The 72089-nt window shown below is 43.8% G+C and overlaps 1 protein-coding gene across 1 annotated transcript; it reads left to right on the top strand.

The window, feature by feature from the left end:
- The first annotated feature begins 11643 nt into the window (after positions 1-11643).
- LOC149977430 (uncharacterized) lies at positions 11644-33972 on the top strand. Its single transcript, XM_090199013.1, has 3 exons — positions 11644-12355; positions 12436-12609; positions 33899-33972. The coding sequence occupies exons 1-3, from the start codon at positions 11644-11646 to the stop codon at positions 33970-33972; spliced, it is 960 nt and encodes a 319-aa protein (XP_090055139.1).
- Positions 33973-72089: the final 38117 nt, after the last annotated feature.

The raw sequence follows: 72089 nt of genomic DNA on the forward strand, positions 1-72089 counted from the left end.
CTGCAGCAAAGTACCCCCACAACATGATGCTGCCACCCCCGTGCTTCACGGTTGGGATGGTGTTCTTCAGCTTGCAAGCCCCCCCTTTTTGGTTATTATGGCCAAACAGTTCTATTTTTGTTTCATCAGACCAGAGGACATTTCTCCGAAAAGTACGATCTTTGTCCCAATGTGCAGTTGCAATCAATAGTCTGTCTTTTTTTATGGCGGTTTTGGAGCAGTGGCTTCTTCCTTGCTAAGTGGCCTTTCAGGTTATGTCGATATAGGACTTGTTTTACTGTGGATATAGATACCTTTGTACCTGTTTCCTCCAGCATCTTCACAAGGTCCTTTGCTGTTGTTCTGGGATTGATTTGCACTTTTCACACCAAAGTACGTACGGAACGTGTCTCCTTTCTTAGCAGTATGATGGCTGCATGGTCCCTTGGTGTTTATACTTGCGTACTATTGTTTGTACAGATAAACGTGGTACCTTCATGCATTTGGAAATTGATCCCAAGGATGAACCAGACTTGTGGAGGTCTACAATTGTTTTTCTGAGGTCTTGGCCGATTTCTTTTGATTTTCCCATGATGTCAAGCAAAGAGCCATTGAGTTTGATGCTAGGCCTTGAAATACATCCACAGGTACACCTCCAATTGACTCAAATGATGTCAATTAGCCTATCAGAAGCATCTAACGCCATTACATACATTTCTGGAATTTTCCAAACTGTTTAAAGGCACAGTCAACTTAGTGTATGTAAACTTCTGACCCACTGGAATTGTGATACAGTGAATTATAAGTGATCTGTTGGTAAACAATTATTGGAAAAAATTACTTGAGTCATGCACAAAGAAGATGTACTAACCGACTTGCAAAAATTATAGTTTGTTTAACAAGAAATTTGTGGAGTGGTTGAAAAACAAGTTTTAATGACTCTAACCTAAGTGTATGTAAACTTCCGACTTCAACTGTATATAGACCCGTGATTAGTTTCCAAGCAGAGAATCATCTACTTGAAGACAAGGTAGGCCTTAGTCCACATGATTACACATGTGTAAAATCACATAATTTCACATGTGAAATGTCTACGTTTTGCACATGTGAAATCATGTTCAACCATGTGGTTTTGGAACACATGACATGTGATGATATTTCACATGAAGTTTCCCAGATGATGCCCTGCAAAGACAAATGAGTTGTGAGGATGTTCCTGGAATGTCTTGCAGTCGCAGTGCTTTCAACTTACATATTTTATACACTTTGACATACATGATTACATTATGTTTATTTTTACAGTAATTATTATTCAACATGTCCTCACCTGGGATATGAACTCACAACCTACTGGTTCACGGCATGCCGATATTCCTGCTACCATATCTGTGCCAATAACACATTTCACCTGGCTTTGGACTTCAAAGTAAATCTCACCTTTGTTAAAATGACACTAAAAGTATTATATTCATCATGGGGATTTAGGAGTGACATAAAAATAGAATAGTATGCCACACCAACATTATAAACTTTCACATGTGAAAATCTAACTCTCACATGTGGAAATGTATTTTCACATGTGAAAAACCTTCACAGGTGAAAATGAATTAGCAGTTGTCACATGTAGTTTCATGTTATTACATGTTTCTTTTACATGTTGTCACATGTTATCCCATTAACATCCAATAGGATCACATGTGAAATTGATATATACAAGACAATGTACATTTAAGCCTACGCCTACGTTATAGCATGCTTAGGCCTATATAGGTGGTGTCTAGTATGGTTGAATATTTTCGTGTATTTACAAATATTCCACCCCGAGAATAAATTACTTTTCTCCCGGGTTACCAGGTATTTCCCGCCAGAACAGGAAGTGCCATTCAAAAACAATATAAAGCATATAAATAGGCCTATGTCTGGATTTGATTAGACATTTGATAAAAAAAATTCAAGCCTGATGCAACCTGAACCTGAAGAGTAATACATTAAATCTATTGTATGAGCCCTACATTAAAGACTTTTAATGAGCCCAAGCCCCAAAATCCCAAATGATTGTGCCATTCTCCAATACATTTATGATATAAACTATACTGCACATTTACACACGACAGAAAAACATACAAGCCCATAGATGTTGCTAGCTATATGCTCTCTTGGGTAAATAAATTAAACTAGCTACAGTAGGCTAATATTTTTGAGCGTGAACTGTATCAATGTACCATATACCATTGTATGGACTGGAATTACGCACATCGTTCAAACCATGATAACGCAGGGAGAGAACAAACCGATTCTGGTGCAGCAAATGTTGACTACAAAGTTACAAGTATAGGCTAGCAAATTGGATTTAAATGTTGAAATAAAATAGGGCCTATTTGTATAATTAATAGGCTGTCGCATATAAAGTTTCATAATATTTCCCCTAATGTTATTTGTTATGGTGCGTGAATGAGGACCCAAAAGCGAATTAACAAACAGAGTACTTTAATGACGAACATACGTGGCTCAGATGGACAGGTAGATTCCGACAGGACAGGACAAGGTTGCAGCACACACGATGATAGTCTGGTTCAGGCATGAGACACACAAACAAACAAACAAGAATCCGACAAGGACAGGAGCAGAAACAGAGAGAGATATAGGGACCTAATCAGAGGGAAAAAGGGAACAGGTGGGGAACGGGGTGAATGGGTAATTAGGAGGAGACAAGGCACAGCTGGGGAAAAGAGGGGGAGAAAAGGTAACATAACAACGACCAGCAGAGGGAGACAGGGTGAAGGGAAAGGACAGAGACAAGACAACATGACAGTACATGACAGTACCCCCCCACTCACCGAGCGCCTCCTGGCGCACTCGAGGAGGAAGCCTGGCGGCAACGGAGGAAATCATCGATCAGCGCACGGTCCAGCACGTCCCGAGAGGGAACCCAACTCCTCTCCTCAGGACCGTACCCCTCCCAATCTACTAGGTACTGATGACCACGGCCCCGAGGACGCATGTCCAAAATCCTACGGACCCTGTAGATGGGTGCGCCCTCGACAAGGATGGGGGGGGGGGGGGGAAGACGAGCGGGGGCGCGAAGAACGGGCTTGACACAGGAGACATGGAAGACCGGGTGGACGCGACGAAGATATCGCGGCAGAAGAAGTCGCACTGCGACAGGGTTAATGATTTGAGAAATACGGAACGGACCAATGAACCGCGGGGTCAACTTGCGAGAAGCGGTCTTAAGGGGAAGGTTCTGAGTGGAGAGCCAAACTCTCTGACCGCGACAGTATCTAGGACTCTTAGTTCTACGCTTATTAGCAGCTCTCACAGTCTGCGCCCTATAACGGCAAAGTGCAGACCTGACCCTCTTCCAGGTGCGCTCGCAACGTTGGACAAAAGCCTGAGCGGAGGGGACGCTGGACTCGGCGAACTGAGATGAGAACAGCGGAGGCTGGTACCCGAGGCTACTCTGAAAAGGAGATAGCCCTGTCGCAGACGAAGGAAGCGAGTTGTGGGCGTATTCTGCCCAGGGGAGCTGTTCTGACCAAGACGCAGGGTTGCGAAAAGAAAGACTGCGTAAGATGCGACCAATAGTCTGATTGGCCCGTTCTGCTTGACCGTTAGACTGGGGGTGAAAGCCGGAAGAGAGACTGACGGAAGCCCCAATCAAACGGCAAAACTCCCTCCAAAATTGAGACGTGAATTGCGGACCTCTGTCCGAAACGACGTCTGACGGAAGGCCATGAATTCTGAAAACATTCTCGATGATGATTTGTGCCGTCTCTTTAGCAGAAGGAAGCTTAGCAAGGGGAATAAAATGAGCCGCCTTAGAGAACCTGTCGACAACCGTAAGAATAACAGTCTTCCCCGCTGACGAAGGCAGTCCGGTGACAAAATCTAAGGCGATGTGAGACCACGGTCGAGAGGGAATGGGAAGCGGCCTGAGACGGCCGGCAGGAGGGGAGTTACCGGACTTAGTCTGCGCGCAGACCGAACAAGCAGCCACGAAACGACGCGTGTCATGCTCCCGGGTGGGCCACCAAAAACGCTGGCGAATGGAAGCAAGCGTACCCCGAACGCCAGGGTGGCCGGCTAACTTGGCAGAGTGAGCCCACTGAAGAACGGCCAGACGAGTAGGAACGGGAACGAAAAGAAGGTTCCTAGGACAAGCGCGCGGCGACGGAGTGTGAGTGAGCGCTTGCTTTACCTGCCTCTCAATTCCCCAGACAGTCAACCCGACAACACGCCCCTCAGGGAGAATCCCCTCGGGGTCAGTGGAGGCTACTGAAGAACTGAAGAGACGAGATAAAGCATCAGGCTTGGTGTTCTTAGAGCCCGGACGATAAGAAATCACGAACTCGAAACGAGCGAAAAACAGCGCCCAACGCGCCTGACGCGCATTAAGTCGTTTGGCAGAACGGATGTACTCAAGGTTCCTATGGTCAGTCCAAACGACAAAAGGAACGGTCGCCCCCTCCAACCACTGTCGCCATTCGCCTAGGGCTAACCGGATGGCGAGCAGTTCGCGGTTTCCCACATCATAGTTACGTTCCGACGGGGACAGGCGATGAGAAAAATACGCGCATGGGTGGACCTTGTCGTCAGAGAGGGAGCGCTGAGAAAGAATGGCTCCCACGCCCACCTCTGACGCGTCAACCTCGACAACGAACTGTCTAGAGACGTCAGGTGTAACAAGGATAGGAGCGGATGTAAAACGATTTTTGAGGAGATCAAAAGCTCCCTGGGCGGAAACGGACCACTTAAAGCACGTCTTGACAGAAGTAAGGGCTGTGAGAGGAGCTGCCACCTGACCGAAATTACGGATGAAACGACGATAGAAGTTCGCGAAGCCGAGAAAGCGCTGCAGCTCGACGCGTGACTTAGGAGCGGGCCAATCAATGACAGCTTGGACCTTAGCGGGATCCATCTTAATGCCTTCAGCGGAAATAACAGAACCGAGAAATGTGACGGAGGAGGCATGAAAAGTGCACTTCTCAGCCTTCACAAAAAGACAATTCTCTAAAAGGCGCTGGAGGACACGTCGAACGTGCTGAAGATGAATCTGGAGTGACGGTGAAAAAATCAGGATATCGTCAAGGTAAACGAAAACAAAGATGTTCAGCATGTCTCTCAGGACATCATTGACTAATGCCTGAAAGACAGCTGGAGCGTTAGCGAGGCCGAAAGGAAGAACCCGGTATTCAAAGTGCCCTAACGGAGTGTTAAACGCCGTCTTCCACTCGTCCCCCTCCCTGATGCGCACGAGATGGTAAGCGTTACGAAGGTCCAACTTAGTGAAAAACCTGGCTCCCTGCAGGATCTCGAAGGCTGAAGACATAAGAGGAAGCGGATAACGATTCTTAACTGTTATGTCATTCAGCCCTCGATAATCTATGCAGGGGCGCAGAGACCCGTCCTTCTTCTTGACAAAAAAAAACCCCGCTCCGGCGGGAGAGGAGGAGGGGACTATGGTACCGGCGTCAAGAGCTACAGACAAATAATCCTCGAGAGCCTTACGTTCGGGAGCCGACAGAGAGTATAGTCTACCCCGGGGGGGAGTGGTTCCCGGAAGGAGATCAATACTACAATCATACGACCGGTGTGGAGGAAGAGAGGTGGCCCTGGACCGACTGAACACCGTGCGCAGATCGTGATATTCCTCCGGCACCCCTGTCAAATCACCAGGCTCCTCCTGTGAAGAAGAGACAGAGGAAACAGGAGGGATAGCAGACATTAAACATTTCACATGACAAGAGACGTTCCAGGAGAGGATAGAATTACTAGACCAATTAATGGAAGGATTATGACAAACTAGCCAGGGATGGCCCAAAACAACAGGTGTAAAAGGTGAACGAAAAATCAAAAAAGAAATGGTTTCGCTATGATTACCAGAAACAGTGAGGGTTAAAGGTAGCGTCTCACGCTGAATCCTGGGGAGAGGACTACCATCCAGGGCGAACAAGGCCGTGGACTCCCTTAACTGTCTGAGAGGAATGTCATGTTCCCGAGCCCAGGTCTCGTCCATAAAACAGCCCTCCGCCCCAGAGTCTATTAAGGCACTGCAGGAAGCTGACGAACCGGTCCAGCGTAGATGGACCGACAAGGTAGTGCAGGATCTTGAAGGAGAGACAGGAGTAGTAGCGCTCACCAGTAGCCCTCCGCTTACTGATGAGCTCTGGCTTTTACTGGACATGAAGTGACAAAATGACCAGCAGAACCGCAATAGAGACAGAGGCGGTTGGTGATTCTCCGTTCCCTCTCCTTAGTCGAGATGCGGATACCTCCCAGCTGCATAGGCTCAGCTCCCGAGCCGGCAGAGGAAGATGGTAGTGATGCGGAGAGGGGGGCAACGGAGAACGCGAGCTCCTTTCCACGAGCTCGGTGACGAAGATCAACCCGTCGCTCAATGCGAATAGCGAGTTCAATCAAGGAATCCACGCTGGAAGGAACCTCCCGGGAGAGAATCTCATCCTTTACCTCTGCGCGGAGACCCTCCAGAAGACGAGCGAGCAAAGCCGGCTCGTTCCAGCCACTGGAGGCAGCAAGAGTGCGAAACTCAATAGAGTAGTCTGTTATGGATCGATTGCCTTGACATAGGGAAGACAGGGCCCTGGAAGCCTCCTCCCCAAAAACAGATCGATCAAAAACCCGTATCATCTCCTCCTTAAAGTCCTGATACTGGTTAGTACACTCAGCCCTTGCCTCCCAGATTGCCGTGCCCCACTCACGAGCCCGTCCAGTAAGGAGAGATATGACGTAGGCGACACGAGCAGTGCTCCTGGCGTAAGTGTTGGGCTGGAGAGAAAACACAATATCACACTGGGTGAGGAACGAGCGGCATTCAGTGGGCTCCCCAGAGTAACACGGCGGGTTATTGATTCTGGGCTCCGGAGATTCGAAAGCCCTGGAAGTGGCCGGTGGATCGAGGCGGAGATGGTGAACCTGTTCTGTGAGGTTGGAGACTTGGGTGGCCAGGGTCTCAACGGCATGTCGAGCAGCAGACAATTCCTGCTCGTGTCTGCCTAGCATCGCTCCCTGGATCTCGACGGCTGAGTGGAGAGGATCCGAAGTCGCTGGGTCCATTCTTGGTCGGATTCTTCTGTTATGGTGCGTGAATGAGGACCCAAAAGCGAATTAACAAACAGAGTACTTTAATGACGAACATACGTGGCTCAGATGGACAGGTAGATTCCGACAGGACAGGACAAGGTTGCAGCACACACGATGATAGTCTGGTTCAGGCATGAGACACACAAACAAACAAACAAGAATCCGACAAGGACAGGAGCAGAAACAGAGAGAGATATAGGGACCTAATCAGAGGGAAAAAGGGAACAGGTGGGGAACGGGGTGAATGGGTAATTAGGAGGAGACAAGGCACAGCTGGGGAAAAGAGGGGGAGAAAAGGTAACATAACAACGACCAGCAGAGGGAGACAGGGTGAAGGGAAAGGACAGAGACAAGACAACATGACAGTACATGACATTATTAGCCTACCTCCTCTTTCTCTATCATTGCTTCATTCCTTCCTCGCTTTCAACAGTTAAATGAAATGCGATTCGTTGTCCTTATCGTCGTTATTCTAATGACATCCTTGAAAAGTATAGGACTATAATTAGGTGCAGAAGGCTTTCATTACTCTTCACAAAAATTGAATGTGTCTAACTGCTATAGCCTACTGCCATAGTCCATTTGCTCTTCTTTCAAACCGGTTGAGGTTGGGGCCGACGAAGGAGGATTTTTTTTTTTTTGAATGAGCATGGCCTTATTTCTATTACAGCATATTGGATGACTGTCATTCATATTCCATTCACCCAGCTCAATGTAACATCGATAGGTGTAGGCTACTACATGATACTCAAATTTTCTATGTACCCATCATACAATGTAGGTACACAGTTTGAGAGAATTGAGTAATCAAGGTGACAGACAGTGACACATTTAATACCGCCTTGCATACTCTTGCCTGCGTCTAGCTGATCTAGGGTGGTATCATTAGTCCAACAGTTGCAAATGAGATTTTCCATTGGACAAATTCAGGTAAGTTTATCCCTATTTCGTTCCATTTAAGAAACGTTTTTAAACAGAATCAGCAGAATGAACAGACCGCTGATCACACACAAAGACAGTTCACTTTCTATATAAAAACAGCATGATCACTTTGCTCTTTGTATATACAGTACCAGTCAAAAGTTTGGACACAGGTACTGGTTCCAGGGTTTTTCTTTATTTTACTATTTTCTACATTGTAGAATAATAGTGAAGACATCAACACTATGAAATAACACATATGGAATCATGTAGTAACCAAAGAAGTGTTAAACAAATCAAAATACATTTATATTTGAGATTCTTCAACATAGCCATGCTTTGCCTTGATGACAATGTTGCACACTTGGCATTCTCCCAACCAGCTTCAATTAACATGTGTGCCCTTCTTAAAAGTACATTTCTGGAATTTCTTTCCTTCTTAATGCGTTTGAGCCAATCAGTTGTGTTGTGACAAGGTAGGGGTGGTATACAGAGGATATCTCTATTTAGTAAAAGACCAAGTCCATATTATGGCAAGAACAGCTCAAATAAGCAAAGAGAAATGACAGTCCATTTCTTTAAGACATGAAGGTCAGTCAATGCGGAAAATCTCTAGAACTTTGAACGTTTCTTCAATTGCTGCAAAGAAATCACTACTAAAGGACACCAATAATAAGAAGACACTTGCTTGGATCAAGAGTACACGAGCAATGGATATTTGACTGTTGAAAATCTGTCCTCTGGTCTGATGAGTCCAAATTTCAGTCCAAATGTCTTTGTGAGACGCAGAGTAGGTGAACGGATGATCTCTGCATGTGTGGTTCCCACTGTGAAGCATGGAGGAGGAGGTGTGATGGTGTGGGGGTAGTTTGCTGGTGACACTGTCTGTGATTTATTTAGAATTCAAAGCACACTTAACCAGCATGGCTACCACAGCATTCTGCAGTAATAAGCCATCCCATCTGGTTTGCGCTTAGTGGGACTATCATTTGTTTTTCAACAGGACAATGATACAAAATACACCTCCAGGCTGTGTAAGGGCTATTTGACCATTGAGCGTGATGGAGTGCTGCACCAGATGACCTGGCCTCCACAATCACCCAACCTCAACCCAATTGAGATGATTTGGGAAGAGTTGGACCACAGAGTGAAGGAAAAGCAGTCAACAAGTGCTCATCATATGTGGGAACTCATTCAAGACTGTTGAAAAAGCATTCCAGGTGTAGCTAGTTGAGAGAATGCCAAGAGTGTGCAAATCTGTCATCAAGGCAAAGGGTGGCTACTTTGAAGAATCTCAAATATAAAATATATTTTGATTTGTTTAACACTTTTTTTGTTTAGTACATAATTCCATGTGTTATTTCATAGTTTTGATGTCTTCACTATTATTCTATAATGTAGAAAATAGTAAAAATTAACAAAAACCCTTGATTGAGTAGGTGTGTCCAAACTTTTGACTCGTACTGTATAATTCCTTCTTTCAACTATCTACGCGCTCTCCTCCTCTGACCTTTTCTTTTAGCTACTAGAACTAACTTGTTATTAAACACGCTGCAATCATGCAGTACAGTGTACAGTAGTTGTTTGAGCCTGGTGTTTGAGTAGGCTAAACTAGCTAGGTGCATTCATCTAGGTAACTGAAAGCGAAAGAACAAAAAATACACCCAAAGAAGGTCCTCCCTTTCCACCTCTGAGGAGCCTCCACTGTTTCAAACTACCTGTGAGTTCTATTGGCTACTGTATTTTTAACATTCACAAAAGAATAGCTTGCATCCCTCTTCGAATAGTCTATTTGTATAAGAAATGCAAAAAAAACGATGTCCAGCAAGTTATTCTAGTCTAGCTTTTCCTGCATGAGATACGATTTTTAAGGAGAGGCCAGCGGAGCACAAGTGCGTGCGTATTGTGCAAGAGGCAGAGGCTATAAGTTAGAAACGTATTATGCATAACCCATCATTAATTAGGCAAATATATGGCTAATACTCTATTGAATTTATTACTTGAAAGAGGTAGTCTGTGACATCTATTTATAGGGCTATGTATCAATCTAGAACAGGATGATCTATTTTGGGTGAAATATGAAGGGAGTTGATGGAGAGAAAGACTGCAAGAGTGCTCGAGTTTGCACTGATTAAAATAAATTATATTCGAGTGATAGGCTGTTTTAAAACTCTGCAGATGCAATTAAAAAATAATAATCTTTACAATTAAAAAGTAAGGTGACTGCCGAAAGCCAGATGGAGATGAGTAAATTACCATCGCATTCGGTCTTTATATTACTGTAGCATAGGCTGCAGCAAATGCAACAAACCTGTTACAAGAAAAAAGTTCAATTTCACGCCACGCTGTTCATATGAATAATTTATTATCAATTTCTTATCAATTTTTATTATCAATTTCTAGCAGTTATGATTTTAGGAGCAATGATTTTTAGTAAATCTCAGTAACCGGGTTCCCACCATTCAACCCTAGTGTTTAGTTGTTGACACCATGCAGCACCTACTGCACTAAGCCAACTGAACTCTGTGGGTTCATTTGAGTTCAGCCTTAACTGACTTTATCAGAGAGATGAAAAAAACAAAAAAGCCTAATGACATCTGGGACTATCCCCAAGAATGGGCATGATGCCTCCATCAGTTGCATCTCTGTCCAATTACAGTAATTGACAATTAGTTTCTCTGTTCCTTGAGCTTGAAATTCAGCAGAGAGAAAGGACTTGTGCATTTATACCTACATAAGCAAATAGACAATGGCTTGTGCATTATAGTGAAATTATCTATCACCTATACTTGTTAGCCTAATCATCTCTGCCAGTTTCTTATGAGTAGCATATTGCAAGTTTGAGTGTATGCTAATGTGTGTGTGTGTGTGTGTGTGTCTGTGTGTGTGTGTGTGTGTGCGCAGAGCCATGGGAAATACAGTGCATCCGGAGAGTGTTCAGACCTTTGACTTTTTTTACATTTTGTTACGTTACAGCCTTATTCTTAAATTGATTAATTGTTTCCCCCCTCATCAATCCACACACAATGCCCCATAATGACAAAGCAAAACAACTTTTTTATAATTTTTTGCAAATATCACATTTCCATAAGTATTCAGATCCTTTACTCAGTACTTTGTTGAAGCACCTTTGACAGCGATTACATCCTCGAGTCTTCTTGGGTATGATGCTACAAGCTTGGCATACCTGTATTTGGGGAGTTTCTCCCATTCTCTGTAAATCCTCTCTAGCTCTGTCAGGTTGGATGGGGATTGTTGCTGCACAGCTATTTTCAGGTCTCTCCAGAGTTGTTCAATCGGGTTCAAGGCTGGGCTCCAGCTGGGCCACTCAAGGGCATTCCGAGACTTGTCCCGAAGCCACACGGGCGGCCAGCTCTACGAAGAATCTTGGTGGTTCCAGACTTTGTCCATTTAAGAATGATGGAGGCCAATATGTTCTTGGGGACCTTCAGTGCTGCAGACAGTTTTTGGTGTCTCGGAGCTCTATGGACAATTCCTTCGACCTCATGGCTTGTTTTTTGCACTGACATGCACTGTCAACTGTGGGACGTTATATAGACAGGTGTGTGCCTTTCCAATCAATGGAATTTACCATAGGTGGACCCCAGTCAAGTTGTAAAAACATCTCAAGGATGATCAAGGATGGAACCAGAGCCGGTCAGGGCAAAATTGGAGGGGGGCGACGGAAGCGAAGCGGAGACAGTGAAGGAGTTAATGGGGAGATTGGAGGAGAGAGTAATGAGGGAGTTGCTGTGTTGGTGCATGAGGCATGACATCCGCCCGACGGAGCATGTCCTGAATTTGATGTCACCTGAGTCAGCTCTCCATACTCGTCCTGAGGTGCGTGCAAGCCATCTGGTGAAGACTGTGCCAGCCCCACGCATCAGGCCTCCTGTGCGCCTCCCTAGCCCTGCACGTCCTGTGCCAGCTCGGCACTACAGCTCTCCAAGACGTGCTTACCATGGAGGACGTTGTGCTGGTCATTCACCGTCCCCAGTACGTGTGCTTAGCCCGGTGCGCTACATCCCAGCTCCCCGCATCTGCCGGGCTAGGGTGAGGATCCAGCCAGGGCGGATGGTGCCAGCCCTGCTCTCCAGACAGCCAGTGCGTCTCCTCGGGCCAGGATATACTGTGCCAGCGCTGCACACTGTGTCTCCTGTGTGTCTGCACAGCCCATTGCGTCCTGTGCCTGCGCCCCGCACGTGCCGGGCTAGAGTCACCATCCAGCCAGGACGGGTTGTGCAGGCCATTAGTTCGTGCCTCCACGGCCCTGTGTATCCGTTGCCTCCCCCATGCACCAGGCCTCCTGTGGCAGCCCCATGCACCAGGCTGTCTCTCCGTCTCCTCCCTCCAGGTTCTCCCACCTGTCCAGCGCTTCCAGAGTCTCCCTCCAGCCCGGAGCTGCCAGAGTCTCCCCCAGCCCGGAGCTGCCAGAGTCTCCCTCCAGCCCGGAGCTGCCAGAGTCTCCCTCCAGCCCGGAGCTGCCAGAGTCTCTCTCCAGCCCGGAGCTGCCAGAGTCTCCCTCCAGCCCGGAGCTGCCAGAGTCTCCCTCCAGCCCGGAGCTGCCAGAGTCTACCTCCAGCCTGGAGCTGCCGGAGTCTCCCTCCTGTCTGGAGCTGCCGGAGTCTTCCTCCTGTCTGGAGCTGCCGGAGTCTCCCTCCTGTCTGGAGCTGCCGGAGCCTCCCGTCTGTCTTGAGCTGCCGGAGCCGCCCGCAAGTCAGGAGCTGCCGGAGTCGCCCTTCACTCCGGCGCTGCCGGAGTCGCCCTTCACTCTGGCGCCGCCGGAGTCTCCAGCCTGTCCGGCGCTGCCGGAGTCTCCCGTCGATTCGGGGCCCGTTGGGGTGGGCATTCTATGTGTTGTTCTAGTTTTGGTTTTCTATGTGTTTGGCCTGGTATGGTTCTCAATCAGAGGCAGTTGTCAATCGATGTCTCTGATTGAGAACCATACTTAGGTAGCCTGTTTTTCCCACTTGATTTGTGGGTAGTTGTTTTCTGTTTAGTGTGTCTGCACCAGACAGAACTGTTTCGGTTTCATTTTTTCGTTCTCTTGTTGTTTTTTTGTCATTAAGTGTTCCGTTCTATTAAATATCATGAACACTTACCACGCTGCGTATTGGTCTGATCTCTCATACTCTTCGTTAGAGGAAGATGGAGAGGACAGCCGTTACACAACATGACTCCCCGTTCAAATAAAGGTTAAATAAAAAATCAACTGTAACATATTACATTTAGAAAGTAACTTATCAAACCCTGGTGATTGGGAGAGCCGCAGAAGGGGAATATTTATCCTCCTCCACTTTGTATGACAACTGGGCTATAAAACAAATTCAATATAGCAGATCGCTGCTTCAGGGGTCTCTCTCTCTCGCTCTCTCTCTCTCACGTCTCTCCCTCTGTGTGTGTGTGTGCGTGTGTCTGTATGTGTAATAAATCATAGCCAAGTAGTCATATTTCCAGACTGATATCCTGGTTAATAGGCCAAGCTATTGGAGCCCAGATAATGTACTACAGTAGTGCATGTGAGAGTGTATAATATTTAATAGCAAACCACGAGACAGCACATCTGAGTCTCTCTCAGTAAAGATTTAACCCTGCCTTAAGGGTTGTTTTTATTATGCATGTGTGAACTGCCTGTAATATATTAGATTTAAATAAATATTTGATCATTTAATTTGACAATAAACCACACATTCCATAACACTAAGGCCTTGAAATACACATTAGATAAATCAAATCATTTTCTGGTGGTTCAGCAAAATATGGCATATACCAATCAATCGTTAAAATGTCATTTATAATGCCCTTCTTTTTACATCAGCAGTTGTTACAAAGTGCTTATACAGATATCAAGCCTACAGACAGACAAAATAACAATAAAAATAAATACAAAATACCATTAATTAGTATACAGATCATAGACACACAACAATCATCAAACTGCACCATCACAATGTCAAGTATGTGAAAATTTAACCTACATAGAGTAGGATCATTCTCATGTAGCCGAGTCGAGCCAGGCCCGGCAGTCCTGAAATTAACATTTGGGCTTTGATTTGGTCAAGGTAGTTCAAGAAGGGGTCCCACATCTTAAAGGGTAGACTCTGCAATATGACATAGATGCAGAACTCAAACAACACAGTGAGTCAATTTACGCAACAACTACATTAAGAGCGTTGAAGTGCGAGGCTCAAGTACTCCGCTGTTTTGGTGCCCTGGCTACAGAGTGAAGCGAATCTGTGTACATGTGGAGATACTGCATGTGACTGTATGAGAGCAAAGTCTTGCATCTCGCTCATCTCAATATCTGCGACGCTGCTCGTGGCAACGTCATTTCGCTGAGTTTACCTTTAAAGAAATGATACGACTTATTTTTCATTGCTGTAGAGAAAGCTTCACTGGGAAGTAAATCAATGACCCTTTGTTCCCATTAAATTCTTGATTCTCGGCGAAGAATACATTTTCGCCCACAATATAGTAAAATGTGTAAAAGATGTGTAACGAAATCTAAGAGGCAGCTCATCTCTAGTTCCCAGTATAGAAGACGTTGCACCTAGCTGGAGAGAGCATTCAAAAACTGTATCGGTCTCCTGTACAACTTCCAACCCAAATGTTTTTATGTAAGGACAAGCCCAGAAGTAATGAATAAGAGAACCTTCTGCACACTGACACATTACAAAGACAAGAAGGGTTCATTCTATGTCTAGACACAGGAGTGACATACAGTTGATGTAAGGTCTTAAATTGCATTTCCCAGGCTGAGTTACAAGCTAGGAAATAGGATGGTTGTACACACATTTCTTTCCAGTCTGCAAGCTTTATTGGGGAGCCTATATCAGCCTCCAATAACACCATCGTTTTGTCTGTGTTATCTTTCTTCAAATTGCACAGTGAGTTATAAAAGAGTTGTGTGATAGATTTGACCTGGGTATTCTTCAAGAGGAGATTGAGAAGCCCTCTGGATGCAATTTCAGCTTTGCAGATCTAAAACTACAAACCGGAAAGAATCTCTCTTAGAGATGACACATTTACCAACAATCTGGCCAAATGTAAGGATTTTATCATCATGCGCAATATTTTAAACATCATTGATACCCTTACTTTTCCATGTAGAGAAGCCGCCCTTCATCCCAGGTGGGAAATCAGGGTTCACATGCAAAGGGGAGTTACAATTATTATGACCTTCTGACTGAGCATGTTCTTCAGCATATACTGTAATTGTCTTTCGTCAGTTTGGTTATCGTTGTCTGGGATATGCATGAAAGATTACTGAGTGGTTTTGTCCCAACAGGAGCTGATTCACCATTAAGTCAAGAGGAACTTGGGTTTTCAATACACCGCTCGAGGATAAATCTCAGTTGAGATGCCAGTTTATAACATTTAAGGCTCAATACAGCCATTTAAAAAATAAAAATCTCAATATCAACTTATTTCTGGGTAACAATTAAGTACCTCAAGGGTCTCCTCGGGGGACCAGTGTGCTTTTGTTGAGGGGGAGGTGAGTATCTGAGCTCCATCAGCCAGGACTAGACATTGGGCAATCAAAATCGACTCTTCCTGGAAAATGTTGGCGCTCCTCTCAACAACACAACGAGATTATAACTACCCAATGACTCAATTAAGTAGGTCTGCTGTCTGTAAATAAATGGAAGGTCTGTTGGTTGATTCTGCTGCTACGATTGGATAATGTGCAGCTGTTTTCCCCATTCCCCGTTTATTGCAGCCTCCTTGAGATTTGTTTGATTGACATGAGCCAACGAACGAGACACACCGTCGCTAATGTTATGTTGAATGTTTCCAACTCAAACATCCTCACATTCGTGAGCTAACGCTAGCATCACAAACACAAATCCAGGTTGCGTCACATCCGGCCGTGATTGAGTGTCCCATAGGACGGCGCACAATTAGCCCAGCATCGTCCAGGTTTGGCCCAGGGTAGGCCGTCATTGTAAATAAGAATTTATTCTTAACTGACTTAAATAAAGGTTAAATAACATTTTACAAAAATTAGGCAAAGTCATAGCAAAGAAATCTTAGCTAAAACGTTTTGTGTTTGGAATTGCAGTATGTGTTTAGTTTGAGAATTTGGACACAAGCTAACTTTTGACAGACTGGTTTTGCATGGACAAACAAGAAGCGGTTGCTCAGCAACCAGATACCAACGTGTTCTGTGGAGAAAAAAATGGATGTTTGGGAATTAATCTTGTTCCAAAAATGGATGGTTTGGGAATTAATCTTGCTTTTTAATGCTGGTAACCCCTGACTATGACCATGTCACAACCATGATACAAATGTGATAACACATGGTGTTTCATGTATTATTGCTTAAATTACACACCCACATCAAATCACACTCCCAAGACGCATATCACGTTTCAGAAAACAAATCTCTTAATGAGGATAAGTTCAGTCCCCCTTTAAAGGGGGAGTTAGGTGGTTCTATAATATCTAATTGTTAAATGTTTGTAATGTCTACCACTGTCTTGCAATGTAAACTGTAGACTTCTGTCTGTTTTACAGTAGCCCTAAGGGGCAAATCAACAAGTGACCGTGTCTTGCAGTGGGCCGGGCGCATGCACACTGAAACGGTCGCCAGGTGCACAGTGTTTCCTCCGACACATTGGTGCTGCAAGCTTCCAGGTTAAGCATGCCTTGTGTCAAGAAGCAGTGCGGCTTGGTTGGGTTGTGTTTCAAAGGATGCACGGCTCTCGTTCTTCGCCTCTCCCGAGTCCGTACGGGAGTTGCAGCGATGGGACAGGACTGTAACTACCAATTGGGGAGAAAAATGGGCCAAAAAAATTCACAGGCCTCCAAAGTTTCAAAGATGCCTGCAAAGTTTCATGAAAGGCTGCAAAATATTTCAAAACCTGAGAAGTTTCATGAAAGGCTGCAAAATATCTCAAAACCTGAGAAGTTTCATGAAAGGCTGCAAAATATCTCAAAACCTGAGAAGTTTCATGAAAGGCTGCAAAATATCTAAAAACTTGTGAAGTTTCATGAAAGGCTGGGAAATATTTCAAAACCTGTGAAGTTTCATGAAAGGCTGGGAAATATTTCAAAACCTGTGAAGTTTCATGAAAAGCTGCAAAATATCTCAAAACCTGTGAAGTTTCAAGAAAGGCTGCAAAATATTTCAAAAACCTGCAAAGTTTCATACAAAAATGGCTAAATATTCCAAAGGTCTGCAAAGTTTTATAGACACCTGTGAAGTATCATTACAGGCTGCAAAATGTAAACAGTACTTTGACCCAACCCAAGGCTCCCGTACACAGAAGGATGCTACATTGGGAAATGAAAGGCCCCTGAACACAACACATGATCTTAATGTGATCCCCCTGTTGCAGGATTGTAGTGTATGTGAGGTTCAAAAAGGATCCTGAAGTTTTTCATTTCCACTTTGAAATTTCCGACTTGATTTCCCTTATGAAAAATGTACCAGTCAAAAGTTTGGATACACCAACTCATCTTTATTTGTACTATTTTCTACATGGTAGAAATATGCTGAGCACTTGTTGGCTGCTTTTCCTTCACTCTGCAGTCCAAGTCATCCAAAACCATCTCAATTGTGTTGAGGTCAGATGATTGTGGAGGCCAGGTTATCTGATGCAACACTCAATCACTCTCCTTCTTGGTCAAATAGCCCTTACACAGCCTGGAGGTGTGTTGGGTCATTGTCCGGTTGAAAAAACAAATGATAGTCCCACTAAGCGCAAACCAGATAGGATGGTGTATCGCTGCAGAATGTGGTAGCCATGCTGGTTAAGATTGCCTTGAATTCTAAATAAATTACAGACAGTGTCACCAGCAAAGCACCATCACACCTCCTTCTCCATGCTTCACGGTGAGAACCACACATGCAGAGATCATCCATTCACCTACTCTGCGCCTCAGAAAGACACGGCGGTTGGAACCAAAAATCTAAAATTTGGACTCATCAGACAAAAGGACAGATTTTCAATGTCCATTGCTCGTGTTTCTTGGCCCACGCAAGTCTCTTCTTATTATTGGTGTTCTTTAGTAGTGGTTTCTTTGCAGCAATTTAACCATGAAGGCCTGATTCACGCAGTCTCCTCTGAACAGTTGATGTTGAAATGTGTCTGTTGAACTCTGTGAAGCATTTACTTGGGCTCCAATTGCTGAGGCTGGTAACTCTAATGAACTTATCCTCTGCTGCAGAAGTAACTCTGGGTCTTCCTTTCCTGTGGCGGACCTCATGAGAGCCAGTTTCATCATAGCGCCTGATGGTTTTTGCAACTGCACTTGAAGAAGTTCTTGACATTTTCGGGATTGACTGACCATCATGTCTTAAAGTAATGATGGACTGTCGATTTTTTTGCTTATTTGTGCTGTTCTTGCCAGAAATGAACTTTTAACAAGGGCACACCTGTTAATTTAAATGCATTCCAGGTGACTACCCATTGAAGCTGGTTGAGAGAATGCCAAAGGTGTGCAAAGCTGTCATCAAGGCAAAGGTGTCTGTCTACTTTGAGGAATCTCAAGTATAAAAATATATTTGGATTTGTTTAACACTTTTTTGGTTACTACTTAATTCCATATGTGTTATTTCATAGTTTTGTTGTCTTCGCTATTATGCTACAATGTAGAAAATTGTAAAGAAAAGAAAAATCCTTGTATGAGTGGGTGTGTCCAAACTTTTGATTCTTACTGTACATATAAAAATATACCCCTACAAAAATGATCATTCATTATAATCTACATAATAATTCACATTTCCTGTTGCTGCAGGGTTAATTTCCTGCTCTTGCAAACTGGGTCAAATTAAGATCCTACATCTGTATTGCATTTGGCCTTAAATACATTCGGGAAATCGGATTATAACTCCATTATATCCAACCTTCGTCAGTTCTTAGAATACATCCAGTTTACAGACCAATCATCTACTAATCATCCAACATCCTTCTCCTCTCTCAGAGAAAGAGCAGGCATGGTCACTTCAAATATTATATTGTTCGAAAGTGTGCTGTTCGGAATGCTCTCATATCTCTTAATGGATAGTCATGTTTATGGACCCAAAACATGAGTCCTATGACCAAGGGATTTATTTATATTTTTAATTACAGATGAAAGGGAAAATCCAAATGGGTCACATCTCTGAGAGAGGAGTAGGACATTAAATTATTAGTAGATAATTGGTCTGTATACTGTATGTATTCTCAGAACTAATGGGGCCATCATGAATCCAATTTCCCAGCCCGGATTTTAAGAATGTATTCAAGGCCAAAAGCAACATGTTGTGTAGCATATTTCTGTGTACAGGAAGGAGCCTTGGGTTGGGTCAAAGTTTATTCCATGAAATTGCGCAGGGGTCTTTGAAACTTTGCAGGCCTTTGTGTCACGATCGTTATAAGGAGTGGACAAAGGCGCAGCATGATTTGGGTTCATCATAATTTATTTGAGTGTGAACCAGCAACAAAAACAATAAAGCGACACAAACAAACAAACAAACAAACAAACAAACAAACAAACAAACAAACAAACAAACAAACAAACAAACAAACAAACAAACAAACAAACAAACAAACAAACAAACAAACAAACAAACAAACAAACAAACAAACAAACAAACAAACAAACAAACAAACAAACAAACAGCCTTGTAGGGCGCAAAAGCAACAATACAAAAACTAGATCCCACAAACAACAGGTGGGAAAAGGCTACCTAAATATGATCCCCAATCAGAGACAACGATAGACAGCTGCCTCTGATTGGGAACCACACCAGGCCAACATAGAAATACAAAAACTAGACTACACATAGAAATAATAAACTAGAACACCACCCAGTCACACCTTGACCTACTCCACCATAGAAAATAAAGGCTTTCTATGGTCAGTGCGTGACACTTTGATATATTTTGCAGCCTTCAATGGAACTTTGCAGGTACAGTATCTATGAAACTTTGCAGGCCTATGAAATATTCCGCAGGCTTGGTTGAAACTTTGCAGTCTTCAACATATTTTCACAGGCTTGGTTTAAAGTCTTGCTTTATGTGCGTGTCCTGTCACTGTCACGTTCTGACCTTAGTTCCTTTGTTTTGTCTTTTTTTAGTATGGTCAGGGCGTGAGTTGGGTGGGTTGTCCATGTTAGTTTTTCTATGATTTTCTATTTCTGTGTTTGCCAGATTTAGTTCTCAATCAGATGCAGCTGTCAATCGTTGTCCCTGATTGAGAACCATATTTAGGTAGCCTGTTTTCGATTGTGTTTCGTGGGTGGTTATTTTCAGTCTTTTTGTGTCTGCACCAGACAGAACTGTTTCGCTTGTTTCTTTGTTGTTTTTGTTATTCAGTGTTCAGTTTTGATTATTATTAAATAAGATGAACTCTAACCACGCTGCGCTTTGGTCCTCTCCTTCTTCCACCCAAGACAACCGTTACAGTCACTTCATTTGGGAAGCTGATTTTCCCATTAGGACCACTGTAGTAATGTCATTATAGTTGCGTGTCGAAAGCCATGGTTTTTTATATTTTATTTTTTAATCATCTAGCAGACACTCTTATCCAGAGTGACTTACAGAAGCAATTAGGGTTAGGTGCCTTGCTCAAGGGCACATGGACAGATTTTTCACCTAGTCGGCTCAGGGATATGAACCACAACCTTTCGATTACTGGCCCAAAGCTCTTAACCACTAGCCTACCTGCCGCCCGTTTTCTCTAAACAACCACAAAAAAAATCTGCTAACTTTAGCCACCGCTAGCTAAAGATCAATTGTAGTGGTAGGGGCATATTGCAATAGTCAAATTTTCTAGCTGTACAATCCTACACTTCCCCTTCAAGGTTTACATTACTTCCATTTCAAAATGGGAGAAAGTATTTTAACATGAGCTGTCACTGAAACCCATAGATAAATCCAGATCTGTTATCAACTCCCCACTTATCAACACAGAGTTGTGCTGCGTCAAGCGTCAGCCCTGTGCCAGTAGCAGAAGTTCTCTCTCTAATGGATCCTCTACATTTTCCTCCTGCCATTTGTACATACTTCAATTACAGAGCAGGGTGGCCTGCCTAAACTGTAGCAATTCTGAGGGGAGGCAGTCTGAGGATGGGAGGCAGCCCCTCAAGCAGCCCCTAAAACACAGTCACTCAGGCAGCTCCTTTTGGGGCGGCAGGGTAGCCTAGTGGTTAGAGTGTTGGACTAGTAACCGGAAGGTTGCAAGTTCAAAACCCCCGAGCTGACAAGGTACAAATCTGTCGTTCTGCCCCTGAAAAGGCAGTTAACCTGCTGTTCCTAGGCTGTCATTGAAACTAAGAATTTGTTCTTAACTGACTTGCCTAGTTAAATAAAGGTACATTTAAAAAAAAAGACAGCCTCTGAGTAAGCCCCTTTGGCAGAACCTGCGGGCATTGCCCCTTGAGTCATTTGGTCAAATATTTGCCACAATGTCCAGGCCAAAGAGTTACATGGTGGTCAGTGAATGTAAGACCCGGAAAAGTCGTGCTTCATACCTTTTAAAGTAACTGTCCAATGAAAATAGTACTTTTAAAAGTTAATATTCTGTTAACTCATAACCAAATAATGTTGTTGACTCATCTTGTGCTCCCCCTCATCTTGTGCTCGTATTTGTGGCCAAAGCATAAATTAGAGAAAAAGCTCTTGAAAAACCTCACCTCAAACTTGTATCTCAATTTTTTTTAAATATATGCTTGCTATTTCCTTATAGAGGATGACATCCTCATGAGGAGGATGAGCTGGCCAATCAGTGGTTTACTCATATTTATATTTTTTTTATGACTGATATACACCCACACAATTCTGTTGTTGGGGTACATTCACACATATTTCATAAAAATCTGGAAACACTGGACAGTTACTTGAAATCAAATATCTAGTGTATGCATGCCATAGCTTGCCTTTGTCTCAAGGATCTTGCGAAAGAATGGGACAGGTTGATTGGCCAGAAAAAATACACAGTTATTAGCATTTAGATGAGTGTTCTGTTTGTCTGTTGTTGCCATATGAAGAAATCGAATCATCTCCGAAAAACTACAGAAAACCTTTTACCACAATGTGAATAATAAACTGTACATCAAATTGTCTCTTTGTTCGACCGCATGCCACATTCCCAATTCCAATATAGTGCACCTTGTTATTACAATATTAATTCTAACAACCTTTTTATTGCTTCTTGAGAGTCAGGTGGATTTTTAGGAGATAGGAGTGAATTCTGTGTTTCACAAGACCATGATTAGATGGAATTGCCTTTGACCTTGACATGGGAGATACTTTTATTGAGCATCCATATTGGAACATTTTCATAATTTGATATTGCTTTCTCTTAGAAAACAGCCAGCACTTGAGTTTCAGATCATAGTCCATCTGCCCATAGTGCCAGTCTGGCCGCAAGAACAGTCCGCATCAGTCATTTATCTGTCAGGGAGAAGCAGATAGTGGGCCTGACAATGGTCAACCAATCGTTAATGTTTTACTGAAGAGTGACACTTGGAATTGAATGCAGATTAAAAAATATATATTCTAAATGTTAAGAGATATTGCCACGCCCTGACCGTAGATTGCTTTGTATGTTTCTATTGTTGTTTGGTCAGGGTGTGATTTGGGTGGGCATTCTATGATTGTATGTCCAGGTTTTTGTATTTCTATGTTTCGGCCGGGTATGGTTCTCAATCAGGGACAGCTGTCTGTCGTTGTCTCTGATTGGGAATCATACTTAGGTAGCCTGTTTTTCCACTTTTAGTTGTGGGTAGTTGTATTTCTGTTTAGTTGTTGTTTCACCTTGCAGGACTGTTTCGGGTTTTCCTTTTTGTTATTTTTGTATTCAGTGTTCAGTTCCTTATAACAAAGATGAACACGTATCCCGCTGCATTTTGGTCTGACGATTCCTCTTCTTCCGATGAAAGCTGTTACAGATATGTAACCTCTATCTGGACTGTTTATTGATGTATTTTAATCTAGCACAGACACCGTCTATTTTAGCGAAATCTGGCTTCCCAAAATGTTGACGACATCATACTATTGTTCAGAAGTGCAGACACTTGCTGCCTCTGGGGCCTTAAAGTGCAGTTACTATTGATGTTTTTGCCCTTGTGGCAGTAACTATAGCCAAATGGTCATGCTTCAAGAGGGCCACCATTGTTCCTGTTCCCAAGAAAGCTAAGGTAACTGAGCTAAACGACTACCGCCCCGTAGCACTCACTTCCGTCATCATGAAGTGCTATGAGAGACTAGTCAAGGACCATATCACCTCCACCCTACCTGACACCCTAGACCCATTCCAATTTGCTCCCTGTTCACCCACGACTGCGTGGCCATGCACGCCTCCAACTCAATCATCAAGTTTGCAGACGACACTACAGTGGTAGGCTTGATTACCAACAACGACGAGACGGCCTACAGGGAGGAGGTGAGGGCCCTCGGAGTGTGGTGTCAGGAAAATAACCTCACACTCAACGTCAACAAAACAAAGGAGATGATTGTGGACTTCAGGAAACAGCAGAGGGAGCACCCCCCTATCAACATCGATGGGACAGTAGTGGAGAGGGTAGTAAGTTTTAAGTTCCTCGGCGTACACATCACGGATAAACTGAATTGGTCCACCCACACAGACAGCGTTGTGAAGAAGGCGCAGCAGCGCCTCTTCAACCTCAGGAGGCTGAAGAAATTCAGCTTGTCACCAAAAGTACTCACAAACTTCTACAGATGCACGATCGAGAGCATCCTGTCGGGCTGTATCACCGCCTGGTACGGCAACTGCTCTGCCCACAACCGTAAGGTTCTCCAGAGGGTAGTGAGGTCTGCACAACGCATCACCGGGGGCAAACTACCTGCCCTCCAGGACACCTACACCACCCGACGTCACATGAAGGCCATAAAGATCATCAAGGACAACAACCACCCGAGCCACTGCCTGTTCACCACTATCATCCAGAAGGTGAGGTCAGTACAGATGCATCAAAGCAAGGACCGAGAGACTGAAAAACAGCTTCTATCTCAAGGCCATCAGACTGTTAAATAGCCACCACTAACATTGAGTGGCTGCTGCCAACATACTGACTCAACTCCAGCCACTTTAATAATGGAAATTGATGGGAATTGATGTAAAATTGTATCACTAGCCACTTTAAACAATCCCACTTAATATAATGTTTACATACCCTACATTACTCATCTCATATGTATATGTATATACTGTACTCTATATCAACTACTGCTTCTTGCCATCTTTATGTAATACATGTATCACTAGCCACTTTAAACTATGCCACTTTATGTTTATATACCCTACATTACTCATCTCATATGTATATACTGTACTCTATACCATCTACTGCATCCTGCCTATGCCGTCCTGCACCATCACTCATTCATATATCTTTATGTACATATTCTTTATCCCTTTACTTGTGTGTATAAGGTAGTAGTTGTGGAATTGTTAGGTTAGATTACTCATTGGTTATTACTGCATTGTCGGAACTAGAAGCACAAGCATTTCGCTACACTCGCATTAACATCGGCATGTGACAAATAAAATTTGATTTGATGGTAGCTTAGAATTGAAGTCGCTGCTCTTGTGCCCTTGGGACAGTACCTTTTATAGGCTTTGCAAGATCTACAAAACAGTTCAAAATGGTTTTCATTAGTTTCATCTGCAGTTTTTTCTGAAGTTCTCATACTTTGGAGGGCCATTAGTTACACACGAGTTATAACATATTTATGTGTTTAGTAGAGAATTGTACCCCTTACTTCCCTCACCTTCAGATATAGCCATCAGGTACGTTTTCTGACCCATATCTCTTGCCATCTCCTCAAATGATCTAGTGGCTTCATGGATGGAATGTTTTTCATATTTCTTTATAATTTCATAATTAATAAACATTATTTAAAAAACAGCTGAAAATACGGTGTTTCTAGGTCAAACGGTTTTGTTATAGTTCAGTCTTCTGTGATGTGTATAAAGTGTAATATTTGTATGCATACTCAAAATTGAATACATTTCAACTCTATATCTGACATGGTACAGGTGTATTTTGTTAAGCCCATAACCATGTGTGTGAGGTGTATACTTTTGTTTCAAAGCAGATTTGTTTAAGACTACCAAGAAACACTCTGTGTGACCTAAATCTTGCCCACTGCAGTAAAAGGTTATTCATGTAACCAGGATTGCGTTCACACCCCAGTGCAGCTCAGTGTAAACAAATGTAACGGTAGGTTCAGAATCTGCTGGCTACTCCAGACTATTTTTATTTATTTTTAAATGTTACATTTTACCTTTATTTAACCAGGTCGACCAGTTGAGAACAAATTGTAATTTACAACTGCGGCCTGGCCAAGATAAAGCAAAGCAGTGAGACAAAAAACAACAACACAGAGTTACACATGGGATATACAATTTAGCAAAGTAATACTGGAGTGATAGATGTGCAGATGATGATGTGCAAGTAGAAATACTGGTGTGCAAAAGAGAAAAAAAGTAAATAAAAACAATATGGGGATGAGGTAGGTAGTTGGATGGGCTATTTGCAGATGGGTTGTGTACAGTTGCAGCGACCAGTAAGCTGCTCAGATAGCTGATGCTTAAAGTTAGTGAGCGAGATGTAAGTCTCCAACTTCAGTGACTTTCGCAATTCGTTCCAGTCATAGGCAACAGAGAACTGCAAGGAAAGGCGGCCAAAGGAGGTTTTGGCTTTGGGGATGACCAGTGAGATATACCTGCTGGAGAGCATGCTACGGGTGGGTGTTGTAATGGTGACCAGTGAGCTGAGATAAGGCGGAGCTTTACCTAGCAAAGACTTACAGATGACCTGGAGCCAGTGGGTCTGGCGACGAATATGTAGAGAGGGCCAGCCGACAAGAGCATACAGGTCACAGTGATGGGTGGTAAATGGGGCTTTGGTGACAAAATGGATGGCACTGTGACAGACTGCATCCAGTTTGCTGAGTAGAGTGTTGGAGGCTATTTTGTAAATGACATCGCCGAAATCGAGGATCGGTAGGACAGTCAGTTTTACAAGGTTATGTTTGGCAGCGTGAGTGAAGTAGGCTTTGTTTTGCGAAACAGGAAGCCGATTCTAAATGTAATTTTGGATTAGAGATGCTTAATGTGAGTCTGGAAGGAGAGTTTACAGTCTAACCAGACAACTAGGTATTTGTAGTTGTCCACATATTCTAAGTCAGAACCGTCCAGAGTAGTGATGCTAGCCGGGCGGGCGGGTGCGGGCAGTGATCGGTTGAAGAGCATGCATTTAGTTTTACTAGCGTTTAAGATCAGTTGGAGGCCACGGAAGGAGTGTTGTATGACATTGAAGCTCGTTTGGAGGTTTATTAACAAAGTGTCCAAAGAGGGGCCAGATGTATACAGAATGGTGTCGTCTGTGTAGAGGTGGATCAATGAATCACCCGCAGCAAGAACGACATCATTGATATATACAGAGATAATAGTCGCCCTGAGAATTGAACCCCATGGTACCCCCATAGAGACTGCCAGAGGTTCCGGACAACAGGCCCTCCGATTTGACACACTGAACTCTATCTGAGAAGTAGTTGGTGAACCAGGTGAGGCAGTCATTTGAGAAACCAAGGTTGTTGAGTCTGCCGATAAGAATACGGTGATTGAGTCAAAAGCCTTGGCCAGGTTGATGAAGACGGCTGCACAGTACTGTCTTTTATCGATGGCAGTTATGATATCGTTTAATACCTTGAGCGTGGCTGAGGTGAACCCGTGACCAGCTCGGAAACCGGATTGCACAGCGGAGAAGGTATGGTGGGATTCTCAATGGTCAGTGATATGTTTGTTAACTTGGCTTTCAAAGAATTTAGAATAGCAGGGCAGGATGGATATAGGTCTGTAACAGTTTGGGTCTGGAGTGTCACCCGCTTTGAAGAGGGGGATGACCGTGGCAGCTTTCCAATCTTTATGAATCTCAGACGATACAAAAGAGAGATTGAACAGACTAGTAATAGGGGTTGCAACAATGGTGGCGGATAATTTTAGAAAGAGAGGGTTCAGATTGTCTAGCCCAGCTGATTTGTACGTGTCCAGGTTTTGCAGCTCTTTCAGAACATCTGCCATCTGGATTTGGGTGAAGGAGAAGCTGGGGAGGCTTGGGCAAGTAGCTGCGGGGGGTGCAGAGCTGTTGGCCGGGGTTGGGGTAGCCAGGAGGAAAGCATGTCCAGCCCTAGAAAAATGCTTATTGAAATTCTCGATTATCGTGGATTTATCGGTGGCGACAGTGTTTCCTAGCCTCAGTGCAGTGGGCAGTTGGGAGGAGGTGCTCTTATTCTCCATGGACTTTACAGTGTCCCATAACTTTTTGGAGTTAGAGCTATAGGATGCAAATTTCTGTTTGAAAAAACTAGCCTTTGCTTTCCTAACTGACTGTGTTTTTTGGTTCCTGACTTCCCTGAAAAGTTGAGTGTCGCGGGGACTATTTGATGCTAGTGCAGTACGCCACAGGATGTTTTTGTGCTGGTCGAGGGCAGTCAGGTCTGGAGTGAACCAAGGGCTATATCTGTTCTTAGTTGAGGTCAATATCCTTCCAGGATACCCGGGCCAGGTCGATTAGAAAGGCCTGCTTGCAGAAGTGTTTTAGGGAGCGTTTGACAGGGGTGAGGGGTGTTTTTTTGACCGCGGACCCATAACGGATACAGGCAATGAGGCAGTGATCGCTGAGATCCTGATTGAAAACAGCAGAGGTGTACTTGGAGGGCAAGTTGGTCAGGATGATATCTATGAGGGTGCCCATGTTTATGGATTTAGGGTTGTACCTGGTGGGTTCCTTGATAACTTGTGTGAGATTCAGGGCATCTAGCTTAGATTGTAGGACGGCCGGGGTGTTAAGCATATCCCAGTTTAGGTCACCTAACAAAATGAACTCTGAAGATAGATGGGGGGCAATCAATTCACATATGGTGTCCAGGGCACAGCTGGGAGCTGAGGGGGGTCTATAACAAGTGGCAACAGTGAGAGACTTATTTCTGTAGGGATTTGTTTTTAAAATGAGAAGTTTGGGCATAGACCTGGAAAGTATGACAGAACTTTGCAGGCTGTCTCTGCAGTAGATTGCAACTCCTCCCCCTTTGGCAGTTCTATCTTGACGGAAAATGTTGTAGTTGGGGATGGAAATCTCAGAATTCTTGGTGGCCTTCCTAAGCCAGGTTTCAGACACGGCAAGGGCATCAGGGTTGGTAAGTAAAACAAACATAGGATGGAGGCTTCTGATGTTAACATGCATGAAACCAAGGCTTTTACGGTTACAGAAGTCAACAAATGAGAGCGCCTGGGGACACACAGGCCTGGGTTAACCTTTACATCCCCCGAGGAACAGAGGAGGGGTAGGATGAGGGTACGGCTAAAGGCTATCAAAACTGGTCGTCTAGTGCGTTGGGGACAGAGAATAAAAAGAGCAGATTTTGAGTGACGATGAGAGAGGTTGCATCTCTGGAGGCACTAGCTATGCTAGGTGAGGTCACCGCATTTATGGGAGGTGCGACAAAGAGGTATCTGTGGCATGTTGAGTGGGGCTAGGGGCTCCGCAGTAAAATAAAACAATGATAATTACCCTAAACAACAGTATAGAAGGCATATTGAAATTAGAGAGAGGCATAAAGCGAAGCATAAAGCAATCAAAGGTGTTGATTGGGAGAGCTAGCTAAGACAACAACGGGTAAGACAACAACAGCTAATCAGCTAAGACAACAACAAAAGTAAAATAAAACAATGACAATTACCCTAAACAACAGTATAGAAGGCATATTGACATTAGAGATAGACATAAAGCGAGGTATAAAGCAATCTCAGGTGTGTATTGGGAGAGCTAGCTAAGACAACAATGGGTAAGATAACAACAGCTGATCAGCTAAGACAACAACAACAGGTAAAGTGGCAATGAATGGTCAGAGAGGGTCAGTTAACTATGCACAGGGCATAAGTTCGAGGCTGGGGCCGACAGATAAACAAAATAAACTAAATGGAGTACCGTGATGAACAGTCCAGCAGGCTTCAGCTATGTAGCCAAGTGATCATAGGGTCCAGTAAACAGCAACAGATGAAACAGGGAAGCCGTTAGATAGTTGTTACTACGCTAGCAAGCGGGAGACACAGCATTCATAAAGTTAGCATGCCGGGGCTAGCAGAAGCGTGACTAAATAGCTAGTAGCTAATTAGCTGGTTAGCATCTGATGAGTATTAGCTGGTTAGCATCTGATGACTAGAGCCCTGCACAGCCATGAATTTGAACCCCGAGCCCCACCCATGCCCTCCAGGTTCAGGGCCTCACCCTTTCCGAAGCCCGAAATCAGAATTAACATCCACCGTCAGTAAATCCATTAGCTGCTCCTCGCTGTCTGTCACTTGCTCCCTGTGTCCTGCTAGCTCTGCATGTACTCTGCTCATGGGGGCTCTGAGTCTGTTAGTTTCCATAGCAAAGGCTCTGCTTGGGCTGCTCTGCTCAATGAAGAGACATGAGACAGCAGTTAGCTGCAAATTTATATCACTCTAAATTCCGACAAACTCAAACAACATTATTATTTTCTGTGAAATAATCTCACCTGTTTAATACACTGAGTGTACAAAACAGTAGGAACACCTGCTATTTCCATGAATCCAGGTGAAAGCTACAATCCCTTATTGATGTCACCTGTTAAATCCACTTCAAATCATTGTAGATGAAGGGGAGGAGACAGGTTAAAGAATGATTTTTAAGTCTTGAGATAACTTAGACATGGATTGTGTATGTGTGCCATTCAGAGGGTGAATGGGCAAGACAAAAGATTTAAGTGCCTTTGAAACAGTGTATGGTAGTAGGTGCCAGGCGCACCAGTTTGTGTAAAGAACTGCAGTGTTGCTGAGTTTTTCACGCTCAACAGTTTCCTGTGTGTATCAATAATGGTCCACCACCCAAAGGACATCCAGTCAACTTGACACAACTGTGGGAAGCATTGGAGTCAACATGGGCCAGCATCCCTGTGGAACACTTTCGACATCTTGTAGAGTCCATGCCCCGACGAATTGAGGCTGTTCTGAGGTCAAAAGGGGGTGCAACTCAATATTAGAAAAGTGTTCTTAATGTTTTGTACACTCAGTGTATTTGACGAGATTAAAGCACTTCTGACACCATGTTATGATCTTAGTCAGATATGACTGAAATGCGCAGCAGAGCACGAGCATATGGCTCAGCTTCAAAATGTTAGTGATCAATTTAGTGATACCTAAATCCTGCCCGCACCCTAATTATTGATTAAAAAACAGGCCCTACCCGGCCCTAACTGAACATACAATGTCGAGGCCCATCAGGCTCGGGTCGGGTAGCAGAGCTCTACTCCAGACTCATTGGTAGCACTGGTGCTCCCTGCTTATAATGTTAGGAGCACCACATAAAATTAAGGAGCAAAGGTAAGATTTTTTTTAATCGACTGAGATTTATTTGGGCCTCAACTTTCTGTTAAGAGTTAAAATAGTAGAATAACATTTCGAAAATTTGGTTGTGCCTCAGAGGTTTTCTCTTGTTATGTCATTCACTGACACCCACTCAATGTCAGCTAACAATTCTAACCCTAACCCTAGCCAGCTATTTAAGTAATCATGGCCGAATACCGACCGGGCACGCAGGGCCCGTGCTCAAGGCCCTGACTTCCATGGGGCCCCCATGGATTTTGTTAGTCACTCTCACTCAGCTATCATTTTAACATGGCATAAGTCATGGAAAATCTTGTGGAATTGCAGGAAATTGCCTGTTATACTGAACAAATTGTTCTCTACGCCCCATGGCAAAATGTGCAGAGTTGCAGAAAACTTGCTTTAAAACTTGTTCACTCTGCTTAAAATTATGCTAAAATGTTGATTCAAACACCTGTCATTGAAATTACAAAGTCATTTGTGGAATTTTAGGTTTCTACATTGTGTAAAAGCACTATTTTCCTATTACGATGCATTACAGTGAAAGTTGTACACGGTCTCTTTAAAAACATCAGGTTTGTGATGAAGACATGCAAGAGATCTGTGATTCATTCATTGCTGTGATCATTGATCTCCTGAAGAAACTATCCTGAAGAAGCTACCCCTTTCTTTCTTTGCCCCCCCATATGTTTGGATATGCTGGTAAAGTTTGTTTTAGAACAGGCCACGACATTGTTCATTAATGTAAAATGCGGTCTCGTCAATCTGCATTTGACATTCAAACATTGCACCTGTAGTATGGAAAATACATGTTGAGCTGGTTGAGCTAGAAACAAGCCGTTCTTTAATGGTTCTTCCTCAGCGCTTATGTTTCCCTGGAGAACTATTGCATGATAAAGAACCTCTTAGTTAAATGTGGGGTTCTACTGTACAGTTTTTCAGAATTCTAAAAGGTTCTTGAAATGTATGGAAGCCTGCAGGTGTGTTCCTTTCACAGCACACAACAAATTAGCCTGTGTTAACTAACGTTGATTTCTCAATGTAATATTTCTAGTATCGATTCAATAGTTAAATGAACACTGTAAAGAGTTGAATTAACACTCGGTAGTGTAAATGAACCCCAGTGTTGGTGATGAACCAAAACCACACCCATCATTATCATATTTCCCAGCCCGCTCTACTGCAGGTAGATTATTTTTGAATAGTTTATTTCAATATTAAGGTTTTTGCATGTACATTTATTGATTAATTAATCTTTTGCTACAGATTTTTTTTCTAAACTGTTCAAATCTGTTACTTGGACTTATTGCACCTGTTACTGAAATAGTTGGTCCAGTTTAGATGTTTAAAGGGATACTTTGGGATTTTGGCTAACTAGCGCTAGCACAATTGCTTACTAGCATGCAAGTGGATATAGACTTCCAGTCATTGCACTAACGCTAGTTAGCATTGGCTTGCAAAACTACTTCTAGCTTCCTTCATACTGGATACAGAGAAATAGAAATGGTATCCACAAATTCAATCTGACTCTGGGGAAGCAGTTAAAGGGCCTCATTGCCAAAATCCCAAAGTATCCCTTTAAGGTCGTCTCAGATCGTCATCTTCATAACCCTGGCACTCGTTCTGAATGCAGGATGCGGATGAATAACAATTCTGAATTACACATCACTTTGCAAGCCAGCATAATGTGACTTGATGTGGCATGTTAGCTATGAGATTCAGGCAAGTGTAGTAGGGTATAACAAGGTCCTCAAAATAAGGCCTTATGAAATATGTATTGTATTACTTTAAACAATGTTATTTTAATATCATATTCACCAAATATCTCACTTGGTGAAGGCAACAGAACTGAATATTCATGAATGCAACAACCATTTCTCTGCCACTTGCAAACACATTCATGGGTGGTACTGGTAACTCTAAAATTCATTTGAAAAGCACCCTGGGAAATATGCAAATAAGGCTTGAAACCCTACACCAGGGCTATTCAACTCCGCAATGGTGCTCCAAAAATTGAATTCCAGGTCGTACCAAAAACGACTGTATTTAGGAGCACATGCGACCAAAATTATCACACTTTCAGATGGTAGCAGCAGGCTCTGAGATTCTAGTCATAATCTCCCCAAAGTTGGATCCCTATGATCTGCGATCTCTAAATAACGATTGATAAACATGCTGAGTCTAACTGTGTCTGTCATGGGATACTTTGCAGGCAAGATAAACTGATATGCTTGCAATTACATTTGTAGGATTTGCAGCAGGTATACAACTTTTGTCTTTATTCTGGAGTTGAATTAAAGATTTATGATCCCCTCCTCCATCCTTGTGCTTTGCAGTCCTTGTGCTCTGCACAGTGAATGATGCTTCCCGGATCTGCAGTATGTGTGTACTTGTGTGTGTACGCGTGTGTGAGTTTTCGAGCCCGAGCATGCATTGACTGTGCTGTAGATTTGCTCTCCCTCTTCCTCCCACCTCCCGTCTTACAATGTTGATTGGTTGATCTGGGCTACAATATTTATTCTATAAGTTGAATGGTAGGAGTATACAGAAGGAGCCTGTTTCTTATGGCTCTAACACTCCTCTCTGAGGGGAAGATAATAGAAGCACAGAGAAGAGGGTAATGGACCGCTCAGCATTCACGCCTCATTCAGCAGCCACATGTTCAACACCGAAGTGCCTAAGGACCGGATTTGAAGAAATACATTAGGCATGCCCAAGTCCAGCCCTTGATGTCATTCTGATGGTGCTTCTTTTCCTTGCCACTCAACTGGTCAATTAAAGTTACTTGGTTGAAAACTCCTGGTTTCTCAAGAGTGGATTAGTTCTCATTAAAAAGCAAGCCCAAAACTTGATTTCTCAAATCTTCTGTCAGTTGAAGTGTATCTCCAGATAAATGGTTTCCGGGAACGCCTTGAAATGACATTGTACATCACTGCCCGCTCTCCAAAGTTCATCGTTAAAATGCCTATTGTTCACTGGTAACTGTCAGAGAGACTGTTAGCTTCACAGCCATCCTTCCCATTACTTTGTTCTCCATACTAACTCACCTGCAGCTCACAGAGGCTCTGGAGGTACATGGACTAATGTGAGCTCTATGGGGGAATTAATAGGAAGATAAAGACAGGCCCTCATGAAATAATTGCCCATGACAATGACTGCAGATGTACTGCCTCAATTAGAAAGCAAAAAGGAGCCCATCTCTCCACTCCCCTTCACTACCGCTCTCCACTTTTGCAGTACCTAGTGGACTTTATTTTACGTTGGTTAGATTGTAAGGGGGTGCATTTAGATGACAATGCCATATCCACCTATTACGAAGAAAATAAAAGGATGCAAGTTGGAAATGAACTGTGAGAGAACTAGGTCGAGGCCACATTGCTAGAAATACAGGGCCATTGATGAACAAGCTGGGTAAAGAAGCACTCATTGACTACAGTTCATGCATTCCTTTTCCTATTGCAAAACTCGGGGCGCTTTTCTTTCCTCCAGACTGTCTCTAGCATTTTCTTTCTTTTTTCTCTTCCCCCTACAGCGCCAGCAGCAGACGAAACTCTTCTCTTGTTTCCCTCTGCCGTGATGCAGTGCTGCTGTTACTGCCAGGGGTGATGCCTCACCAGATCATCATGATAACCAACAGTAGGTTTATTTCTACTAAAACGTCTACTAATGGTGCCTTTTCTCTTTAGTTTCAAAGATTGTTGTCTTTATCATTGCATGTTACTGACATTGAAGACTGGTTGGAGCATACTCTACGAATCCCTTTCTATTACACAGCAAGGATTCATAGGATTTGACCTAAATCCTGTTTCATCCCTCTGGTGCTCCCTGCTATATTCCACCTCCCTGAGTTCTCAAAGGAACGTATCCTGAAAACAAGGCCACTTATATCTCAGAACCCATACAAAGAGAAAAGTATGTCCCACTTTAAGCACTCTAACGTACATTACATGATCCATCTAATAAAATAGTATTTTGGGGATGTTCAATAATGACTTTCAGGATGCTACAAGAAATATATACAGAGTGTTTGTATGTCATCAATAACAACTTTTCTGGACAGTAGACTCATACAAACATTTGATATGGGTTAACAATTCCCATTTTCCATTTTCCCATTGGCCGTTTCAGCCAACACAGTTGTTTTATTGCATTCGGGGATGCACATCCCATTGTGTTGGTGTTTCTCGTTTGGCTGATGTCTATCATGTTTGCTTTTTTAATTCCATTACAAAGGGACATTCAAAAAGATTGGGTGTTGTTCTGGCTTTTTATTTGCAGTATTAAGATGCCAATTTGGAGCTACTGTCAAATTAGAGCGCTTTATTTGCGGTGGATTTCAAAACCTTGTAGCTGCTCTCTCTCTCTCGTTTCCCATCCTCTATTATGAATCATGATGATTCATATTCAGTCCCAAGGTCTTCTCTTGAGAGATTATATTTGTTTCTTGGGGCTGATATTTATTTATTTGGGCAGATGATAACTTTTTAGCTTCAGACTTCCTACTGGTGCAAATTTAAAACAAATCCTTCTGCTCTTCCCATAGTTTTCCCATTTACAGGTATACTACCATGTGCACCTCACCAAACCCACTGCTTCCAATTCTCTCATTTCAACCCCACTCCTCTCGACTGCAACTCTTCTCCTGGCTGTTATTGTACAGTAATTGAGAGTGTGTTGTCAATCAACTCAATGAAATAAAGCTAGACATATTGTGTGCAGCCAGCTACAGTGGGTTTTGCTGCTGTAATGGGTGCGTGTCGGTGGCAGGGAAGTCAGGCGCAGGAAAACGAACTTGGTATAAACGGGGTCATTTAATATGTGCTCATAAAACGCCAAAAACCAAAACATACAAGGGGGTCCTTTGTAATAACTCAAAGTTTACACTGTAATAAAAACATGTAATGGGCGGTAATTGCAGTCTGTAATTACAGAAGTGTAACAACAAATACTTGTTCACATGCTTGTTACAAATGTGCAAGTTTCCACTAAATTCTCCAATTTAGTATTTTGTTTCTTCTCAGCTGCATCTGATTCAGTAACAACTGTCACAAGGTTGTCTTGGACAGATGCGCTGGGTGTCCGAGATGGACAAAAGGGGGTCAAAATCAAAAGTAACAGTCAATATCTGGTGTGGTCACCAGCTGCATTAAGTACTGCAGAGCATCTCCTCTTCATGAACTGCATCAGATTTGCCAGTTCTTGCTGTGAGATGTCACCCCACTCTTCCACCAAGGCACCTGCAAGTTCCTGGACATTTCTGGGGGGAATGGCCCTAGCCCTCACCTCCGATCCAACAGGTCCCAGACGTGCTCAATGGGACTGAGATCCGGGCTCTTGGCTGGTCAAGACAAAACACTGACAGGAAATCACACACAGAACGAGCAGTACTGCTGGTGGCATTGTCATGCTGGAGGGTCATGTCAGGATGAGCCTGCAGGAATGGTACCACATGAGAGAGGAGGATGTCTTCTCTGTAACACACAGCGTTGAGATTGCCTGAAATGACAACAAGCTCAGTCCAATGATGCTGTGACACACAGCCACAGACCGTGACGCACACTCCACCTCCAAATCGATCCCGCTCCAGAGTATAGGCCTCGGTGAAATGCTCATTCCTTCCAAGATAAACGCAAATCCGACCATCACCCCTGGTGAGACAAAACCGTGACTAGTCAGTGAAGAGCACTTTTTGCCAGTCCTGTCTGGTCCAGCGACGATGGGTTTGCGCCCATAGACGAATGTTGTTGCCGGTGATGTCTGGTGAGGACCTGCCTTACAACAGGCCTACAAGCCCTCAGTCCAGCCTCTGTCAGCCTGTTGCGGACAGTCTGAGCACTGATGGAGGGATTGTGCGGTCCTGGTGTAACTCGGGTGGTTGTTGTTGCCATCCTGTACCTGTCCGGCAGGTGTGATGTTCGGATGTACTGATTCGGTGCAAGTGTTGTTACACATGATCTGCCACTGCGAGGACGATCAGCTGTCCGTCCTGTCTCCCTGTAGCGCTGTCTTAGACGTCTCACAGTACAGACATTCCAATTTATTGCCATGGCCACATCTGCAGTCCTCATGCCTCCTTGCAGCATGCCTAAGGCACATTCACGCAGATGAGCAGGGACCCTGGGCATCTTTCTTTTGGTGTTTTTTGAGAGTCAGTAGAAAGGCCTATTTGGTGTCTTAAGTTTTCATAACTGTGACCTTAATTGCCTATCGTCTGTAAGCTGGTAGTGTCTTAACGACCGCTCCACAGGTGCATTTTGGCACGAATGTATTTATTTTTAAATTTATTTTACCTTTATTCAACTAGGCAAGTCAGTTAAGAACAAATTCTTATTTTCAATGACGGCCTAGGAACAGTGGGTTAACTGCCTGTTCAGGGGCAGAATCCCGCCGAAGATGGTGCCTCTTCCTGTTCGGGCGGCGCTCGGAGGTTGTCGTCGCCGGCCTACTAGCTGCCACCGATCCCCTTTTCTGTTTCATTTAGTTTTGTCTGATTAGTTGCACCTGTTTCTTGTTTAGGTTTTGGTTGTGGGTTATTTAAACCCGGTAGGCCCGCCAGCTTTTGTGTTGGCTTGTTTTTTGGTATTTGATGTGTGTGATTTCTGTGGAAGTATGTTGTTCTCGAACCGTTTCGTCCTGTTGTTTTGGACTGGGTCTTATTGCGCCCGTGTGTGTGGTGTTGACCGACACTGTTGTTTTGGGAATAAACATTCCACATATACACTACCCTGCCCTCTGCGCCTGACTCCACCCACTACTTCTAGAATTACATGACCCATGTTCATGAATTGTTTATGGTTAATTGAACAAGCATGGGAAGCAGTGTTTAAACCCTTTACAATGAATATCAATGAAGTTATTTGGATTTTTATACTAATTATCTTTGAAAGACAGGGTCCTGAAAAAGGGACATTTCTTTTTTTGCTGAGTTTAGTATACCACAGAGTACATGTAATATCCGTGCAATGTAATTACTTGGTGTTACACAGGATTTAACTAGTTCAAATGAAGTGTATCTTGAGGGGTACATACTTGTAATTAATGTGTACCTACATAATGCGTTATATAGTTACCTATGAGCAATTACCATATACATTGCATTCAGAAAGTATTCAGAGCCCTTGTTACATTACAGGCTTATTCTAAAATGTATAAAATCATTTTCCCCCTCATCAATCTACACACAATACCCCATCATGACAAAGTAAAAACTGGTTTTTAGAAACGTATGCAAATGTCTAAAAAAAATGAAATATCACATTTACACAAATATTCAGACCCTTTACTCAGTACTTTGTTGAAGCACATTTGGCAGCGATTACAGCCTTGAGTCTTCTTGGGTATGACGCTACAAGCTTGAAACACCTGTATTTGGAGAGTTTCTCCCATTCTCCTCTGCAAATTCTCTCAAGATCTGTCAGGTTGGATGGGGAGCGTCGTTTAAAAGCTATTTTTAGGTCTCTTCAAAGATGCTTGTTCTTGTTGATGTCCGGGCTTTGGCTGGGCCACTCAAGTAGATTCAGAGACTTCTCCTGAAGCCATTACTGCATTGTCTTGGCTGTGTGCTTAGGGTCATTGTCCTGTTGGAAGGTGAACCTTCACCCAGTCTGAGGTCTTGAGTGCTCTGGAGCAGGTTTTCATCAAGAATCTCTCTGTACTTTGCTCCGTTCATCTTTCCCTCGATCCTGACTTGTCTCCCAGTCCCTGCCGCTGAAAAACATCCCCACAGCATGATACTGCCACCACCATGCTTCACCGTAGGGATGGTGCCAGTTTTCTCAAGACATGACGCTTGGCATTCAGGCCAAAGAGTTAAATATTGGTTTCATCGGACCAGAGAATCTTGTTTCTCGTGGTCTGAGAGACCTTTAGGTGCCTTTTGGCAAACTCCAAGCGGGCTGTCATGTGCTTTTTACTGAGGAGTGTCTTCCGTCTGGCCGCTGCAGCGATGGCTGTCCTTCTAGAAGGTTTTCCCATCTCCACAGAGGAACTCTAGAGCTCTGTCAAAGTGACCATAGGGTTCTTGGTCAACTCCCTGACCAAGACCCTTCTCCCCTGGTTGCTCAGAACCCCCTCTGGTGGTTCCAGACTTCTTCCGTTTAAGAATGATGGAGGCCACTGTTTTCTTGGGGACGTTCAATGTTGCAGAAATTGTTTTGGTACCCTTCCCCAGATCTGTGCCTCGACACAATCCTGTCTCGGAGCTCTACGCACAATTATTTCGACCTCATGGCTTGGTTTTTGCTCTGACATGCACAGTCAACTGTAGGACCTTATGTAGGCAATTGTGTGCCTTTCCAAATCATGTCAAATCCATAGAATTTACCACAGGTGGACTACAATCAAGTTGTAGAAACATCTCAAGGATGACTAATGGAAACAGAATGCACCTGAGCTCAATTTCGAGTCTCATAGCAAAGGGTCTGAAACTTATGTTCAGTAAGATATTTATTTTTTTGATTTTTAATAAATGGACAAAAACATGAAAACCTGTTTTCAGCTTTTTCATTGTGGGGTGTTGTGTGTTGATTGAGGAGGGGGAAAAACAATTTAATCCATTTTAGAATAAGACTGTAACGTAACAAAATGTGCAAAAAGTCAAGAGGTCTGAATATTTTCTGAATGCGCTGTACTTACTCCTCATTACCAAGTGAAAATACATTCCAAAAAGGATGAGCTTCCAATTTAGTAAACTTTATGTCAAAATACTTTACATTTATTACAAAATAATAAGGATTTTTATTGTTGAATTAATAATTTGATTAAATAGATTAAACAAAGATATAGGGCTAATCAAAAACACAAAATAACTATTTTAGTGGTGACTCAAATCTGCAGCCTATCGTATAGTGTGCAGAATAGCTCGCTAGCAAATTCAGAGAAAAGTGTATTGTCTTTTTCTCCCCCTTTAAAACATTACAAGTAACGATGGAAATCGACAAAGTCTCTGTCTTCATCTGTTTCTATTTTGTAAGCATTTTCCCATCCTGAAGTCTGAGACCTTGTGGGACCTTGTGTCTCATGTAATACCCTTGGATATGGACAAAGAGCATCTACAGTTGAAGTCGGAAGTTTACATACACTTTAGTCAACTACATTTGATCTCAGTTTTTCACAATTCCTGACATTTAATCCTAGTAAAAAGTCCCTATCTTAGATCAGTTAGGATCACCACTTTATTGTAAGAATGTGAAATGTCAGAATAAAAAACTAGTTTTAATGACTCCAACCTAAGTCCACTCAGCAAGGAAGAAGCCACTGCTACAAAACCACCATAAAAAAGCCAAACTACGGTTTGCAACTGGACATGGGGACCAATATCATACTTTTTGGATAAATGTCCTCTGGTCTGATGAAACAAAAATAGAACTGTTTGGCCATAATGACCATTGTTATGTTTGGAGGAAAAAGGGGGAGGCTTGCAAGTCGAAGAACACCATCCCGAACATGATGCACGGGGGTTGCAGCATCATGTTGTGGGGGAGCTTTGCTGCAGGAGGGACTGGTGCACTTCACAAAATAGCTGGCATCATGAGGACGGAAAATGATGTGGATATATTGAAGCAACATCTCAAGACATCAGTCAGGAAGTTAAAGCTTGGTCGCAAATGGGTCTTTCAAATGGAGAATGACCCCAAGCATATTTCCAAAGTTGTGGCAAAATGGCTTATGGACAACAAAGTCAAGGTATTGGAGTGGCCATTACAAAGCCAAAGTTAAACAATTTAAAGGCAATGCTACCAAATACTAATTGAGTGAATGTAAACTTCTGACCCACTGGGAATGTGATGAAAGAAATAAAAGCTGAAATAATAATTCTCTCTACTATTATTCTGACATTTCACATTCTTAAAATAAAGTGGTGATCCTAACTGACCCAAGGCTGGGAATTTTTACTCTGATTAAATGTCAGGAATTGTGAAAAACTGAGTTTCAATGTATTTGGTTAAGGTGTATGTAAACTTCCGACTTCAACTGCATATACCAAAAGATAGTTTTGGGTTGTAGTTTTCCTTTAATTCTATTATTACAATGAGTTGATAATGTGATATAATATTAAATGACCCTTCCTCCACATTGAAATAATTGTATACCTGCTGATGCTCGCTCTTCTGTGTAGTGTCTGGATGCAATAATAATATGAACATACTGAACAAAAATAGAAACGCAACATGCAGCAATTTCAACGATTTTACTGAGTTATGATTTCATATCAGGAAATCAGTCAATTGAAATACATTCTTTAGACCCTAATCTATAGATTTCACAAGATTGGGCAGGGATGCAGCCATGGGTGGGCCAGGCAATCAGATTTTATCCCACAAAAGGGCTTTATTACAGACAGCAGTACTCTTAGTTTCATCAGCTGTCCGGGTGGCTGGTCTCAGAAAATCCTGCAGGTGTGGAGGTCCTGGGCTGGCGTGGTTACACGTGGTCTGCAGTTGTGAGGTCGGTTGGATGTACTGCCAAATTCTCTAAAACGACATTGGAGGAAACTTATGATAGAGAAATTAACATTAAATTCTCTGGCAACAGCTCTGGTGGACATTCCTGCAATCAGCATGCCAATTGCACGCTCCCTCAAAACTTGAGACAACTGTGGCATTGTGTGGTGTGACAAAACTGCACATTTTAGAGTGGCTTTTTATTGTCCTCAGCACAAGGTGCGCCTGTTTAAAGATCATGCTGTTGAGTCAGCTGCTTGATATGTCACACCTGTCATGGGGATGGATTATGTTGGCAAATGATAAATGCTAAAATGGATGGAAACAAATTTGTGCCCAAAATGTGGGATAGAAATATTTGGGAGAAATATTTACTTAATAAACTAAAGTAAAACGATATAATTAAATAAAAAGTTACAATAACGAGGCTATATACAGGGGTTATCGGTACCGAGCCAATGTGCGGGGGTATAGGTTAGTCGAGGTAGCTTGTACACGTAGGTAGGGGTAAAGTGTGTGTGTGGGTGGGGGTGGTGTACCTTCTGTAGCGCCTTATGGTCAGATGCCGAGCAGTGCCATACCAGGCGGTGATACAACCATGCTCTCGATGGTACAGCTGTATAACTTTTTGAGGATCTGGGGACCCATGCATCCTGAGGGGGAAAAGGTGTTGTCGTGCCCTCTTCACAACTGTCTTGGTGTGTTTGGACCATGATAGTTTGTTGGTGTAGACACCAAAGAACTTGAAACTCTCGACCTGCTCCACTACAGCCCCATCGATGTTAATGGGGTCCTGCTCGGCCCGCCTATTCCTGTAGTCCACGATCAGTTCCTTTGTCTTGCTCACATTGAGGGACAGGTTGTTGCCAGGTCTCTGACTGCCAGGTCTCTGACCTCCTCCCTATAGGCTGTCTCGTCGCTGTCGGTGATCAGGCCTACCACTGTTTTGTTGTCAGCAAACTTAATGATGGTGTTGGAGTTGTGTTTGGCTATGCAGTCGTAGGTGAACAGGGAGTACAGGAGGAGACTCAGCACGCACCCTTGATGGGCCCCAGTGTTGAGGATCAGCCTGGCAAACGTGTTGTTGTCTACCCTTACCACCTGGGGGCGGCCCGTCAGGAAGTCCAGGATCCAGTTGCAGAGGGATATGTTTAGTACCAGGGTCCTTAGCTTGTTTATGAGCTTTGTGGGCAGTATGGTGTTGAATGCTGAGCTGTAGTCAATGAAGAGCATTCTCACATAGGTGTTATTTTTGTCCAGGTGGAAAAGGGCAATGTGTAGTCAAATCAAATTGTATTTGTCATATACACATGGTTATCAGATGTTAATGCGAGTGTAGTGAAATGCTTGTGCTTCTAGTTCCGACCATGCAGTAATATCTAACAAGTAATCTAACAATTTCACAACAACTACCTTATGCACACAAGTGTAACACAATGAATAAGAATATGTACATAACAGTATATGGATGAGCGATGGCCGAACGGCAAAGGCGAGATGCAGTCAATGGTATAGTGTACAGTATATACGTATGAGATTAGTAATGTAGGGCATGTAAACATTATATAAAGTGTCATTGTTTAAAGTGGCTAGTGATACATTTATTACATCCAATTTTTATTATTAAAGTGGCTAGAGATGAGTCAGTATGTTGGCAGCAGCCACTCAATGTTAGTGATGGCTGTTTAACAGTCTGATGGCCTTGAGATAGAAGCTGTTTTTAAGTCTCTCGGTCCCCGCTTTGATGCACCTGTGCTGACTTCGCCTTCTGGATCATAGCAGGGTGAACAGGCAGTGGCTCGGGTGGTTGTTGTCCTTGATGATCTTTAGTGCGATAGGGATTGCGTCATCTGTAGATCTGTTGGGGCGGTGTGCGATTTGGAGTGGGTCTAGGGTTTCTGGGATGATGGTGTTGATGTGAGCCATGACCAGCCTTTCAAAGCACTTCATGGCTACCAACGTGAGTGCTACGGGGCGTTAATCATTTAGGCAGGTTACCTTCGCTTTCTTGGACACAGGGACTATGGTGGTCTGCTTGAAACATGTAGGCATTACAGACTCGGGAAGGAAGAGGTTGAAACTGCCATTGAAGACCCTTGCCAGTTGGTCCGCACATGCTTTGAGTACACGTCCTAGTAATTTCAACTCATGAAACATGTGACCTATAGCAACAATCACAAACAGAAGGGAGGATGTGCTAAGGATTCCTCTCAGAATCATACCTCCATATTGTAATTTAATTTGAGCTGGTGCTAGAGAATGTTTCGGGAACAGACAGGTTCCCGAAACAGAAAAAACAGAGGTTTCTCTGTTCCAGAGCGTCTTGCTCTCTCGGCCTCTCACTGTTACAAAGAGGCCATCAGATTGCTTATTGTTATTCGTCAGGATGAAGGAATATTCAGATGTAATCCCTCTGACGGGGGTGTGAGGGAGATGAAAACAGGGTGGAGAAATGGGGGGTCATTGGCCGGGTCAAAGAGAACAGGAATCTGCAGGAAATAAAACACTGTGTTACATAAGCCGGGGGAATAAGAGGATTTAAGGCAACCCCTTTGACACTATAATTTGTAGGCTACAGAGGTTATTTTGTCCCAAGCTGATCTAAGAATATTAGTGCTGTGTCTGAATCAGGTATGATGATTTTTCACAAACACAACCTCAGGTAACACAACCTGAGGCTTCCCTTGACTGCGGGACGTTCAGAGCAATTATTTTCATGTTTGTCTACATGTCCTCTGACATGGTATATTTGTTCTGCCAAAGATGTGTTGTTATTGCTAAGATGTAGGGATTTGTAGTGGTTGTGTTTGAGTGTGTGTGTGTGTGTGTGTGTGTGTGTGTGTGTATGTGTATGGTGTGGTGTGTTTCAAGTTTTATTATTCGTATTTATGGGATATGCGTGGTATACACCGTTCAACAGAAGTCTTACTTTCAGATTCCTTCTCGACTAGGCTACAACAATAGGAAATGAGAAAAGATAAGAATACGAAAATAAAGTAAATGGCTCAGTAGAATAGAATAAACATTTGAACCTAAGCATAATACAGGGAGGCACAATTTATAGTCAAATATTTAACTGTGGATTGGGGAGGGGGGATAGGGGGGCAGTGTGTGTGTGTGTGTGTGTGTGTGTGTGTTCTCCACATAATGCATTTACTATATACACTGGAAGTAATTAGTTCAGCTTAACATCCCCTGAGTAAGTGCATCATATTTCCCCATCATAACAATAACTATGAGAGGCACTGAGGTGAGATTATTCCTGAGATATTCTCAGCCATATTAGATTTAGAGGCATAAACACCATTAAAAGCACCAGTGTGTGAGCTATGTGTGAAGGCTTGGGCAGACTTCTATACTCCAAAGTAATTTAGAGTCAATACGATGGAGTCCACTGAGATCAGCACAGCTCTGACTGGAAATGAGCCAACCGATCGCTCCTGACAACTCTTTACACAACTTACCTTCTCTGACAGAAAGTTTAGGAAGACTTTTTGTGCAGTTAAAGGGATAGTCCAGAATTTTGACAATGAAACCTTTTATCTACTTCCCAGGGGTCAGATGAACTCATGAATGAAATGTATATGCCTCTGCATCCAGTATGAAGGAAGTTAGAGGTCGTTTTTTACAAGCCAATGCTAACCAGTGTTAGCACAATGACTGGAACTCTACAGAAAAAGCTAGCATGCTTTCAGTCATTGCACTAATGCTAGTGAGCAATTGCGATAACACTAGTTGGGAACTTCCTTCAAACTGCACATAGAGACATAAAAATGGTATCCATGAGTTCATCTGACTCTGAGGAAGTAGATCAAAATCCACAAATATCCCTTTAAGCTTGTTTTCTCTCCAGGGGAAGACGATACCTGCTCTCTCTGACGTGTACGCGGTCCTCTACTTTCCTGACTCAAGAACACACAACACTATTGGCAGCTGCCATAACACCAAGTTGTGAGGAAAGGTACGTTTTCAAGGCTGCTGTTGTACCCAGAACTCTCTGGTTGCCTTCGTCATCTTAGGCCCGAGGCTGCACCTCTGCTTGGGCCTCCGTGTCCTTTTTTCTCCCACCATGTTCTGGTGACAGGTTTGCAGTGTTATCCTTGTTGTTTCCACTGTTGTCTTCGTTCTTTCTGAGTCAAAGATCCGGTTTTGTTGCCATTCTCGAATGCTAAGATCTATATAACATTAAACAAGCGCTTTAGTATGGCTTTTAGGGCCGTCTGGAAATAAATGAAAACGAATTGATTGGAGGGTCGGGAAAACCCAGCTTTTGAGCAGTCCGCCATAAATGGAAGCCCTATCTCTGGTCTTTACTTTCCATTCTGAATGGCATTCGAACTTAACAGCGGCAGCATCCTGACATGCAGTTGAAACACAAAGAGCATGCATAGGTACCATGCAGACCAGGATTTATAGGATGAGTACAGTAACCACAGCAAAAACAGACAAAAAGGATTCTGGTAATAAATACAAAAACAGATGCTCTCTGCATCCCAATGGCACTCTATTAGTGGTGGAAAAAGTACCCAATTGTCCTACTTGAGTAAAAGTATAGATACCCTAATAGAAAGTTATTCAAGTAAAAGTAAAAGTCGCCCACTAAAATACTACTTGAGTAAAAGTAAAAAATTATCAGTATCAGAAGTAAATGTAATTGCTAAAAATATACTTAAAAGTATCAAAGGTAAAAGTACAAATCATTTCAAATCCCTTATATTAATGTTACGGTGAGTGAATGAGGACCCAAAAGCGAACTAACTTAAACAGAGCTTCTTTAATAACCAAACTGTGGTAGGCTCAGATAGACCGGCAGATTCCGACAGGACAGGACAAGGTTACAGCAAACATGACGATAGTCTGGCTCAGGCATGAAACACAACAAACAAGAATCCGACAAGGACAGGAACAAAAACAGAGAGAGATATAGGGGACTAATCAGAGGGAAAAGGGGAACAGGTGGGAGAAGGGGTGACGAGGTAGTCAAGAGGAGACAAGGAACAGCTGGGGGAAAGCGGGGGAGAAAAGGTAACCTAATACGACCAGCAGAGGGAGACAGGGTGAAAGGAAAGGACAGAAAGACACAACATGACAATACATGACAGTACCCCCCCACTCACCGAGCGCCTCCTGGCGCACTCGAGGAGGAAACCTGGCGGCAACGGAGGAAATCCTCGATCAGCGCACGGTCCAGCACGTCCCGAGAGGGACCGTACCCCTCCCAATCAACGAGGTACTGGTGACCACGGCCCCGAGGACGCATGTCCAAAATCCTGCGGACCCTGTAGATGGGTGCGCCCTCGACAAGGATGGGGGGGGGGGGGAAGACGAGCGGGGGCGCGAAGAACGGGCTTAATACAGGAGACATGGAAGACCGGGTGGACGCGACGAAGGTATCGCGGAAGAAGAAGTCGAACTGCGACAGGATTAATGACCCGAGAAATACGGAACGGACCAATGAACCGCGGGGTCAACTTGCGAGAAGCCGTCTTAAGGGGAAGGTTCTGAGTGGAGAGCCAAACTCTCTGACCGCGACAATATCTAGGACTCTTAGTTCTACGCTTATTAGCAGCCCTCACAGTCTGCGTCCTATAACGGCAAAGTGCAGACCTGACCCTCTTCCAGGTGCGCTCGCAACGTTGGACAAAAGCCTGAGCGGAGGGGACGCTGGACTCGGCGAACTGAGATGAGAACAGCGGAGGCTGGTACCCGAGGCTACTCTGAAAAGGAGATAGCCCGGTCGCAGACGAAGGAAGCGCGTTGTGGGCGTATTCTGCCCAGGGGAGCTGTTCTGACCAAGACGCAGGGTTGCGAAAAGAAAGACTGCGTAAGATGCGACCAATAGTCTGATTGGCCCGTTCTGCTTGACCGTTAGACTGGGGGTGAAAGCCGGAAGAGAGACTGACGGAAGCCCCAATCAAACGGCAAAACTCCCTCCAAAATTGAGACGTGAATTGCGGACCTCTGTCCGAAACGACGTCTGACGGAAGGCCATGAATTCTGAAAACATTCTCGATGATGATTTGTGCCGTCTCTTTAGCAGAAGGAAGCTTAGCAAGGGGAATGAAATGAGCCGCCTTAGAGAACCTATCGACAACCGTAAGAATAACAGTCTTCCCCGCTGACGAAGGCAGTCCGGTGACAAAATCTAAGGCGATGTGAGACCACGGTCGAGAGGGAATGGGAAGCGGCCTGAGACGGCCGGCAGGAGGGGAGTTACCGGACTTAGTCTGCGCGCAGACCGAACAAGCAGCCACGAAACGACGCGTGTCATGCTCCCGGGTGGGCCACCAAAAACGCTGGCGAATGGAAGCAAGCGTACCCCGAACGCCAGGGTGGCCGGCTAACTTGGCAGAGTGAGCCCACTGAAGAACGGCCAGACGAGTAGGAACGGGAACGAAAAGAAGGTTCCTAGGACAAGCGCGCGGCGACGGAGTGTGAGTGAGCGCTTGCTTTACCTGCCTCTCAATTCCCCAGACAGTCAACCCGACAACACGCCCCTCAGGGAGAATCCCCTCGGGGTCAGTGGAGGCTACTGAAGAACTGAAGAGACGAGATAAAGCATCAGGCTTGGTGTTCTTAGAGCCCGGACGATAAGAAATCACGAACTCGAAACGAGCGAAAAACAGCGCCCAACGCGCCTGACGCGCATTAAGTCGTTTGGCAGAACGGATGTACTCAAGGTTCCTATGGTCAGTCCAAACGACAAAAGGAACGGTCGCCCCCTCCAACCACTGTCGCCATTCGCCTAGGGCTAACCGGATGGCGAGCAGTTCGCGGTTTCCCACATCATAGTTGCGTTCCGACGGCGACAGGCGATGAGAAAAATACGCGCATGGGTGGACCTTGTCGTCAGAGAGGGAGCGCTGAGAAAGAATGGCTCCCACGCCCACCTCTGACGCGTCAACCTCGACAACGAACTGTCTAGAGACGTCAGGTGTAACAAGGATAGGAGCGGATGTAAAACGATTCTTGAGGAGATCAAAAGCTCCCTGGGCGGAAACGGACCACTTAAAGCACGTCTTGACAGAAGTAAGGGCTGTGAGAGGAGCTGCCACCTGACCGAAATTACGGATGAAACGACGATAGAAGTTCGCGAAGCCGAGAAAGCGCTGCAGCTCGACGCGTGACTTAGGGGCGGGCCAATCAATGACAGCTTGGACCTTAGCGGGATCCATCTTAATGCCTTCAGCGGAAATAACAGAACCGAGAAATGTGACGGAGGAGGCATGAAAAGTGCACTTCTCAGCCTTCACAAAAAGACAATTCTCTAAAAGGCGCTGGAGGACACGTCGAACGTGCTGAAGATGAATCTGGAGTGACGGTGAAAAAATCAGGATATCGTCAAGGTAAACGAAAACAAAGATGTTCAGCATGTCTCTCAGGACATCATTGACTAATGCCTGAAAGACAGCTGGAGCGTTAGTGAGGCCGAAAGGAAGAACCCGGTATTCAAAGTGCCCTAACGGAGTGTTAAACGCCGTCTTCCACTCGTCCCCCTCCCTGATGCGCACGAGATGGTAAGCGTTACGAAGGTCCAACTTAGTGAAAAACCTGGCTCCCTGCAGGATCTCGAAGGCTGAAGACATAAGAGGAAGCGGATAACGATTCTTAACTGTTATGTCATTCAGCCCTCGATAATCTATGCAGGGGCGCAGAGACCCGTCCTTCTTCTTGACAAAAAAAAACCCCGCTCCGGCGGGAGAGGAGGAGGGGACTATGGTACCGGCGTCAAGAGCTACAGACAAATAATCCTCGAGAGCCTTACGTTCGGGAGCCGACAGAGAGTATAGTCTACCCCGGGGGGGAGTGGTTCCCGGAAGGAGATCAATACTACAATCATACGACCGGTGTGGAGGAAGAGAGGTGGCCCTGGACCGACTGAACACCGTGCGCAGATCGTGATATTCCTCCGGCACCCCTGTCAAATCACCAGGCTCCTCCTGTGAAGAAGAGACAGAGGAAACAGGAGGGATAACAGACATTAAACATTTCACATGACAAGAGACGTTCCAGGAGAGGATAGAATTACTAGACCAATTAATGGAAGGATTATGACAAACTAGCCAGGGATGGCCCAAAACAACAGGTGTAAAAGGTGAACGAAAAATCAAAAAAGAAATGGTTTCGCTATGATTACCAGAAACAGTGAGGGTTAAAGGTAGCGTCTCACGCTGAATCCTGGGGAGAGGACTACCATCCAGGGCGAACAAGGCCGTGGACTCCCTTAACTGTCTGAGAGGAATGTCATGTTCCCGAGCCCAGGTCTCGTCCATAAAACAGCCCTCCGCCCCAGAGTCTATTAAGGCACTGCAGGAAGCTGACGAACCGGTCCAGCGTAGATGGACCGACAAGGTAGTGCAGGATCTTGAAGGAGAGACAGGAGTAGTAGCGCTCACCAGTAGCCCTCCGCTTACTGATGAGCTCTGGCTTTTACTGGACATGAAGTGACAAAATGACCAGCAGAACCGCAATAGAGACAGAGGCGGTTGGTGATTCTCCGTTCCCTCTCCTTAGTCGAGATGCGGATACCTCCCAGCTGCATAGGCTCAGCTCCCGAGCCGGCAGAGGAAGATGGTAGTGATGCGGAGAGGGGGGCAACGGAGAACGCGAGCTCCTTTCCACGAGCTCGGTGACGAAGATCAACCCGTCGCTCAATGCGAATAGCGAGTTCAATCAGGGAATCCACGCTGGAAGGGACCTCCCGGGAGAGAATCTCATCCTTTACCTCTGCGCGGAGACCCTCCAGAAAACGAGCGAGCAAAGCCGGCTCGTTCCAGCCACTGGAGGCAGCAAGAGTGCGAAACTCAATAGAGTAGTCTGTTATGGATCGATTACCTTGACATAGGGAAGACAGGGCCCTGGAAGCCTCCTCCCCAAAAACAGATCGATCAAAAACCCGTATCATCTCCTCCTTAAAGTCCTGATACTGGTTAGTACACTCAGCCCTTGCCTCCCAGATTGCCGTGCCCCACTCACGAGCCCGTCCAATAAGGAGAGATATGACGTAGGCGACACGAGCAGTGCTCCTGGAGTAAGTGTTGGGCTGGAGAGAAAACACAATATCACACTGGGTGAGGAACGAGCGGCATTCAGTGGGCTCCCCAGAGTAACACGGCGGGTTATTGATTCTGGGCTCCGGAGATTCGAAAGCCCTGGAAGTGGCCGGTGGATCGAGGCGGAGATGGTGAACCTGTTCTGTGAGGTTGGAGACTTGGGTGGCCAGGGTCTCAACGGCATGTCGAGCAGCAGACAATTCCTGCTCGTGTCTGCCTAGCATCGCTCCCTGGATCTCGACGGCTGAGTGGAGAGGATCCGAAGTCGCTGGGTCCATTCTTGGTCGGATTCTTCTGTTACGGTGAGTGAATGAGGACCCAAAAGCGAACTAACTTAAACAGAGCTTCTTTAATAACCAAACTGTGGTAGGCTCAGATAGACCGGCAGATTCCGACAGGACAGGACAAGGTTACAGCAAACATGACGATAGTCTGGCTCAGGCATGAAACACAACAAACAAGAATCCGACAAGGACAGGAACAAAAACAGAGAGAGATATAGGGGACTAATCAGAGGGAAAAGGGGAACAGGTGGGAGAAGGGGTGACGAGGTAGTCAAGAGGAGACAAGGAACAGCTGGGGGAAAGCGGGGGAGAAAAGGTAACCTAATACGACCAGCAGAGGGAGACAGGGTGAAAGGAAAGGACAGAAAGACACAACATGACAATACATGACAATTAAGCAAAGCAGGCTGAACCATTTAACTTGTTTTAAAAATGTATGGATAGCCCAGGGCACACTCCAAGACCCAGACATCATTTACAAAGAAGTGTGTTTAGTGAGTCCTCCAGATCAGAGGCAGAAGGATGACCATGTGTTCTCTTGATAAGTGCGTGAATTGGACCATTTCCTGTCCTGCAAAGCATTCAAAATGTACTGTAACGAGTACTTTTGGGGGTCAGGTAAAATATATGGAATAAAAAGTACATTATTTTCTTTAACAATGTAGTGAAGTAAAAGTAGTCAATATTATAAATAGTAAAGATCAACCAAAAAAATACTCAAGTAGTATTTTAAAGTATATATTAAGTACTTTACACCACTGCACTCTATTGCCTACATAGTGCTCTAGCCAAAAGTAATACTTTATTTCAGGAATAGGTTGCCATTTGGGAGGCAGTCACTGTTCTGGGCACGTGTCCGCGAAGTGTCTCAGAGTAGGAGTGTTGATCTAGGATCCGTTTTGTCTTTTAGTAATAATGAATAATGAATAAGATTGTATGGATAGATCCTAGACTCCCCGACTGAGATGCTTTGTGGATACAGGCCCCGTTCTTTATCATCGGACTCCAGCTAAGCAGAGTTTATTTCCAGATTGGGCTAATTGATGTGACATTTTGTGTGCTTGTGTGTGAGTTTAGTAATGGCCTCTTTTATTAAGGAATTAGTTGCTTTTCATCTGGCTTGCCTAATGTCCTGCTTTGATGTAGGCCTATAGGCGTTATTAAAAGTAGTGAACAGATTTTTTTTTTTGAAGGTGTCATTTGTAGTGATGCACCGATATGACATTTTTGGAAGATACTGATATCCGATATTTTCCTTGTCAAAAAACCCAATGCCGATAACCGATATTTAAAACTTTAGCGACCTTTTCAGCATTCTACTACATTTAAATATTTACAAACACACACGTGGACGCAGTGGCCTAAGGCACTGCAACTCAGGGCAAGAGGCGTCACTACAGTCCCTGGTTCGAATCCAGGCTGTATCACATCCGGCCGTGATTGGGAGTCCCATAGGGCGGCGCACAATTGGCCCAGCGTCGTCCGCTTTTGGCCGGGGTAGGCTGTCATTGTAAATAAGAATTTGTTCTGACTAGTTAAAGGAAGTAAGTTCTTTCAGGACAACCTTGTACGTGGCTTGATTCATGTGTCCTTCACAAAGACAAATCTGCCCGATTCCAGCTTTGCCAAAGCACACCCAGATCTCCACCAAGCACTCCACCAAATTTCCCAGTGGGTGCGAGACACTGTGGCTTGTAGGCCTCTCCAGGTCTCGCACCCACTGGGAAATTTGGTGGAGGATCAGTGGTGATCTGGGCACGCTTCAGCAAAGCTGGAATCAGGCAGATTTGTCTTTGTGAAGGACGCATGAATCAAGCCACGTACAAGGTTGTCCTGGAAGAAAACTTGCTTCCTTCTGCTCTGAAAATGATCCCCAACTCTGTGTCAATAAATATATATATATAACATAACACCCCGGAAAAAATGAAGGGAACACTTATATATATATTTATACTGCTCAAAAAATAAAGGGAACACTTAAACAACACAATGTAACTCCAAGTCAATCACACTTCTCTGAAATCAAACTGTCCACTTAAGAAGCAACACTGATTGACAATACATTTCACATGTTTTTGTGCAAATGGAATAGACAACAGGTGGAAATTATAGGCAATTAGCGAGACACCACCAATAAAGGAGTGGTTCTGCAGGTCATAACCACAGACCACTTCTCAGTTCCTATGCTTCCTGGCTGATGTTTTGGTCACTTTTGAATGCTGGCGGTGCTTTCACTCTAGTGGTAGCATGAGACGGAGTCTACAACCCACACAAGTGGCTCAGGTAGTGCAGCTCATCCAGGATGGCACATCAATGCGAGCTGTGGCAAGAAGGTTTGCGGTGTTTGTCAGCGTAGTGTCCAGAGCATGGAGGCGCTACCAGGAGACAGGCCAGTACATCAGGAGACGTGGATGAGGCCGTAGGAGGGCAACAACCCAGCAGCAGGACCGCTACCTCCGACTTTGTGCAAGGAGGAGCAGGAGGAGCACTGCCAGAGCCCTGCAAAATGACCTCCAGCAGGCCACAAATGTGCACGTGTCTGCTCAAACGGTCAGAAACAGACTCCATGAGGGTGGGGGTTGTGCTTACAGCCCAACACCGTGCAGGACGTTTGGCATTTGTCAGAGAACACCAATATTGGCAAATTCGCCACTAGCGCCCTGTGCTCTTCACAGATGAAAGCAGGTTCACACTGAGCACATGTGACAGATGTGACAGTCTGGAGACGCCGTGGAGAACGTTCTGCTGCCTGCAACATCCTCCAGCATGACCGGTTTGGCGGTGGGTCAGTCATGGTGTGGGGTGGCATTTCTTTGGGGGGCCGCACAGCCCTCCATGTGCTTGCCAGAGGTAGCCTGACTGCCATTAGGTACCGAGATGAGATCCTCAGACCCCTTGTGAGACCATATGCTGGTGCGGTTGGCCCTGGGTTCCTCCTAATGCAAGACAATGCTAGACCTCATGTGGCTGGAGTGTGTCAGCAGTTCCTGCAAGAGGAAGGCATTGATGCTATAGACTGACCCGCCCGTTCCCCAGACCTGAATCCAATTGAGCACATCTGGGACATCATGTCTCGCTCCATCCACCAACGCCACGTTGCACCACAGACTGTCCAGGAGTTGGCGGATGCTTTAGTCCAGGTCTGGGAGGAGATCCCTCAGGAGACCATCCGCCACCTCATCAAGAGCATGCCAAGGCATTGTAGGGAGGTCATACAGGCACATGGAGGCCACACACACTACTGAGCCTCATTTTGACTTGTTTTAAGGACATTACATCAAAGTTGGATCAGCCTGTAGTGTGGTTTTCCACTTTAATTTTGAGTGTGACTCCAAATCCAGACCTCTATGGGTTGATAAGTTTGATTTCCATTGATAATTTTTGTGTGATTTTGTTGTCAGCACATTCAACTATGTAAAGAAAAAAGTATTTAATAAGAATATTTCATTCATTCAGATCTAGGATGTGTTATTTTAGTGTTCCCTTTATTTTTTTGAGCAGTGTATATATTATACACACACAGTATATATATATATATATATATATATATACAGTGCCTTGCGAAAGTATTCGGCCCCCTTGAACTTTGCGATCTTTTGCCACATTTCAGGCTTCAAACATAAAGATATAAAACTGTATTTTTTTGTGAAGAATCAACAACAAGTGGGACACAATCATGAAGTGGAACGACATTTATTGGATATTTCAAAAAAAAAATTACAAATCAAAAACTGAAAAATTGGGCGTGCAAAATTATTCAGCCCCTTTACTTTCAGTGCAGCAAACTCTCTCCAGAAGTTCAGTGAGGATCTCTTAATGATCCAATGTTGACCTAAATGACTAAGGATGATAAATACAATCCACCTGTGTGTAATCAAGTCTCCGTATAAATGCACCTGCACTGTGATAGTCTCAGAGGTCCGTTAAAAGCGCAGAGAGCATCATGAAGAACAAGGAACACACCAGGCAGGTCCGAGATACTGTTGTGAAGAAGTTTAAAGCCGGATTTGGATACAAAAAGATTTCCCAAGCTTTAAACATCCCAAGGAGCACTGTGCAAGCGATAATATTGAAATGGAAGGAGTATCAGACCACTGCAAATCTACCAAGACCTGGCCGTCCCTCTAAACTTTCAGCTCATACAAGGAGAAGACTGATCAGAGATATAGCCAAGAGGCCCATGATCACTCTGGATGAACTGCAGAGATCTACAGCTGAGGTGGGAGACTCTGTCCATAGGACAACAATCAGTCGTATATTGCACAAATCTGGCCTTTATGGAAGAGTGGCAAGAAGAAAGCCATTTCTTAAAGATATCCATAAAAAGTGTTGTTTAAAGTTTGCCACAAGCCACCTGGGAGACACACCAAACACGTGGAAGAAGGTGCTCTGGTCAGATGAAACCAAAATTGAACTTTTTGGCAACAATGCAAAACGTTATGTTTGGTGTAAAAGCAACACAGCTGAACACACCATCCCCACTGTCAAACATGGTGGTGGCAGCATCATGGTTTGGGCCTGCTTTTCTTCAGCAGGGACAGGGAAGATGGTTAAAATTGATGGGAAGATGGATGGAGCCAAATACAGGACCATTCTGGAAGAAAACCTGATGGAGTCTGCAAAAGACCTGAGACTGGGACGGAGATTTGTCTTCCAACAAGACAATGATCCAAAACATAAAGCAAAATCTACAATGGAATGGTTCAAAAATAAACATATCCAGGTGTTAGAATGGCCAAGTCAAAGTCCAGACCTGAATCCAATCGAGAATCTGTGGAAAGAACTGAAAACTGCTGTTCACAAATGCTCTCCATCCAACCTCACTGAGCTCGAGCTGTTTTGCAAGGAGGAATGGGAAAAAATGTCAGTCTCTCGATGTGCAAAACTGATAGAGACATACCCCAAGCGACTTACAGCTGTAATCGCAGCAAAAGGTGGCGCTACAAAGTATTAACTTAAGGGGGCTGAATAATATATATTTATGTATACACACTACCGTTCAAAAGTTTGAGTCACTTTGAAATTTCCTAGTTTTTGAAAGAAAATCACGTTTTTTTCCATAAAAACATTAAATTGATCAGAAATGAGTGGTTAAGAAATAGGTATTCCTATATGCTTAATTTTGAGTTAATGTAACTTTAGTTCTTCTACAACCATTGTTGTTATATGTTTTGTATTAGAAATCATTGTAAGGCTGCATGATGCGACTAATGATTTGAAAAAAGTTGCTTGAAAAGGCACAAGCTCTGTTTTGCTGTACACACTACATCAGTCACTCATTCACCATTTGACAAGCACTTGATAATGCCTAGAATTGTGGCTGCCTCCCCTTTGTGAGGCCATAATGCACCCTAAACAAAATCCATGCCTTTTGAGGACAGTGGCCGTTGTGCCCTTCTCCGAGTGCTGAGCGCTCAGAATCACCTCACATGGCTCTCCATCATGTGATCTGATATTTCGCACAGGTTACATGTGAAGATGGGGACGCAACTGCACGAGTCCTTATCCAATTCCGAGGTGCATATTGAAGATACTGGAAGACCTCCTCGTTGGCTGACGACAAAGTCAATTTAAAGGCCTAACAAACAGCAACTATGCCCGTCTACTATCCCTCATAGTACAAAAGTCAACCTATTCTGTTCTGTACGAGAAATACATATTCCAAACGGTCTGGGACAGTTGTATGCGATAGATCCCCCCCAAAAATACAACCACTAGCATCAAAAAACATTTTTTTTTACGCAATGTGGCTGACGCAACAGAGCAGAACATTTAGCTTAAATTGATAAACTATTAGGCTATTTCTTCGCATTATAAGCGCGGCAATGTACACATGGTAGTAGGCTATAAGAGCAAATGTTCCATTAGCGGAAAAAAAACATCAAAGTGACCGCAAATGCAATCATACATTTAATGCTTATATTATAAAGATGCATTTTATGGGGAAAATGATCTTTCCCAAACTTGAAACTCACACACTGCTTATGTACGCCAATTAGACTAGACCCCTTGTAAGGCAGATTAATGTGCTTCATTTTAAGAAGTTATTTGGCCACTTTAGTTGTGATACAAACCTTATAGGCCTGTGGGCTAGGCTACATGAGGTGTGTGACTGTTTTGAAAAAGTCACAAAGAAAGGCATTGTTTCTTATGCTGGGCATCAAATTATATATTGCTAATAAGCTGACGTTGTCGCCCATCAGACTACTCTTGATTTAATCTGGTCTTTACAAGATTAAAACTTGTTTTGATTTAGAACAGACCATTGGGCATGCAACGAAACGGGGGCAGCAGAAAAATACATATCTATGCACTTAAACAGCGAAAGGAAGACGCTGTTCACCTGGTTCGTTCTCATCCCAGTCAGGTAGGCTATACTTCTGTTGTAAATATAAGCAATGTGCTTGTATTAGGAAAGTTGAGAAATATTGTAAGAATAGCCTATAGAAAGCTGATTGGATCCTCCTCTTAGTAGAGGCCATCACTGTTCTCATGCAATGGGCTCTCATGTGTTTGATTAGATTTGCAATTACATTTGCATTGATGTCAGTGTGATTAGAGGGACAATAGAGTACTGAGTACCAGGCAGTTAGCAAGTTTAACAGTCTCCCAATGACCAGCTGCAGCGAGAAGCCTGATTACTGTGACGAAACGGTCACGTGGAATTTGAATGACCACCAGTGTGGTTGTAATATGGTCACCGCAAAAGCCCTAGATGCAGGTCTGTAGTTTGACTTAAGATGAGTCGAGTGTTGATTTCTTGAGGGGAGCAATTCGGGCCATTTTGAGGTCAGAGGGGATGCAGCCCGTGATCAGGTATGAGTTGATGAGGAAGTGAAGAATGGAATAACGTGATGGTCAAGCAGGCAGGTTGTCGGGCAGCCAGACCTCACTAGTCACAGCATCTGGAGAGAAAGAGGTCAAGACATAGGGTAGTTCTGTGTGAGGTGAGACCTGTGGGACTCAATAGGCTGAGTGAATGAGGAGAAGATGTCAACCTTTTCAAGTGGTTGACAATGTCATCTGCAGAGAGGGAGCTCAGCTGGAATATTATGGAGGGAGAATACGTTGGTAAAGAGTTACCTAGGGTTGGAGGCAGAAGCTTGACATTTAGAGTGACAGAAAGTGGCTTTAGCAGCAGTTCCAGAGGAAGGTAGAGAAAGGATGATTGAAGTTCAGTTTCCTCATTTTTGCACAGCTGCCCGCAGCCCTGTTCTGGAAGCTTGCAATGAGTCACTCAGCCACAGAGCAGGAGGGGAGGGACGAGCCAGCCGGGAGGATAAGGGACAGTGCGAATCATAGGATGCAGAAAGGGAGGAGTGTAGGGTCAAAAAAGGCAGAATCAGGAAGGAGAATGTTTTGGCAGAAGGGAGAGATAATAGAAGAGGAGCGGGAGAGAGCACAAAGATTGCGACTGACCATCTGGGTATGGATTGAGTGGCTAGGGTTGGAGTTAAGGGATACAGAAAAGGGAACAAAGTAATGATCAGAGACCAGAGGGTGGGGCTGCAGTGAGATTAGTAGGTGAACAGCCTCTGGTAAAGATGAGGTCAAGCGTATTGCCTGTGAGTTGGAAGGGACTGGGAAAGTGTGAGGCCAAAAGAGGACAGAGTTGGAAAGAAATTAATCAAAGGCAAACGTCGGAAGGTTGAAGACACCAAGCACGAAAAGCGGTGAGCCATCGTCAGGGAGTGATCATATCTAGGTGTCAAGCTCATTGAGGAACTACCCAAGGGCACCTGGTGGGTGATAGATGATGAAAATGTTAAGCTTGAGTGGACAAGGGATAGGATGAATTCAAATGAACAGATGGACAGGTGAGGAAGAAAAGAGAACTCCAGTTAGGAGATATTAGTAGCTCTGTGCCACCACTGCAACAGCCAGATGCTCTTGGAGTATGAGAAAAAAAAACATGTTTAGATGGAAAGAGCAGCTGGAGTAGCAGTGTTCTCTGGGGTGATCCATGTCTCCATCAAGGCCAAAAAGTCAAGGGACTGAAGGGCATCATCAGCTGAAATTAACTTGTTCTGGACTGCAGATTTGCAGTTCCAAATGCTGCCAGAGACACGGAGTGCCACATGGGTTGTGCACAGGGGTCACTAAATGACAATGGTTGTAGCCAAGGGGTGAGGAGCAAACTGGAAAAGAGAACACAGTTGCCAAAGCCACAAAAGATCAAAATAAGTAGGTAAAATACTCAATAAGTGAGAGCGTATCCTCAAACAACTCCGCAGAACCGTCTTAGTTTTGCCAATGAGACTGCCACTTACAGCTGCTGCTGAGAAACTAGGGGAGACTGAAGTACTAACACTAATTGCTAATTGCCTAGCAGAGGTGAAGAGCACACCTCCGTGCACTAATTGCTGATTGCCTAGGAAAGGAGAAACCACGCCCCCTCCAATATAGTCACTGATTACAAAAAAACAAATCACAAATTGACCTGCCCCTTGATCCTGGTTAATGTGTCAACAATCATCTGCAAGTTATGAGCAGTTAGCAGTTCACACACCAAGTATGCTACTGGGAGGACAGATATCAAGTAGCCGGCCCTAGCTAGCAAAAAGACAGTACTAGACAACAGATAAAGACACACATTTGATGTATTACCCCTGGAGATATCAGGAGTCCTCTAGCTATAGAATGAAGCAAATATCATTGTATGCAGATGTATTTATCTGAACCAGAACATTCCCAGTCATTTATTTTGCAACTGTTAGACACATGGAGCTGTATCATGATAAAGTGAATTGGAAGAAATAATGCCCATTGCTAAATATGACTTCATTTCAGTGGAAATTGACAAAGACCCATATTAAAAAACCTGGATGTATTGATGCCATGCAATTTGGAGGAGGCCTATAAGATCCACTACTCTCCTTTACTGGATAAGATTGAATCCGATTTTCAGAGATGGAGAAATCAAATCAAATTTGAATTGTCACATACACATGCTTAGCAGATGTTATTGCGGTTGTGGCAAAATGCTTGTGTTTCTAGCTCCAACAGTGCAGTAATATCTAACAAGTAATATCTGACAATGTCACAACAATACACACAAATCTAAAGTACAGGAATGGAATTTAAGAATACATAAATATTTGGATGAGCAATGTCAGAGCGGCATAGACTAAGATACACTCTCCCTATTTCTATGTTAGGTAGGGTCAACATAATCAAAATGAAGATAGCCTTACCAGTTTCAATTCCATCCAACTTCTTTAAAAAATCAATCAATTAAATTTACTTTACAACTTTAATTGGAATGGAAAAAAATCTAGAGTCAAATGTACTGTTTTACACGTCTTTCAAAGCTGGAAGTCTTGGACTCCCTCATATGAAAATGTATTTCCTGGGACGCACAACTGCGTTCCCTTAAACAATGGACAGCACACTATCCTTGTGAATGAAGGAGTATTGAAGCCATAAATGTAATACCCTATGATTTAAAACATATTCACTACTTTGGGTCCAAGGATTTAAAGAAAATCCAATGATTTTCAATTCAATTTGTATTTGAGAAAACTGACATTACCTCCAGCATTTAATGACAATACCTTTATTAAGTTCTGGTTCCAAAGTGGCATCATGAATTTGGAGCATATTTATTATAATCGCTCTCTATTGTCATACAATCAATTACAAGATACATTTATGTTGTCCAAAAATATTTAAATTCTTACAACTGAGAAATCATATGCAATCACTTTAGTATCAAAAAAATACTGAGAGAAGCTGCAATGCCAAAGAATTTGTTTGCCAAATTATATCAAGGGTTGATTGAATCTGTACCTGATAGCTCAGAACCTATAAAGAAGAAATGGGAAATAGATCCCAAGGAAGAAACTGATGAGAAAATTGGTCACAGAGATGTGTAAAATGTTCAATATAAGCTCCTACAACATAAAAACATAAATTCTTGCAATTCAAGATAATCCATAGGATGTGTTACACTCCTGCCAGAATGCATGTAATGTACCCATATCTCTGTTAGAGATGCAAAAAACTAAAAGGAACCCTATTACTGTCACGCCCTGACCTAAGTTAACTTTGTTTAGGCTATCAGGAGTTAGAACCTAAATTATTTTCCAATCGTTTCGTTCTGAACAAAACCATACATTATTTTTAGTTCTGAACCGGTTAGAACCTCCCAAAAAACTAGCAGTTTAAATTGTTCCTTTTTAAACCTCTGCAATAATTTTTATTTTAGCTCGACATTAAATTACTTCACCAATGGGTAGAGCAGCTTGCTATGGAGCAGGCAAGCTACAATATATACAGTGGGGCAAAACAGTATTTAGTCAGCCACCAATTGTGCAAGTTCTCCCACTTAAAAAGATGAGATAGGCCTGAAAATTTCATCATAGGTACACTTCAACTATGACAGACAAAATTAGGAAAAAAATCCAGAAAATCACATTGTAGGATTTTTTTATGAATTTATTTGCAAATTATGGTGAAAAATAAGTATTTGGTCACCTACAAACAAGCAAGACTTCTTCTTTAAGAGGCTCCTCTGACCTCCACTCGTTACCTGTATTAATGGCACCTGTTTGAACTTGTTATCAGTATAAAAGACACCTGTCCACAACCTCAAACAGTCACACTCCAAACTCCACTAAGGCCAAGACCAAAGAGCTGTCAAAGGACACCAGAAACACAATTGTAGACCTGCACCAGGCTGGGAAGACTGAATCTGCAATAGGTAAGCAGCTTGGTTTGAAGAAATCAACTGTGGGAGCAATTATTAGGAAATGGAAGACATACAAGACCACTGATAATCTCCCTCGATCTGGGGCTCCACGCAAGATCTCACCCCGTGGGGTCAAAATGATCACAAGAACGGTGAGCAAAAATCCCAGAACCACACGGGGGGACCTAGTGAATGATCTGCAGAGAGCTGGGACCAAAGTAACAAAGCCTACCATCAGTAACACACTACGCCGCCAGGGACTCAAATCCTGCAGTGCCAGACTTGTCCCCCTGCTTAAGCCAGTACATGTCCAGGCCCGTCTGAAGTTTGCTAGAGAGCATTTGGATGATCCAGAAGAAGATTGGGAGAATGTCATATGGTCAGATGAAACCAAAATAGAACTTTTGATAAAAACTCAACTCGTCGTGTTTGGAGGAAAAAGAATGCTGAGTTGCATCCAAAGAACACCATACCTACTGTGAAGCATGGGGGTGGAAACATCATGCTTTGGGGCTGTTTTTCTGCAAAGGGACTAGGACGACTGATCCGTGTAAAGGAAAGAATGAATGGGGCCATGTATCGTGAGATTTTGAGTGAAAACCTCCTTCCATCAGCAAGGGCATTGAAGATGAAACGTGGCTGGGTCTTTCAGCATGACAATGATCCCAAACACACCGCCCGGGTAACGACGGAGTGGCTTCGTAAGAAGCATTTCAAGGTCCTGGAGTGGCCTAGCCAGTCTCCAGATCCCATCCCTATAGAAAATCTTTGGAGGGAGTTGAAAGTCTGTGTTGCCTAGCAACAGCCCCAAAACATCACTGCTCTAGAGGAGATCTGCATGGAGGAAAAATACCAGCAATAGTGTGTGAAAACCTTGTGAAGACTTACAGAAAACGTTTGCCCTCTGTCATTGCCAACAAAGGGTATATAACAAAGTATTGAGATAAACTTTTGTTATTGACCAAATACTTATTTTGCAAATAAATTCATTACAAATCCTACAATGTGATTTTCTGGATTTTTTTTTCTCATTTTGTCCGTCATAGTTGAAGTGTACCTATGATGAAAATTACAGGCCTCTCTCATCTTTTTAAGTGGGAGAACTTGCTTATTTTTTGCCCCACTGTACATGCATTGGACTGACAAGTGCAGTGTACAGTAGGGTGCGAAATGCAACTGAAATTTCGCAGGTGAGGAGAGCACTGAGCATGAAGCACTGGGAATCTTGCTGTTATGATATGGATTATCTGAATTAGGCAAATATAATTATACCTACAGAGGAGCGGCTTCTATGAGGAACTTTGAATGTCTTTGAACTTCAGAGAGTTGGCGCAACTAACATTGTACCAGAGCTAGCCCTTGATCATGACTCTGTTCAATTACATTACTGTCACGCCTGCTCCCGCTCTTCCCCCCTGCCGCTCGAGGGCGCCAGGCTCCCCAGCGTTGCACACTCCTGCCTTCCCCCTGTCACGCGCATCAGTGCTTATTGGACTCACCTGGACTCAATCACCTTTGTCATTACCTCCCCTATATCTGTCTGGTTCCCCGCTCCGTTCGCTGCTCCAGGATGAATTGTCGTTTGTCATTGTTGTACCCGTGTGCCGATGTCGTCTGTTCTTGATTAAATGTTGACTCCCCGTACCCGCGTCTCATCTCCAGCGTCGGTCATTACAATTACATCTAATTCCGCCGAGTCGACGAGAGCTAGACCAGAGCTAACTAACAAGCTTTTGTGTGCAGAGGGGCACCAGAATCTCACAACTAAAACTACCTTTTTGTAGTTCATAAATCCAATGTGAAACGTGGTAACGATTGTATCCTTAACTCGCATTGAAAGTTAATTAGATTCTCTAATTAAAAAATCTCTCTCTCCTAATTTCTGAAGCACGTGTGTGATGTCAGTAGCTACAGCAGACTATACTTTAATGTTTGTTTTGTGGGACAGAATGCTTGGAACATAAAATAAGGTTATTAACCAGTTCCCATGCTTTTAAATAATGAGTCTGTTCCAGAACAGTATAGATCACTTTCGTTCTGGTTCTGTTCCTCTAAAAATGTCATTATTTGATTTTTGGTTCTGTTCCATGAAACCGGTTCCAACCCATGGAGGCTACTGTGTTTTTGTGCGTTTATGGACAGGTTGTGTTGTGGTTTGTATCGGATGTGGTGCTTGTGTTTTGTGTTTCTGTTTGTGTTTAGAAATGAAATATGTGTGTGAAATCTCTGCAGTGACACCATACCCTTGAGAGTGTGAGCTGCTGTCACTGCACATCTGGTCTGTGACAGACACCACAGATGAATGGGGTTTAATGGCTGATGTGTTCCACAACAAATCTGTAAAAATGTCTACACACTCCACACTCATCGAAACCACTCATCGAAACCACATCTGAGGCTTGTCAAACTACAGTAAATCAAGATGGCTATGTTGGTCTCTTACCATTAATTGTATTCACTTCAAACTTTATTTTCATTGGTTTACAGTCAGTTGAGGGAGTGCATCTCCCTTTTTGGGCCCGCGACCCCATTTTGATATCAAAATGTTTTTGCTATCCCACCATGTCAAAAAAAAAGAAGTGTAATCAATGTTTACTTTTTAAATTGGGGCTACAACGGTCTATTATAAATCAGTCTGACAGTACTTTTGGCAGTATTTCAAGCTGAAGGAAGTATGGCTTGAATGGACTGAAATGCATCAGAAAGGTATTGGGATGTTCAGAAGATCCTCAGGCAATCATTTTGTATGATCTTCTGTGTAGGATGAACATCACCCCTAGTTTGGGAAATGCTGCGCATGTTATTAGTGGTTCTAGGAGAAATACATTACTTCAGTGGGAATGTTAATATTGTCCATCATAAATGGACAGAGTGCTATAATATGGAGACAGACTATGTACCATGTTTGATTTATGGTTGTTTTGCCTTCTACCCAAGTAATATTGTTTTTGTTTTATCTGCTGGATAACAGCCATTTGGGCTTAGTGTATGTGTGTGTGTTTGCGTGCTTGTGTGTTTCCTGAAACTTGAAAGTTTGAAGATGTTGCTGGATTGGGGGGCCTCCTGTGATTTGGCCGAGAACACAGAATCTGCGGCCCATCTGGAGCCATGGCGTCTCCACAAGTAAGCTTGCCTTCTGAATTATGGATGCAGCTCAATGGGCCTGTTTGGCTGGAAATTGGATAAGCCGAACAACACAAAAATAACGAATTCATTCCCCATACAGCTCCATGTTAATGGAGCATTCCTATTCCACATTGATAAATATGAATTCAAATACTCTTTTCTATGTGTCTTCATTGTGATGCCATTTACTCACTTTGTTTTTTAACTGAAGCGCGGAGTTGATCGTTTATTTGGGAAATAATGAAATCATAATACCTCTCTGCTCAACCATCTCCTAAAATGTCGCCCTGGATGTAAAAAACGCAGTCTGAGAGTGTCTGACACAGTAAGATAGCCTCATCTGATTTGTGATGATATTGCGCCAACACTCCTTTGATTCTGTGCTTTGAATCGTGTCAGACAACACTGTTTCTTAATAGGCTTATGTCCTTGATATCCTGGTGTCTGTCTGGGTCATATCACAACGCATAGTCTTCTCACCCTATCACACATTCTCTCTGTCTCTCTCGCAGACTTTATTTATGTCTATCAGACGCTCTCTAATCACCCCTACTCTCATTCTCTCTCCTCATCTGTCTCCGATTTCTTCATGCTTTAAAGTGACAGTCTGGGATTCAAACGTAACTTTGTAAAACTTCTAAACGAAGGACATATTGATTCTCAAAGAATATTTATTTTATTTATTTATTTCACCTTTATTTAACCAGGTAGGCTAGGTGAGAACAAGTTCTCATTTACAACTGCGACCTGGCCAAGATAAAGCATAGCAGTGTGAACAGACAACAACACAGAGTTACACATGGAGTAAACAATAAACAAGTCAATAACACAGTAGAAAAAAAAGAGTCTATATACATTGTGTGCAAAAGGCATGAGGAGGTAGGCGAATAATTAAAATTTTGCAGATTAACACTGGAGTGATAAATGATCAGATGGTCATGTGCAGGTAGAGATACTGGTGTGCAAAAGAACAGAAAAGTAAATAAATAAAAACAGTATGGGGATGAGGTAGGTAAATTGGGGGGGCTATTTACCGATGGACTATGTACAGCTGCAGCGATCGGTTAGCTGCTCAGATAGCAGATGTTTAAAGTTGGTGAGGGAGATAAAAGTCTCCAACTTCAGCGATTTTTGCAATTCGTTCCAGTCACAGGCAGCAGAGAACTGGAAGGAAAGGCGGCCAAATGAGGTGTTGGCTTTAGGGATGATCAGTGAGATACACCTGCTGGAGCGCGTGCTATGGGTGGGTGTTGCCATCGTGACCAGTGAACTGAGATAAGGCGGAGCTTTACTTAGCATGGACTTGTAGATGACCTGGAGCCAGTGGGTCTGGCGACGAATATGTAGCGAGGGCCAGCTGACTAGAGCATACAGGTCGCAGTGGTGGGTGGTATAAGGTGCTTTAGTAACAAAAATTGCATATGCCTCGTGAGCTTAGTTCCACTGTCTGAATCCCTGATTGCCCCTTTTAATGCTATGTTGTCATTATCTTTCTATCAGGTGCACAGTATGATAAAGAACATACAGGGATAAATAAGGCTCTCCAACTATTAAAATCCAAACATCTCTTGCAGGCAAAGTTTGAATTCTGTACATGTTGTTCTCTGAATCCTAATGACACCCTGTAGTTATTTTGGAATCGCTCACTGGAGATATTGATATCACCTCGTTCACATTGTATTGTTGCGGTTTTCATACAACATCTACAAACTTCAGGACTAGGACTATCAGACTTTGAGACTTCATGAATTTGTTGTAGTTTTAGTTCTTACAGCAACTTTGAGATTCCCTGTGTCATGAAGAGCCCTATAAAATAAATATATAATATTATTAGAAGTATTATTATTATTATTACTTATGCAATATCACAGACATTGTTTATGCCAGCAGTAATGATTAGTGATCTCTATAGAGTAGATTTTTCTCTAGTCATGATTAATGTTAAGTATTTTTGTGGTGGCTCATTTTAAATACCATTTGCAGCCAAGACTCTTGGCTGCAAACGGTTGACCGATCAGAAAACTATTGCAATTTATCCCAGGTAGCACTGCATTCTTCTGTCTCATTCTTCAGCTTACTGGAGCTGCTAGGGGAGGTCATGGGTATGGCCTGGGAGCAAAGCAACCTGTGTGTGTGTGTCAAATCAAATTGTTATTTGTCACGTACACAGTTTACACCAGGTATAATAGGTGCAGTGAAATACTTATGTACTTGCTCTCTCAACATCGCAGTGTGAGTGTGTGTGTGTGTGTTCTGCCATTCCTCTGTTGTGTAAGAGTTCCAGGTAGGGCTTCCATATATCCGAGCACCACTGGTGCGTGGGAAGGCAGGGCAGCCAGGTTCAGTGATGGAGTGTTATAAATCAGCAAACCACAGACTTCGCTCCTGCTCAACTCTTCCCCCTGCAGACACAGGAGTGGTTGGGGTTTGATACAGGAAGACGGCTACAAGGACAACCAGCCTAAAATATTCAACATCACCTGAGTTTCAGTCCCTTAGGTTTGTTACTACTTCGGATTCCTCTGATCTGATTAAAGTCTGATCTCATGTTTAATTAATGCCGCTTACAGAACGTAACATCATATAAGGAAGTGTAGTAGCAACACACTATAAATAAGACGGTTTTGTTATCACAGTATTATAATAAACGCAGCCAGTTTTACTGCTTTCAGTTTTGTTACGTGGTATTGTGGTATTGTTTGGTGTGTATGGTAAATACAAACCGATTCATTATGTATGATAAGATGTATCTCTTTTTTTTTAGCTGGCGTTTGTCAGACGGCGGACATGTTTTTATCTTGACATTGCAGTGGATATGCCAGTGGTTCCCTCCAGCCTCCCTCCCTCCCCTCTGCCCCTCTCCTGCCCTGCCTCTTCTCTGCCTTAATGGGGTATTGACAGGGAGTCTAGCCTGAGGACTCAAAACACGTTGTCAGATTGTACTCCGAGATTCCATTAGAATGCTCAGAGGTGATTCAGTAATTGAGTGATAATCTTGAAAGGTCTGTAAAAGTCAATTAGAAAAGAAGGGCACCTATTAACCTTTTTTTGAAGCATGTGAGATGGTTTTTAATGAATGTCTATGACATGCCTGATAAGATCTTCATAAGGTCTCTTGAAAAGACTAGCCAGTCAATCTGTCTGTGGGGAGTATACAGGACACTTTGTTCCCACACGTTCCTTCCATCAATAGTCTTTCTGTTGTCCCTCGGTAGCCTGCGAGTCAAAGGCTTAGGTTTTTACTTCCATGGGAATTTACCACAAAACATCTGAGCTGTCGATTTCAATCGCTTTCAAATGGGGCAACATGACTGACCAGCCATTTTAAATGTCCCTTTAGTCTCTTTGTTACTCTGTGCAACATGAGACCAGGGAGTCACCGTTAATAACCAATTTGAGAATAAAGTGGGTTCGCACAACAGTAAGAGCTGTTCGATGTCTAAGGATCTTATCTAAACTGTGTTCAGTGTTAGGGTCCAGAAATAACACACAACTATTGTTGTAACAAGAGTGGCTGTTAGACAATCATCATCTCCTAAATGGAAAGATCCTGCCCTGGCAAAATGGAAACGGGTGAAGAAATTGCCTAGAGAAGTGCTGCTTCCTGATCCAAAGCACACCTCTCAGGCCTTGAGGGACGCCAACTGCCAAGGTTCAGCAGCAGAAGGGGTGAATTGGATCCTAGTTAAGGACATGCTCCGGAACTTTGACGACTAGTAAGTATTTTTTTAAACCTCCCACTGGATGTGTCAATGTGTAGTTCATACTGTACATGTACAATCTAGGAGCAGAATTATTATTTTACCTCAATCAGCCACACAAATCCATAGTTTGAAAGCAACTGTTTTTCTAGATGCTGTGCTACACCATTTTCCCATACATTTCCCCCACATGGGACAGCCCAGTAGCAATTCGAGTTCTAGCCTATGAGCTTCAGCCCCTCGCCATTTGAATGACAGCTAGCAAGACACACACACAGAGAGAAAATATGTGGTGTACATATCTGTACATATGTGATGTGGTACACCATTTTCAGGGACCACTTTTGTCTCGTGAGTCCTAATTTCAGAACCACTGGCTAAAAAGTATACAAAAGTACCAGAGAATCACTCTAACGGAAGCTCATAAAACACTCCTCTGAAAACTAAATACACTACATAGCCAAAAGTATGTGGACACCTGCTAGTCAAACATCTCATTCCAAAATCAGTTGGTCCCCCCTGTTGGAACATTGCTGCGGAGACTTGGTTCCATTCATCCACAAGAACATTAGTAAGGTCAGGCACGGTAGGTTTCCCGATTTGATCAAACATGTATTTGCTTTGCTTAATTTGACAAAACACAGAATCTAATTGAATGTAACGTATTGCAGCCCTCCAGTTCGTATTTGACAGTGAGTATGATGCTTTCCAATTGATGTATATGTAAAAAATGTTTTGCAGCAATTAGACCTAGAACTTTCTTTGATATTGGTCACCAATATTTTCATTTCTCAAAAGACATAATCGTGGAGAGAAATTCCTAAACACAATGACATAAAAGCACAGACATTATCCCAAAATGGTCTCAGTTTGTCACAGGACAGCAGCTTATGTAATAGAGTTCCTTTTTGTTTTTTGCATTTCCAACTAAATATTTTCCTGAGTACATTACATACATTCTGTAGTACATCTGCAGTAACTCTTATGGATTATCTTGAATTAAAATCATTTATGTCTAAGGTTGTAGGAGCAAATACACTGCATGGCCAAAAGTAGGTGGACACCTGCTCGTCGAACATCTCATTCCAAAATCATGGGCATTAATATGGAGTTGGTCCCCCCTTTGCTGCTGTAACAGCCTCCACTTTTCTGGGAAGGCTTTCCACTAGATGGAACGTTGCTGCGGAGACTTGCTTCCATTCAGCCCCAAGAGCATTAGTAAGGTCGGGCACTGATGTTGGGCGATTAGGCCTGGCTCGCGTTTGGCGTTCCAATTCATCCCAAAGGTGGTCGATGGGGTTGAGGTCAGGGCTCTGTGCAGGGCAGGTCAATCAAGTTCTTCCACACCGATCTCAACAAACCATTTCTGTATGGACCTCGCTTTGTGCACAGGGGCATTGTCATGCTGAAACAGGAAAGGGCCTTCCCCAAACTGTTGCCACAAAGTTGGAAGCACAAAATCGTCTAGAATGTCATTGTATGCGCGTTAAGATTTCCCTACACTGGAACTAAGGGGCCTAGCCCGAACCATAAAAAACAGCCCCAGACCATTATTCCTCCTCCACTAAACTTTTCAAATCAAATCACATGTTATTTGTCACATGCGCCAAATACAACAGGTGTAGTAGACCTTACAGTGAAATTCTTATAAGCCCTTAACCAACGATGCAGTTCAGGAAATAGAGCTAAGGAAATATTTACAAAATAAACTAAAGCAAAAATTTTTTATCAAAAAGTAACACAAGAATATTACATAACGATAACGAGGCTATATACAGGGGACACCAGTTCCGAGTCAATGTGCGGTGATAGTTGAGGTAAGTGACTATGCATAGAGCATTGGGGCAGGTAGCGTTCTCCTGGCATCCGCCAAACCCAAATTTGTCCGTCGGACTGCCAGATGGTGAAGCGTGATTCATCACTCCAGAGTCCAATGGCGGCGAGTTTTACACCACTCCAGCCGATGCTTGGCATTGTGCATGGTGATCTTAGTCTTGTGTGCAGCTGCTTGGCCAGCGACTCCTGTGGCGGGCCGGGCGCAGTGCACGCTAACCAGGACGCCAGGTGCACAGTGTTTCCTCCGACACATTGGTGCAGCTGGCTTCCGGGTTGGATGCGCGCTGTGTTAAAGAAGTAGTGCTGCTTGGTTGGGTTGTGTATCGGAGCACACATGGCTTTCGACCTTCGTCTCTCCCGAGCCCGTACAGGAGTTGTAGCGATGAGACAAGATAGTAGCTACTAACAATTGGATACCACGAAATTGGGGAGAAAAGGGGGTAACATTTCAAATCAAATAAAAAGTAAAAAAAATGATATCCCTACCGGCCAAACCCTCCCTAACCCGGACGACGCTAGGCCAATTGTGCGTCGCCCCAACAACCTCCCGGTCACAGCCGGCTGCGACAGAGCCTGGGCTCGAACCCAGAGTCTCTGGTGGCACAGCTAGCACTGCGATGCAGTGCCTTAGACCACTGCGCCACCCGGGAGGCCCTGCCAGCTGATTTTTACGCGCTACTCGCTTCAGCACTCAGCGGTCCTGTTCTGTAAGCTTGTGTGGCCTACCACTTTGCGGCTGAGCCGTTGTCGCTCCTAGACGTTTCCACTTCACAATAACAGCCCTTACAGTTGACCGGGGAAGCTCTAGCAGGGCTGTCTTGTTGGAAAGGTGGTATCCTATGATGGTGCCACGTTGAAAGTTATTGAACGTCACTGAGCTCTTCAGTAAGGCCAATCTACTGCCAATACTTCTGGCCCCTCGTTGGACACTGTGTTAACTAACCTCCAGACGAGCTTCAATGCCATAGAACTCTCCTTCTGTGGCCTGCAACTGCTCTTAAATGCAAGTAAAACTAAATGCATGCTATTCAATCGATCACTGCCCGCACCTGCCCGTCCGTCCAGCATCACTACTCTGGACAGCTCTGACTTACAATACGTGGACAACTACAAATACCTAGGTGTCTGGTTAGACTGTAAACTCTCCTTCCAGACTCACATTAAGCATCTCCAATCCAAAATTAAATCTAGAATCGGCTTCCTGTATCACAACAAAGCATCCTTCACTCATGCTGCCAAACATAGCCTCATAAAACTGACTACCAATCCTCGACTTCGGCGATGTCATCTATAAAATAGCCTCCAACACTCTACTCAACAAATTGGATGCAGTCTATCACAGTGCCATCCGTCACTGTCACTGTCACTGTCACCAAAGCCACATATACTGTACTACCCACCACTGCGACCTGTACGCTCTCATAGGTTGACCCTCGCTTCATACTCGCCGCCAAACCCACTGGCTACAGGTTATGTACAAGTCTCTGCTAGGTAAATCTCCGCCTTATCTCAGCTCACTGGTCACCATAGCAGCACCCACTCGTAGCACACGCTCCAGCAGATATAGCTCACTGGTCACCTCCAAAGCCAATTCCTCCTTTGGTCGTCTTTCCTTCCAGTTCTCTGCTGCCAATGACTGAAACGAACTGCAAAAATCACTGAAGCTGGAGGCTCACAGATCACTGCATCTGTAAACAGCCCATCTATGTACCTCATCCCCATACTGTATTTATTTATTTATCTAACTCTTTTCCACCCCAGTATCTCTGCTTGCACATTCATCTTCTGCACATCTACCATTCCAGTGTTTGATTGCTATATTGTAATTACTTCGCCACCATGGCCTATTTTATGGCCTTAACTCCCTTATCTTACCTCATTTGCACTCACTGTGTACAGACTTTTTTGTTTTATTTTTTTCTACTGTATTATTGAATTTATGTTTTGTTTATTCCATGTGTAACTCTGTGTTGTTGTATGTGTCGAATTGCTATGCTTTATCTTGGCCAGGTCGCAGTTGCAAATGATAACTTGTTCTCAACTAGCCTACCTGGTTAATAAAAGGTGAAATAAAATAAAATAAAAAACAAGACAATTACATAAATCTACACGCCGGGAAACAAGAACAATACCAACTGGTGAGAAAACATAAGGGGAAGAAATGATGAAGGTAATGAAGTCTAGGTGTGAATCATAATGATCAACAGGTGCGCGTAATGATAAGCGCCAGGTGTGCGTATTGATGAATCCCAGGACCGGTGGTTAGCATTCTGGAAACGTCGTACACCAGAGGGAAGATGTGACATACCAGATGGAAATGTGACATATGCAGAGCCATCAAAGAAGCAAAAGGACAGTATAGGCACAAGGTGAAATCCTATTACACAGGCTCTGACGCCCGCTGCATGTGACAGGTGCTAGCCGTGATCTGCCCAACGATGCCTCTCTACTAGACAAACTCAATGCATTTTATGCACGCTTTGACAAAAACAACACAGAGCCGTGCGTAAGGGTCACAGCTGACCTCGCTCTCAACTGATCTCGCTCTCATAGGCTGACTTGAGTAAGGTTTTTAGGGCGCGTTTTAGGGT

The sequence above is a fragment of the Oncorhynchus mykiss genome, chromosome 15 (genome assembly GCF_057628025.1).
Source record: "Oncorhynchus mykiss isolate SJ-2025 chromosome 15, ASM5762802v1, whole genome shotgun sequence".
NCBI lineage: Eukaryota > Metazoa > Chordata > Actinopteri > Salmoniformes > Salmonidae > Oncorhynchus > Oncorhynchus mykiss.

Bases quoted from the DNA above. Each gene is read 5' to 3' on its own strand.
- LOC149977430 (XM_090199013.1), top strand. From the start codon at position 11,644: ATGGAACCAGAGCCGGTCAGGGCAAAATTGGAGGGGGGCGACGGAAGC. The intron at 12,356-12,435 runs GTTCTCCCACCT...CGGAGCTGCCAG, and splicing joins TCTCCGTCTCCTCCCTCCAG to AGTCTCCCTCCAGCCCGGAG. The intron at 12,610-33,898 runs GTCTGGAGCTGC...TTCCCCCTACAG, and splicing joins GCTGCCGGAGTCTCCCTCCT to CGCCAGCAGCAGACGAAACT.